At 37.9% G+C, this 71,639-nt stretch overlaps 2 protein-coding genes and 6 long non-coding RNA genes across 13 annotated transcripts in view; all 8 read left to right on the forward strand.

Annotated features, from left to right (window-relative positions):
* LOC112189861 (flowering time control protein FPA) overlaps positions 1 to 3,488 on the forward strand; it is an 8,426-nt gene extending 4,938 nt beyond the window's left edge. The window contains exons 4-6 of the mRNA XM_024329238.2: positions 1 to 28; positions 520 to 1,840; positions 3,195 to 3,488. The exon at positions 1 to 28 is cut by the window's left edge and continues 613 nt beyond it. Of these exons, the coding sequence (XP_024185006.1) occupies positions 1 to 28; positions 520 to 1,828 (1,337 nt within the window). The 3' untranslated portion in view covers positions 1,829 to 1,840; positions 3,195 to 3,488. The remainder of the gene's footprint in view (positions 29 to 519; positions 1,841 to 3,194) is intronic.
* Positions 3,489 to 13,906: 10,418 nt separating this feature from the next.
* Positions 13,907 to 18,633, forward strand: LOC112187916. Its single transcript, XR_005806329.1, has 3 exons — positions 13,907 to 14,033; positions 18,328 to 18,408; positions 18,544 to 18,633. It is a non-coding gene; the product is annotated as an uncharacterized LOC112187916 (long non-coding RNA).
* Positions 18,634 to 18,737: 104 nt separating this feature from the next.
* Positions 18,738 to 19,992, forward strand: LOC112187927. The gene is made up of 3 exons (XR_002931254.2): positions 18,738 to 18,924; positions 19,028 to 19,140; positions 19,639 to 19,992. It is a non-coding gene; the product is annotated as an uncharacterized LOC112187927 (long non-coding RNA).
* Positions 19,993 to 28,341: 8,349 nt separating this feature from the next.
* Positions 28,342 to 36,323, forward strand: LOC112187905. Of its 5 annotated transcripts, none has more exons than XM_040514359.1 (5): positions 28,342 to 28,803; positions 29,494 to 29,560; positions 35,404 to 35,481; positions 35,825 to 35,920; positions 36,087 to 36,323. In XM_040514359.1, exons 2-5 carry the CDS (start codon positions 29,505 to 29,507, stop codon positions 36,292 to 36,294), a joined length of 438 nt encoding a protein of 145 aa, XP_040370293.1. In that variant the 5' UTR covers positions 28,342 to 28,803; positions 29,494 to 29,504; the 3' UTR covers positions 36,295 to 36,323. The 5 variants fall into 5 exon arrangements, 2 of the variants coding, with proteins under 2 accessions (XP_040370293.1, XP_040370292.1); XM_040514358.1 differs by having other exon boundaries at positions 28,343 to 28,803; positions 35,774 to 35,920; XR_002931249.2 differs by lacking the exon at positions 28,342 to 28,803 and adding an exon at positions 29,755 to 29,857 and having other exon boundaries at positions 29,492 to 29,560; positions 35,774 to 35,920.
* Positions 36,324 to 39,678: 3,355 nt separating this feature from the next.
* Positions 39,679 to 40,464, forward strand: LOC121051644. The gene is made up of 3 exons (XR_005806331.1): positions 39,679 to 39,743; positions 39,842 to 39,922; positions 40,331 to 40,464. It is a non-coding gene; the product is annotated as an uncharacterized LOC121051644 (long non-coding RNA).
* An 8,093-nt stretch (positions 40,465 to 48,557) lies between these two features.
* Positions 48,558 to 56,439, forward strand: LOC112187895. Of its 2 annotated transcripts, XR_005806324.1 has the most exons (18): positions 48,558 to 48,709; positions 48,820 to 48,884; positions 48,964 to 49,055; positions 49,249 to 49,384; positions 50,344 to 50,382; positions 50,520 to 50,567; positions 50,657 to 50,706; positions 50,814 to 50,877; positions 50,977 to 51,055; positions 51,177 to 51,242; positions 51,675 to 52,193; positions 52,869 to 52,944; positions 53,391 to 53,437; positions 54,260 to 54,298; positions 54,389 to 54,465; positions 54,952 to 55,166; positions 55,283 to 55,328; positions 56,377 to 56,439. It is a non-coding gene; the product is annotated as an uncharacterized LOC112187895 (long non-coding RNA). The 2 variants fall into 2 exon arrangements; XR_002931247.2 differs by lacking the exons at positions 54,260 to 54,298; positions 54,389 to 54,465; positions 54,952 to 55,166; positions 55,283 to 55,328; positions 56,377 to 56,439 and having other exon boundaries at positions 48,565 to 48,709; positions 53,391 to 53,578.
* Positions 56,440 to 68,487: 12,048 nt separating this feature from the next.
* On the forward strand, positions 68,488 to 70,454 carry LOC112187929. Its single transcript, XR_002931257.2, has 3 exons — positions 68,488 to 68,615; positions 70,090 to 70,170; positions 70,306 to 70,454. It is a non-coding gene; the product is annotated as an uncharacterized LOC112187929 (long non-coding RNA).
* A 45-nt stretch (positions 70,455 to 70,499) lies between these two features.
* LOC112185983 overlaps positions 70,500 to 71,639 on the forward strand; it is a 1,255-nt gene continuing 115 nt past the window's right edge. Inside the window, exons 1-3 of the long non-coding RNA XR_002930569.2 lie at positions 70,500 to 70,686; positions 70,790 to 70,902; positions 71,401 to 71,639. The exon at positions 71,401 to 71,639 is cut by the window's right edge and continues 115 nt beyond it. This is a non-coding gene — a long non-coding RNA (uncharacterized LOC112185983). The remainder of the gene's footprint in view (positions 70,687 to 70,789; positions 70,903 to 71,400) is intronic.

Below are 71,639 nucleotides of genomic sequence, written 5' to 3' on the forward strand. Positions count from 1 at the left end.
CTGTAGGCAAAGGGATAAGAATTGAGATGTGAGTATACAGCCTTTTTCCTTTTTATTATTGGTATCTCCTTCCTTTTGTCTGTTTTCCATTGTGTTATCTTGTTGGAGGTGACAGATAGCATCTCTTTTTGGTTTGTTTCTGCTTAGTACATGAGGCAAGCTAGCTATTACTTTCTCCACTACGCTTTGTATTAATTTATTACCCTTCCCAAAACTTTCCTGCTGGCCCCATGATACAACTAGAAAAGCACTCAAGTAAGCAAATAACATGATTTCTTTACTTGAGGTAGAGACATTACACATCCGCATTTCTGTTATCAGGTCCCTGTTTCCTGGTTATATGATTTTGAACTACTCAATCTTTTCTTGTGCTATGTTTTTTTGGTTTGGTATTCAACTTTGTCAAATTCAACTAGTTCTCACAATCTTTGTATTAGCATGATGAATAATCTGGTGTGTGCAAGCTGATCAGAGCATGTGTCAAGTATGGCTATAATGTTTTTGTTTTCTGTTTTGCAGTCCTGAAATTGTTAATTGTTCAGCTAGAACTGGATTGGATATGCTGACAAAACACTTTGCTGAGGCCATTGCATTCGACATTATGTTCTTCTTGCCAGACAGTGAAGATGATTTTGCTTCCTACACTGAATTCCTTCATTATCTAGGTGCGAAAAACCGTGCTGGTGTTGCAAAGTTTGATGATGGGATGACATTGTTTTTAGTACCTCCTTCAGACTTCTTGAAGACTGTTTTGAAAGTTGCTGGCCCTGAACGTCTTTATGGTGTGGTTCTCAAGTTTCCACAACAAGTTCCTAGTGCTGCTTCCATTCAGCAACCATCACATCTACCCATTGAATCTTCACAATATATAGATAAACAGCAGATTCCTCCTATACATGCTGAGTATACCATTCCATCGAAGGATGAACATGGTTTTCCTATGGAATATTATAACAGGGTTTCAAGTGAGGACTCAAAGCTTTCTTCAAAATCACTGTTTCCACCTACTAGCGATTCTTCTATGGTGCAGTCAGTAACCCAAGATTATTCCTCTAAATATAGTAATAGTGCTGCAGTATCACAGGCTGGAGTTCCATTATTAACACCTGAACTTATTGGCTCTCTGGCGACTTTACTGCCTGGAAATGCACAGCCGTCTTTGCCAGAAAGTTCGAAGCTATCGGCATGGGAAACAAGATCAGCAGTTAGGCCCTCATTTCCTGGATGGAAACAAGATCAACAAATTTCTGATCACACCGGTCATGCATTGCAACAGTTAGGTAGTCAGTTCAATCCACAAGAACAAAGTCTTCCACAGTACCAGCCTACTTATCCATCCGGTTCAAACACATCAAGTTACCACTCTGGTCCACTGGTGCTTGGTACCACCCAAATGCCAGATTCTTCTTCTGTCAGTCTGCCTCTGCCACAGGCTGCAAGTTCTTCTAGGCCCTTGAGTAATTTTATGGTACCTTCTCAAGGTGGACAGATTACTGGATCCTCGCTTCCTAGTCATCCAAATTATTTGGCTGAAGCTCTGCCTGTCAGTAGTTATATGACCTCTTCTGGTGGTAATTTGCAGTCTGATCAGACCTTTGTGCCATTAGGGGCTAATAAAGTTAACTCAGAATACCCAAATCAGATGCAGCAGCTTCATTCTGCACTTCTGGGTGCTGGTCAGAGTACCTCAGAGGGTGAGGCGGACAAAAATCATCGCTATCAGTCCACACTTCAATTCGCTGCTAACCTTCTTCTCCAATTACAGCAGCAACAACAACAGCAGCAATTGGGTGGTCAAGCGAGCAAAGGGTCTGGAAGTCAACAATGATACTCCGTATAGGTATTCCTCTATAACATATACTATTGAATGCATGAATGTGTTACTTGTATAGAAAAATACATATTTTGAAATTATGGTTAGTTGGCTAATCTATTACGGTGCTTGTTTCTTTTCTTTGTATGTTGTGCTCATTTTTGCTTTGTGTTAAATATCATAGGCTTAGGGTTTAGCACAGTATATTTCCTAGGAGATCAAGCTATAGCATAGGCTTGCTGTTAGCATATGTGCCCAGTTATTTGTTTTTGTTTTGACTCTTGAAGGAATGTGTTTGTTCTTATGGTGATAAGAGTATGGTTGGTTAGCTAATCTTTTTGCTTGTTTCAATGACATATTAATGTGGTGGGAGTTTTGGTTGCATAGCATAGTCTTGCTGCAAGCGTCCCTGCTCAGCAATTTGATTGTGGAATCCTAGTTCTGGTTTCTTGCAATATTTTTTGATTATTTGAGTTTCTCCGAGAGTGTTTTTGTGAATTGTCTGTTCGTCTAGATATATGTATCTATCATTACTTTTAGAAACACTAGGTACAATTCAAATGTTATTTTGGTGGTTCTGGTATGGTTGAAGTAAATTAGTGCAGCTTTTGTATATATTTTCTTGGATGCATCTATCAACTGAAATATGATTTTAGTTCAGATTAAAAAAGGAAAAAAAGCAAAATGATTGAAGTGTTTTGAGTTTTGACTTATGTAATTAATCTTTGATGGATCAATCGTATGTGTTGTATCCTATTCTTTAACATTTTAGCTATAAGAGTTGATTGATCATTTTTGACTTGTAATCTTAATTGGCCGCTCGATCTGCTAAATAAAGAAAGCATCCCTTGTATTTCTTCCCACATCTTTTTTACATATCAGACCATGAATCTTTCTGCCTTTCCTCGTCAATCTATTTGTCCACCTGCAAAATATGAGATTTTTTTTTTTTTGGCTGAGAGCAAAATATGAGATATACAACAACCCTATTAGCTGCTGGGACATTTTTCTTTTCTTGCTTTGCATTTGATCTACAATCAAACTGGATTCTTTTAATGTAAGCATTTTGTGCTTTTATCTATAATATTATTTAAAGAAATTAGTTTCTGTTGACCACAATGTAAAAGTTGATATTGATAACCCGTACATATTAAAATACATACCAAACGATCTCTACTCGCTTATTCAATGAGCAGGTGATGTTTGTACTTTGTAGTGCACTCGTAGATAAACAATTTTGAGCCGCACCATTTTGGCAAATCAAAAGTAATTTTGACAATAGATACATGAATTACGCTTTAACTCTTTTTTTTATTTTTTATTTTTATAACTAATTAATGGGTACTTGGACTAAATTTTGGAGCGCCCCTTTGCTTTTCAGAAAATGGACGGACTTCCGCGCTCAGTAGTATCACCAAAAGGATCATTGCTTGCAATCAAGCAATGCGATCCATGCTCCGGCGGTAGGCTCGAGGAGGGACCTCTTTGCCTGCGAGAAAATCAACCGTTTTCCCTTCGGAATCTGCGTGTATAACAAGCTCTTAGTTTTTTTTTTTACGAGAAAATCAACCATTTTCCCTTCGGAATCTGCGTGTATAACAGGCTCTTGGTTTCTTTTTTACGAGTGCCGTCATGTTCACATCCCGTCTCATAATCGAAATGGCGTATTGAAGTGTAGATCTTTTCATTTTAAATTATAATGACAAAGTGAAATGTACATTGAAATTTCTTTTTCATAGGTTTTTTTTTTGCCCCATTTATTTCTCCTTGCGTGCCAATTGGCTTTTTAATTTAGAAAAGAAAAAAAATCAATTTAGTCAGTCCACTATGATTCATTCTACACTTATTTCAATCTATTTTAAAAAACTTTACTTTAGTTGGTCGATTTGTACTCTGTTATTCATTTGTACTCTGTTAAAGCAGCAGCCACTTGGAGCAAGAAATTAAATCTTGATAATTGGATGCTCATTTCTTTTATGAGGCAAGCCAAATCAAATCCTCAATCCTACTCTGTAAGAGCCTTCTGATACTCATTAAGTTACATGAATACTTAAATGGGGCAAGCCAACACCATGTACCACACAAAACAAGAACTGATGCACAAATAAGAATCTTCTTCCTCCTCTTCTCCCAGTCAGCAGTCTTTTTCTCAGACTACTGGTACCTATAGTTATGGCAGAACCTTTAATTTTAGTTTACACTGTTACTAGCTTTTGCTATAAAAGAAAATTACCTTGCCTGCAAGCATGACTCCCAACAAGTTTACTTGCAAGCTTGGGTCCAAACACAATAACCCAGTGCCTTACCTACTTAACTGCATGTATACTCTGTAGATAGTGGCACACGCATCCTACAAATTTCACACACAAGACTATGAACTACACTGGAAATAGATATCACTGGTCCTCTTGGACTTAAAACCGTGGAACTCAAATCCAGTTACAGCTTCAACTCTTGAACCCTATCAATACCCATCTTACCTACTTATAACCGAAAATCAGGTAAAACAGAACTCAACTAGCACAAGACTCCAAACATTAATGCAAATATAATTTTCTTCTGAGTGTGTGCCCACTTAATTACGACTTGAGAGCGAACAAATTTACCTTCCATGCACCACTTCTCAGTATACAAAGTTTCATACGTATACCATGATGTAAGAAGACAACTACACCAGAAGGCACCAGAAAACCTGACCAACCCCACTGTAAACCAAGCCAACTCGAGTGGTTCCACTGTGAACTTGATATCAGAATCTCCAACCTGTAATCACATCACTGTTATTGTAAATAGGGCATTCTCCCACTTGTCTCCAATTCCTTTGTACTGCAATATTATCCTCCTAACTTAAAACTGGCTTCAAGCTAGCAGTCTGTGATTCTCTGTCCTTGCAAAATAATTGCAACTCCGAAGTCATATATACAAACTTTCCTTACAGATCCTTCCAAATGGAGATGCCTTCACTTCTTGGATACACAAACAAAAAGTTCCAAATCTTGTTTGATCAAAGCTTAAACAATGCCGATAACTAAAACAACTCTGATGGCACAAGTTGAAGTCGTTTGAATCTTGGATATGCAAATGACTGCTCACAACACAATCACAATTAATCCCATACTGCAAGATCACATAACTGATGGATATACATAATATTTCCTTCATAGTTGAATAATCAAATATTTCCACAAATTATGAGCAAGGAAAATCATATTTCATTAAGGCACAGATAGTTTTATTGCTAAAATAAAACAATCATATTGCACCCAGATGTACCACTGCATAAAAACAATGCAAATTACAGTTCGTCTCGACAGCAATTCTTCTTGGGCATAGGATACTTGTAACATCATGCAACCACAGGAGCAGGAAAATAATATTATCATTGAGTGAAACGATTATCTGATAAAGGAGAATACACAATACAAATACTAAATTATTCTAATTCTAAGACCCTCTGCTTCCAGAATCATATCTTAAGCAATGGAACAAACTTATTACAGCAGAAAGCAACCAACCGTAAAAGGTAGAGGAAAAGTGGATGGGTTGGTCTGGAATTCGAAGGTGCGAGGAGTCATGAATTGGAGAGTGAAACAATTCTTCTCGTCCCTGTCCACCTTAGTGATATCAACTTGAAATTGAAATGGTATCGCAACCCCCCGCTTCTTATAAGTCCCTGGCCTATAGTCAGGTCCTTCACCATAAGGAAGGTTGAATTGGGTGATAAGAATGCAGGCTTTCTGACCTCCTATGTGGACAAAATGACAGCCTGCTGCCGAACCCAATTCAAAATGGCAGCTTCAAATAACCAATCGGTGCAATGGATTCCTGACCTTCCTCCAAGGAAAAAAGATAAACTCCCAGCCGCCACGTATCATGAATATAAGCAAACATGATCTTCTTCTTGTCATCATGGTGCTCCGGCAGGTCCAGGACAAAAGCTTTGCCCATAAAAGGAAAAGGGCCGCCTCCACACATAGTAGGGACTAGTCTCCATTCTCTGTCTGGGTGTGCCACGTCAAAGCAGAACACCGGACATTTGTCATGCGACACAAACATCTTGGTGCCGGCAATTGCATAAAAGAAGGAAGCAGGAGAGTCATATCGATATCCGGGTTGGAAAAATGGAGGTTGGGGCAAACCCTTCCACAGGCCTATTTTAGGGTCAAATACTTCGAATGATGGAGGATCAGGGATCAGCTTATAGGAAAGAGCGTACACTTTCCCGCCCAGCTCCACCATCATAGGGAAAAATTTCCCTCTCTGTAAAGTCGCATCCATCTTCCTGAAAACATTGTCATGAACCTCGAAGGCATGAACATCTCTATTCCAGAGTTCAGAACTTATTGGCGGAAATCTGTCACCGGAACCCAAGTTGGGGCTCACGCCACCGGCGAAAATGATTTGGGAGCCGAAAACAGCACAACCAACAAAATCGGGAACATCTTCCCCGGCCTTATAAGCCACTTGCCGCAATTGCAATTCTTCATCGGAGGATAACAAGTCGGATAATTTGATGGTACGAACAACAATAGCGACGCTCCCACCCTCGCGTTGTTCAACGAAACATATGTAGAGTGACTTCTTTGCCTCCTCCTCCTCCAGCTTCAACTTCTTCGTTGTCTTCTTCACCTTCTCTGATACTCTTATTTTCTTCTTCTTCTCCTTCTTCATCAAGCATCCATCACACCTGTGCTTCTGAAGAGGGAAGCAATGCCGAACCAGACGATGCCTTCTTTCTTCGCCATCGCTGGCTTCGGCAAATTTAAGACATTTTTTGTGGGACATAGACGAGTGAGTCTCTTTCGGGTTTTCTGTCTCAGTTTCCTTTGCGTTTGAGATATGAGAACGAGACAAGATGAGATGATGGGTTCCCGCCTTTCTATATGTATAGGATTCTTCTGAAGCCGATTTGTATCTCTATCCGGATGGTGTTCGGATTAGTATTCAGAATTGGGCTCGAATTAGGTTTGGTACCCACTCAACTCGATTGCGGGCGTGACGTAACATAGAAACCTTAGCAGGCCCAACTCTCTAGAGTTTAGCAAATTACCGCTACCTACACTTTTAGCCTAGAATTTTTCATTAGGAGGCCTGTTTTCCTGAATTCCCCTTTGTTAGCGTGCAAGGCCCATGCACAAATTTCAATCCTTTGCGGTCGGATTCCTTCTGTTTTTGAATTAATTATGTTAATGTTGAAGGAAACCAGCTTTGTGTGCCTAATCAAACTAGGATTAGTTTCATGGTTGTAATAGGAGAGAAGGTTCTAGAATTCCTAGTCCTACTCGGATTAGTTTTCTTTGTAACATTAGAACATGTACTTTGTAATCCCTATATATAAGGCTCCTATTCTCAATAATGAACACACAATTCTCTCATCAATCTCTCTGGAATTCTCTTTTACGTAAACAGTTAACAACTAAATTATAAAACTGCCCTTATAGTTTGAATAATGTGTACTGGCACTGCTGAATGTCAATAGCATTATGAATAATTATCTTTTGATGCTATTGTTTTCTTTTGAGTACAAGGTAGTCATGAATAAGTACTATGTAAAGACTTGAAGAACCTATTTAGGATTCTCCAAATGCTAATGCAAATATAATTTTCTTCTGAGTGTGTGCCACTTAATTACGACTTGAGAGCGAACAAATTTACCTTCCATGCACCACTTCTAAGTATACAAAGTTTCATACGTATACCATGATGTAAGAAGAGAACTACACCAGAAGGCACCAGGAAACCTGGCCAACCCCACTGTAAACCAAGCCAACCCGAGCAGTTCCACTGTGAACTTGATATCAGAATCTCCAACCTGTAATCACTGTTATTGTAAATAGGGCATTCTCCCACTTGTCTCCAATTCCTTTGTACTGCAATATTATCCTCCTAACTTAAAACTGGCTTCAAGCTAGCAGTCTGTGATTCTCTGTCCTTGCAAAATAATTGCAACTCCGAAGTCATATATACAAACTTTCCTTACAGATCCTTCCCAATGGAGATGCCTTCACTTCTTAGATACACATGCTGAACAAAAAGTTCCAAATCTTGTTTGATCAAAGCTTAAACAATATTGCCGCTAACCAAACAACTCTGATGGCACAAGTTGAAGCCGTTTGAATCTTGGATATGCAAATGACTGCTCACAACACAGTCACAATTAATCCCATCCTGCAAGATCACATAACTGATGGATATATATATATATATATATATAATATTTCCTCCATAGTTGAATAATCAAATATTTCCACAACTTATGAGCAAGGAAAAATCATATTTGATTAAGGCACAGATAGTTTTATTGCTAAAATAAAACAACCATATTGCACCTAGATTAAAATAATTAAACTGCCACTCTGCATAAAAACAAAAAAAATTACAGCTCGTCTCGACAGCAATTCTTCTTGGGCATAGGATACTTGTAACATCATGCCACCAAATCAGAAGAAGGAAATTTACTATATAATAAAGTTTACTTACTGTTCATTTAACAGTAAAAAAAAATAGTAAAATGGCGGTTCTGCCCTTGCTCAGTCTGTTTGTTTAGCAGTAAAAAGGCCTGAGTTGTTTTTGTAGTGTGTTCTGGAAGCCTCCATCGAGTCCAGGCAGATACAAACGGTTCATTCTACTTTGGGTTGGGTTGACTAGAGAGTGAGAGACTGTGAAAGGAGAAGAGGAGCAATCGATTTGGGTAGAGGTGCAGAGACGGAGAGAGATTGTGGAAGGAGAAGAGCAGGAATCGATGTTGGTTTGGTTGGGAAGAGGTGGGTGCGAATATTTGGATCCAGTTTCAGCAAAAGCAAACTTGCAGGTAAATTTGGATCCTTCTTGGGTGTCGTTACCTTGATAACGATTGATTCAATTATTCATATCTGAAATCTGGTTCGATTTTGTAATCTTCCCTCTAATCTAACCTCATATCTACTTACGCGGGTTGAGGGAGTGGGTTTGCTTCTATTGTTTTTGTTTTGGGGATTTGTGCTTTTTTTGGTCTGGAAATTTATCTGGTGATGGAAGGCATTTACTTTGACGTACTGAGCTGGAGGTTCTTTGTGAAATTGGTGATTTTAAAGAGTTGATTGGTTTGATGCAAAGATTAGCAGAATTATAGGAAAGGTGAAGGAAGAAACAGGTTCTGCGGCTTTGATTTTTTTGCTTCATTGCTGACCTTTTTGGATCCAAAAAAGGAGTTGGGGTAAAACCCAAATAAAAATGTAGTTAATTTGATTACCAATCTTTGCACTGCAGCGGTTAGGATTACCTGGGGCAATGTCTTCCTTGATGAGTAGGGAACTGGTGTTGTTGATTTTACAGTTATTGGACGAGGAGAGTGGATATGCAAAGAGGAAAACACAAATTCTTCAAAATTTTTGAATTTCAAGTTATGTTTTTTTTTTTTTTAATTATTTATTTATTAATTATTATTAGTATTATTATTATTATTTTTTATATTAATCTTATGAACTGCGATTAAGTTTATGAGATTAGGAAGTAAGTGCTTTACTACATATTTAGCTTTACCGATGTGTACTGGTTTTCAATAGTAGTTAAATGCTTTTCAACTTCATTTCCAGTTTCTCCTATGACTCTGATTATTATTATTATTATTTTTTAATTACGTTAGTAGGTTATTATTTGGAACATGAAAACACTACAAACTGAAAGCACTCTGGAACATCACATGATGATCGTTAATGATGTTCGATTTAGAACAAAACTCCTGAGCAGAATATGGACAAGTATTGACAGGACCCGCCCCGGATTTCACCCTGAAATCCGAAGTGACCATGCGGGGCCCACCTTAGAAGAAATTCTACCAAAAATTTGGCGGAACTTCCCCTAAAATGGGCTACCCAAACCTGTAGAAAACATTTACACTTCTCAATCAATTCATCCTTATGCTCCTGGAGCCACCCTGCTCCCCAAATCAACATCAGTCTCCAATTCACAAAACACACATCTCAACTCGGATAGCATAAATCCCATAGGTAATCAGAGCAATTCTAACAGAAAGGTATAAGAGGAAAACCTAATTCAAAGATAGATGCGGAAGCCATGCTGTTGACTATGCCTCAACTCCGTGTACGCCCGACCTCAACCAATTCGGCTGCAAACTGGGCATTTGAAACCGAAGAACCCAGGGGAAAGTACATAAAATACGTTAGCGTGAGTGGACAAAAATAAACAATTTTAAACCAAATGGATTTTATACTTTCCCACATTTATTTCTTTAAAAAATTCCCGATGCATGCAATGATTAACAAAAATAAAACAAGAGGAGTTCCACTCAAGTAAACCGACTAGCCCCGCTAGTCACATACGATTTAAAAGAAAAAGTTGGAACTCTGATACTCATGGAAAATAAGACCAGCCCCGCTGGTTAAACGAAAATCGAGCTAGCCCCGCTAGCTTAAGTAGTAAAGTGAGTAGGGGAAGGCGATAGCCATACAAGTGAGCCTCCCAGGCTCGGGTGATAGCCTCCCAGGCTAAAATACTCCCATTACTCCCGTAATATACCCTTACGCCACTAAGTGTAGCGATAGGATACCGGGCTACGGAATTACTGTCACAGAGACAGTAACCTGCGCCACAAAGGCGGAAAATCAATGCTAGCAATGATAAGTCACCCAAAGTATGGCAAAAGAAACCCGAAAACCAAGTAAATCCTTAAGTACATAAAGCTTCCCCATCTCTCGTAAATGAATTTCCAACGACGTGTCCCACACGCCAAGATAATCTCAAATTCCAAAATAAATAGGAGAGAAATAAGCATATTCCAATGACGTGACCCGCACACCATAAAATCTTCAAATAGTCATAATTCTCAAACCGAATTTATTACTAAGGCATTCTCAATGCCAAAACCAAAGATCGATTAAATAATCAAGAAATAATTCCATCGAAATCCCATTTCGAAAAATCTTTCAGAAATCTCAAATCGATGAATGAAAATAAATATGAAATTCCGGAATCACCTCGGAAAATAATTCGTCGAAAGTCAGCAAAAATTATAATTTCGAAACCGAGCATAACGGAAATTAATATCCGAAATTCATGACCGAGGTAAATCATAATCCATCTCAGAAAATCATTATTGAAAGCAAATCCATGAGATAAACCAAACTGAAATTCCGGAACAAATAATATGCTCGAAAGTAATATGATAAATAAATAAAGCATTAATTCAAGAAAATAAGCGCATGCATCATTATTTAAAACAAAAGGTCCACTCACAGTACTATTCCGACGGTCACGCATTCGAGTTCTGTCATCGAGCAATAGCTCGGTACGTCGTCCTGTACACAATTATATTCCGTGAATAATTCTTCAACAATTTAATATGATTCCTAAACTCAATTCCTCATAAATTACATCTCTCATTCTCCTCGGATTCAGCCCAAATTATACCACTAATACCAATTCATTAATTTAAAGGTTCCAAGGCAGAACCGGGAGATATCCGACGGTCGGATTCTCGTAATTCGTTAATCGAAACCCTAAACTTCAAAAATTCATAATTAATTCCAAGTTTCTCCAAAAATTACCAAACTTCACATACAAGCTCTACACAATTTATAGGATTTAATGGGCTAAAAACCGGAATCAAAGCACTGCCCTACACGCCTCCACGCGCCACCCACAGTGGCGGCGCTTGGGGCTCACGCGCCGGTGGCCACCACCTCCAATGGCCACCAAATTTTGACAACAGCACCTGCTCAACACACTGATCATTTTTCTCAACTACAACACATCCCAATTTTACCTTTAAACAGTTGAATCCGGCCGGTGAAGAAAAACCCAGAAAACTCAAGAACCCTAGGATCGGGTTTTGATCAATTCTCCCTCTACACTGCAAATCGTGGCTCAAGGCTAGAGGGAAAATGATCCTTGGCAAAAACTGTACTTTCGAGGCCGGTTTGGTGGCCGGAGACGGCCGGAATCGCCGGAAATCGACAAAACTCCCAAACTGCTATAGTGAACTTCACGGCTCAATTCCGAGCTCCACCGGCCGAGCCACCGCAAAACACCACCACAGGCGTGACAAGGATGAGGAGGCGAGCTTGCCGGTGCCCGGATTCCGTCGTGGGGTGGCTGGAAACGGAAGAATTCGCCGGTGGAAGAAAACGGCAGAAGGGGAAGGAAAATCGGGGAAGAGGAGAGAGAAAATTCGGTAGATTTCCGAAAATGGAAATCTACCACAGTAACTCAGCTATTTATAGAAAGTTACCGTAAACAGTAACCATAAACAGTAACTTTAATCTTTCGCTTATAACTTTCGCGTACGAACTCCGATTTTAGCGTACTACATATGCACGCGCTCGGTTTAACGTCCCCTACGACTTTCATGAAGAATATTTTCTCGAATTTTGACCCGAGCAAAAAGTCAACTTTAGGGCTACTAAAAGTACCAAAACGACAATAAAAGTAAAAGTAAAAGTCGTTTACAGTCCAAATGTCTAGTAAAACCGTAAATTAAGGTTCGGGACGTTATAAGTATTATGGTAGATTAGCATGAATTCAGAGTCAACTACTGTATATGATCTCATATCTCTTTGATTCCCGACAGAAAATAAATTTTCAATATATATTAAATGATAAGAAGTACAAACCAAGTTGTTTGAAATATAGTGGTTCACCCTAGCTGAAAATTATTAATTTTCTTTGATTTCTGAAGTGTTGGGGTTCATTATTGCAGCCAAATTATCATTTAATGTCACTTGATTTCCACCCTAAGAACAATGACCTTTTTTTCTCATGTGATGTGAACAATGACATTCGCTTTTGGAGTATTAATCAGTATTCGTGCATTTGTGTTTCTAAGGTTTAATTTTGGGATCTACTTTAATTCTTTGAAAGTTGCCAGTAATTCTGGTTTGTTTTTGTTCTAAATCTTAGCCATTTTATGATGCAGGGAAGTTTAGCACAGGCGAGGTTCCAGCCAAGAATTGGACAATTTATCGATGCTGAGTGATAGGCACACACATTCATTGCAGGTATGATTAGCTGCTATTTATTTCACTAAATTCTCAACAGTTTCATTGATCTGTTGACTTGCAAAAAATCTGTTATATTGTCATATGTTGTTACTAATCAGACAACACAATATTTTAAACTTATACATGGCACTCCACAGAGGTGCACTCTCTTTGTTGGGATGCAAATGTGGCTTCGGTCAGTCAAGAGTCTGTCAGAGTGTGGTCATTAGTCCTCTGGAAAGAGCATTCACAAGCTCAGTTTTATCTCCATAAAAATGTTTTGTGGAGTTATATAGTTTTATAATTGTCCTGCATTTAGTAAGTGCCATTAAGTACTTAATATTTGGTTCTTTTAGCTAGCAGATAAAAAAATATGAAACTGGCGTATTAAATTAGTGCTATTCTAGCTTTCCCTTAATGCTTTTGTAGAAGTGCAATGCAAATTGGTAATTAAAATGTGTACATGTACAGCCCGTTTTTATTCTGAAAGTTTTCCATTCTTTTGCAGGAAACTCTAGAAGCTGAGATCAAGATGCTCAAGAAGAAGCTGACCTTTAAAGCAATTACAATGCCTATGCTGATCCTCTTTATAATATCTCTCAGTTGTTGTTCAAGTCTGTAGCACCTGTTGAGCTTAAGGGACTGTAGATTCTGTAGATTGCTGATAGAAGGAAGGAGTGCTGTTACTAACATTTGCAGATCTAACACACACAAACACCTTAAGTTTGAAATGATTGTATTGTGATGATGTTTGATCCCAGAGTGGTAATGCTGATTTCAGTTTTGCATTAGTTGGCCTATTGCCAAATCAATTTTATGGACCATTTGATTGTTCTTCTTTTTCTGCATACCTTTTGTTAGCATTATGGCTGGTCTCTTGATCTTGACAAGTGAATGCATTCAGCTTATTGTCTTGCTTTAACTGATTGAGTGAACTCATCAACAGGGTTATAGAGCCTTACATACAAAATTATCAGCAACAATCCCGCAGCGTAGCGTGGGCGCTTTTGCTAGCGTCTTATATTTTCCGTGACTGTTCATACTGTTCATTTAACAGTAAAATGCCGGTTCTGCCCTTGCTTTTTCCATCGGTTTCTTCTTTCTTCTATGGACTGTTTCTTTTGTTCTCACTACACTCCCTCTCCTCCCATCTCAGCGATTTCTGTTCGGTATTCATCTTGAGCCGACGTCATCACTAGCGTGGTGCTTCAATCGATTTCTCAAGTTTGAGACTTTGTGCATGTGTGAGTTTTTTTCTTTCTAATTTCGATTGAATCAGATTTCAATCTTATTCGAGTGAGTTGTTGATAGGTATAATTTGGCTCAGTCTCAATTGGTGCTTGGATATGGTGTGAGGCTAGCCAAATTGGCTCAGCATGTTACCAATTTGTTCTTATTTTGCCTCTCTCTTTGCTAAAACGAAATGCTGATGGGCGTTGTTTTATTGAAAGAGTAGGTCTACTGCTTGCCTTCTCAATTTTGGTGGCTAAGAGGGAAGAGTGTTGGTTCAGGGAGAGCGAGTAGAAAGAAAGCCATCCTTGACAGCCGCAGAGAGAGAGAGAGAGAGTGATATTCAAGAAGCGAAAATCTGGGTTGCTCTTCTCAATCAAATTGTCAAGGTATAGACTCTCCTCTGTATATGATCGATTCTGGGTTTTCATTGCATGTGCTTTGTAATCTTTGTATTATTTGTGTTCTGGGTTCCTAGAGTGATTGGTTCTATGCTTTTCCGGATTTACTGTAAATTTTGGTTCTCTGTATATGAAATTTTGATGATACAACATACTATATATGAATGGACAAAATGCTCAACTTCATCTCTATGAAGAACTTCCACAATGAAATGATTCTAATCTCATTTTTTTCCCCGTCATGCCTGTACTATTATTCTAATCAAATTGTAAAGAATTCCCCCAAGTCCACTTTCCATGAGTACTTAACTCATAATTTCCCTTGAAAAGACACTTCTTTCATGAAAACATTCCCAGTTCCTAAAGTGTTGAAGGGTATACCAAAACAGAAATATACTCTTTTAGAGTCATCTAAAACTTATGTGCTGCTCTAAAAAATTGAACATTTTTCTGATCAGTAACAATGATCAGCTTAGCTATTGGTTATGCCCTCTCTGGGTTTGCATATGCTGTACATATGGACCTGCAGCAATTACTATTTTGAAATTTGAAGGAGTACCAGCATGGCATTTTTATTGGCGAATTAAATCATTTAGCTTTTATCCTAATTTGACATTCTTATTTTTTTTTTTTTTTGAAACGGGGTTTGGAACCCAGCCTAACTGGGAGGCTCAGCCCCACGCCCGGAATTATTATTAATAATAGATGGATAATTGTACAGCGAGGGGACATATTACCTAAACCTCGAGTACTAGTACAAGCATCCTCATAGAGAACATCCTGGATAATCACAGGTGTCTCATCTAACCAATAATCATCTAAGTAATCAACACTAGCAAGATGGGCCAATCTATGTGCCACACCATTTGCTTCACGATAAATAGAGCAGAGTGATGAAGAAGGAATTGAACGCAAATAAGCTTTACAATCCTCTACAATACATCCTACCTCAGATAAATCTTCTGTGTCTCTATTAAGTGCATCAATCACCATGGTACAGTCCGTTTCAATGTCCACGTTATCCATATCTTGGTGAATGAGAAGTAGGAGTCCTGCTCTCATAGCTTCAAATTCCATTTGAATAGCAGATCGAACATGGGAAAAGGGACGAGCAATGGCAGCTACGCACACACCGTTCTCATCTCTAATGATTGCCCCAATTCCGCCTTTACCAGTCTCACTAAAGAAAGCACCATCAGTATTTAGCTTGAGTCTCCCCCTCGGGGGCAGCTTCCATTTGGTTCTCTGCCTCACCTTCTTCGTCATCTTGACAGGGTGGGCATCATGATACTCTTGCAATAGCTTAGTAGCCCAAGTTGTGGTATTAAATGGACAAAAAGAAGTCCCCTTCCAGACCACGTCATTACGTGCCACCCATAAAGCCCACAAATGCATGTAGAACATCTCTATCATATGATTGGGCAATAGTTCACAAACATGCAAGAGCCATGCAGACACATTAGTAAAAGGGTGGGAACGTACCTTTAACTTAAGAGGGCTCAGGTTCCAAAATTCTTCAACTCTTTTACAGCCTTTAAAAACATGCAAAGCATCTTCTTGGTAATTGTTGCAAAACACACAACTTGAGTCCGAGATTGCACATTTCTTAGCCAAAGCAGCCCGGGTAGGAATAATCTCCCTGTGCATCCGCCAGATGAAGGAACGGACTTTGGGAGGCACTCGTGCCTTCCATAACTCCTTCCAATGTAAACCAGCTGCCCTGCCCGAACTTCTCGAAGATGAGGCCAAATTTGACACATTCTCTGTGAGCCTGTAGGCATGGTAGCCGCTCTTGACACTATACACACCTCGTTTGTCCCAGTGCCAAACTCTCTTATTATCTGGAGCCCGTACACTGAGGGGAATACTTGCAATCACATCAACCTCAGTTTGCGAGAAGATTTCATGCAAAAATGGAACAGCCCACTCCATCCTTTCTTGATCAATTAGGTCCTCAACCACAAGTGATTCCAGGCCCTCCATAGGTTGAGTGAACGGTTTGAAATGGTAAGGTAATGGAAGCCAAGGATCTTCCCAAACTCTAATATTCGAACCACTGCCCACTTGAAAACGAAGGCCCCTACGTAGTACCTCCCTTCCCTTCAAAATACTACGCCATGCAAAAGACATATCACCATTAACAGAAGCACTCATAAAATCACAATTAGGGAAGTACCTTGCTTTCAGAAGCCGGGAAATTAATGAATGAGGGTTCTGGATGATCCTCCAGCCTTGCTTGGCTAGTAAGGCAAGGTTAAAGTGATGCATGTTACGAAATCCCAGGCCACCCTCTGATTTAGGCCAACACAATCTTTCCCACGAGAGCCAATGTATCTTCCTATTGTCTTCTGTCGATCCCCACCAAAACTTAGCCATCAAGCTATGCATTTCATTGCACATGTGTATAGGAATTTCAAAGCAGCTCATAACATAAGTTGGGATGGATTGAGCCACTGCCTTGATAAGTACCTCCTTCCCCGCCGCACTAAGGGTCTTCTCACGCCAACCTTTCGTTCTTTTCTTGATTTTCTCATTTAGAAAGTTGAAAGCTTCAGTTTTTGAGTAGCTAATCTCTATGGGAAGGCCAAGGTATTTGTCATGCTTCTCAACCCTCATCACATTCAAGATAGCTGAAATATCATCCTGGAAAGTCCGCTGCACATTCTTGCTAAACGAAACGCTACTTTTCTGATAGTTAACAAGTTGACCTGACATGCGCTCATAACCGCCAAGAATTTCTTTCAACACCAATGTATCCTCGAGTGCTGCTTTGAAGAAAATAAAAGAGTCATCAGCAAAAAATAAGTGTGAAATACAAGGCGCACCTGTGCTTATGCAAACCCCATGCAATCTACCATCAGTCTCAGCTTGTAGAATCAACCGTGACAACACCTCGGCGCAAAGTAGAAACAGGTATGGTGAAATAGCATCACCCTGTCGTAAACCCCTAGACGGGATGAGGTTCCCCCTAGGCTCACCATTTAGCACAAATGAATAAGAAACCGTTCTAACACAGCATAAGATCCAGTTCACCCATACTGCACTAAAGCCAAACTGAATCATGACATATTCTAGAAATTGCCACTCCACCCTATCATAAGCTTTGCTCATGTCAAGCTTCAAGGCTCCATAGCCAACATTACCTCTCCTCCTACGCTTTAGAAAATGTGAGATTTCAAAAGCCGCTAAAGAATTATCAGAAATCAATCTCCCCGGAACGAAGGCACTCTGATATGGCGAGATCATGTCCTTGAGAAGAGGCTTCAACCGGTTAGCTAACACCTTGGAGCCGATTTTGTAAATGACGTTGCACAAACTGATAGGTCTCAATTGAGTCACATATTCCGGATCATCTACCTTTGGCACTAGAGTGACATTAGTATGGTTAAGCTGCCTTGTCAACTCATCAGACCCTATAAATCCCTGAACTGCCTGCATTGACATTCTTATTTATGCTTTTGAGTTTTGTTGGTTAAATTTCTAAATTGGTTGGTTCTGCAATTGGTGTCCTATGCTTGAGTTAATTCCAAATCAATGCACTTCTTTTCCGTCCCTGTATAGATCAGTATAGCCTATCTACTATGGTTCTAAGTAGTAACAGATACGCATGATTTGTTAACAAAGAGTTGACAGATGAAATTTTGGACTCCTCACTTTGTTTGCTGGAACAATATTATCCTTTTTGCTCCTTGCTCACTGATTATATTTCATTACCTTTTCTCACTGCTTATAATTGGTCCTATAACTGATATGTTAATGCTTTTTTCACTGCTTATAACTGGTCCTCTAACTTGATATCCTTTGTACAGATACTGTGTATTTGGTAGATCATAACTGGTCCTCTAACTTTATTTTTATTCTTTTTTGCCAATTTTCCAACCTGACTATACAAAAATTTTGATTTTAGGCATTAGAAACATTCAAAGGCAGTAGGCAGTACAACCTCATTAAAATTGGGCACTTATGCTCAAAATATGTGATCCATATGGTAGGTGTTACAAGAATTTGCTTCCTTTCTTTTTAGACACCAAGTCTCTTCAACTTAATTTAAACTCATGTTGAATTGGAATCTGTTTGAGCGAAGTCTCACACTTGCTTTGCTGGTATCTTCTATTATGTGCAGGAGGAATGTGTTAAATGGTTAGAACATGGAGAAGACTATAAAAGTACTTGGGCTCCCTCCCCTTTGTGAACTAGATAACTTCATTTGATTACTATTAGTTGTTAGTTCAGTTAGAAAGCAATTGATAATTGTTATACAACTTGATCGAAGTGATACCACCCGCAGCAAAGCGCGGGATTTCTAACTAGTTTACTATATACCAAAGATGAGTTAGTGTTCACTCAGGCCAGAAATGGAGTGACGGTTTTGCCCTTCCTACTCGCCTCAACTACAATTTTGCCATAATTTTACGGATAAGGGTGATGGAGACCATCGGGAGAGAGATATGTTGTCTCAGAGACGAAACAGCCCAAACATCCGAGAGCGGTAGAGGGTTTTTAGGTGGCAATCCGTTTTTCCCTTTTTCTTTTTTACCAATTTTTTTCGTTAATTCCCGATCTTCTTTTATGTTTTGATTTCAACGATTTCTTCTTCTCATGATCAGATTGGAGATTTGGGCAAATCTAGGTTTGTTAATCGGTCTGTGTTGGGCGAAGAGGCTCTTTTGTATCTGTTCTTTCGATTTGATACTCCAATAGCATCTGCAGCATTTAAAAGGTAATCTCGATCTGAAAGTTTTCATCTTTTTAAGATTTTGGCTTCTGGGTTTTATGGCCTGAATGGGTAGGATAGGATAAGTTTACAATGTCTTTTTTGTTTTGTTTTTGAGGTTGTCAGTCATTGATTGTTACTGTGATATACAGTAGCTGAGTAGCTAGGTAGCTATTGTAAGATTTGAACAATGCGATGGTGTTTTTATTCTGAGAGTGGTGATTTGAACAATGCGATATAATTATAAGAGCCAGGGTTTGTCCAGAGTATCAAGGTCAGCCGCCAAGATTAATACCAAAAAAATTATAAGAGCCATCCTTCAAAATTTCTGTTTGTTTTAGAATTGAACTATCTGTTTGTATGAAATAAATTCATTTTAAATATCCTTTTTTGTTTGAAATATGTGAATTCGGAATCTGATTATGAACATCGATAGTATTTTGGTTAAGGTTTAAAATGCTTCGTTGTTGTTGATGTTTGTTGTATTGGTTTTTGTTTTGATAGCTGTGTGTGTGGAAACTGTCATCGGTTGATCTGCAAGTGGTTAGAGTGAAGGTTCAGTTGATTAACTGTTAAGTTAGGACGAAAGAGGCTAAGGTTCTAATCTTCGTCATAGATGCTATTAATGAATAGTTGTATTGAAGACGCATGTTTATAGGTCGTATCTAACCAAGCTCAGAATTTCAATTTTGGCTTTCGATTGTTTTCCTCCATTTCTCGAGGGTGTTTACTTTTAATTTAGAGTAAAGCAATAAATCTGCAGTCTAAGCTTATGATGACTACACTTGGGAAAACCAACTGATAAAGACCAGAATAGAGTATATAAATCATACACACATTCGGAAACCAGAAAACAAAAAGGAATAAAACCATATATATATATATATATATATATATATATTGTTCTTGTACATTGCTAGCCTTACACACTGAAAATTTATTCTAATATTGTTTGAGATGTTTGTCATGGCAGAAATTTATGTTAACCTCTGAACATAAAGAAATCTAAAGATACCTAGAAATAGATTAAGAGTAAATTTTGAAGTGTGGCAAGGGAAAATGTTTTCGGCAGTGCTGAGCGATATAAGCAGGATTGATCCTCTGGATTTTGGGCTTTTGGCTTATAATGCTGCACCCAAAGCAAGAGTTTTCTGCATATTATTATTTGGTGCCAATTTCAAGCTACCTTTGGATTAGCATAGCTGCAGTAGTATTTGAGAAATTGAATCGCATGCAACCTAATTGGATTTGAGCCTTTTGATCCAAGTGTAGGCACAGTTGATCTGTCTAGGTTTGTTCAGAAATTGACTAATGGTCGGAGATCATTCTTCTTTCGAATGCTGAGATGTTATCTTAAATTTTGATTACTGTTGTTTGTTGATTATTGATCTTAATTTTTTTATATTGACAAGTTTTTGGTTTTTCAGGTTCTCTGTGCAATATTTCTTACTGTTGTCTATTTTTCCCAAGTTCATGTGCTTCCTTCCATTTTGGATCTTTACTTGGGTTTCCAGAGTATTTTTCTCAGTTGTATTTGCACTTTGTTTTGTGCTCTTTCATTTTCAGTTTCATGGTATGGTCGTTGTAATTTTTCTTTCATAAGAGGTAAGGTCGATGCCCCCCTCTTCAATTGTACTTTGTTTCTTTTATATATGAAAAAAAAAATGGAGTACTTTCTTTTCTTACTCTTTTTTTGTGACTTTGGTTAAATGATGTTCCGAGCAAAAGCAGTAGAAGAGACAAACAAACAATAACCCCGCAGCAGCGCGCGGGCGTAGCAACAAGTAATATTAATCATTGAGTGAAACGATTATCTGATAAAGGAGAATACACAATACAAATACAGACCGCTAAATTATTCTAATTCGAAGACCATATCTTAAGCAATGGAACAAACTTATTACAGCAGAAAGCAGCCAACCGTAAAAGGTAGAGGAAAAGTGGATCGGTTGGTCTGGAATTCGAAGGTGCGAGGAGTCATGAATTGGAGGGTGAAACAATTCTTCTCGTCCCTGTCCACCTTAGTGATATCAACTTGAAATTGAAATGGTATCGCAACCCCCCGCTTCTTATAAGTCCCTGGCTTATAGTCAGGTCCTTCACCATAAGGAAGGTTAAATTCGGTGATAAGAATGCAGGCTTTCTGACCTCCTATGTGGACAAAATCACAGCCTGCTGCCGAACCCAATTCATAAGGCCACCATGGCAGCTTCAAATAACCAATCGGTGCAATGGATTCCTGACCTTCCTCCAAGGAAAAAAGATAAACTCCCAGCCGCCACGTATCATGAATATAAGCAAACATGATCTTCTTCTTGTCATCATGGTGCTCCGGCAGGTCCAGGACGAAAGCGTTGCCCATAAAAGGAAAAGGGCCGCCTCCACACATAGTAGGGACTAGTCTCCATTCTCTGTCTGGGTGTGCCACGTCAAAGCAGAACACCGGACATTTGTCATGGGACACAAACATCTTGGTGCCGGCAATTGCATAAAAGAAGGAAGTATGAGAGTCATATCGACATCCGGGTTGGAAAAATGGAGGTTGGGGCAAACCCTTCCACAGGCCTATTTTAGGGTCAAATACCTCGAATGATGGAGGATCAGCGATCAGCTCATAGGAAAGAGCGTACACTTTCCCGCCCAGCTCCACCATCATAGGGGAAAATTTCCCTCTCTGTAAAGTTGCATCCATCTTCCTGAAAACATTGTCATGAACCTCAAAGGCATGAACATCTCTATTCCAGAGTTCAGAACCTATTGGCGGAAATCTGTCACCGGAACCCAAGCTGGGGCTCACGCCACCGGCGAAAATGATTTGGGAGTCGAAAACAGCACAACCAACAAAATCGGGAACATCTTCCCCGGCCTTATAAGCCACTTGCCGCAATTGCAATTCTTCATCGGAGGATAATAAGTCGGATAATTTGATGGTACGAACAACAATAGCGACGCTCCCACCCTCGCGTTGTTCAACGAAACATATGTAGAGTGACTTCTTAGCCTCCTCCTCCTCCAGCTTCAACTTCTTCATTGTCTTCTTCACCTTCTCTGATACTCTTATTTTCTTCTTCTTCTTCATCACGCATCCATCACACCTGTGCTTCTTGTGCTTCTGAAGAGGGCAGCAATGCCGAACCAGACGATGCCTTCTTTCTTCGCCATCGCTGGCTTCGGCTAATTTAAGACATTTTTTGTGGGACATAGACGAGTGAGTCTCTTTCGGGTTTTCTGTCTCAGTTTCCTTTGCGTTTGAGATATATGAGAACGAGACAAGATGAGATGATGGGTTCCCGCCTTCTTATATGTATTTATAGTAGGATTCTTCTGAAGCCGATTTGTATCTCTATCCGGATGGTGTTCGGATTAGTATTCAGAATTGGGCTCGAATTAGGTTTGGTACCCACTCAACTGGATTGCGGGCTTGACGTAACATAGAAACCTTAGCAGGCCCACCTTTCTAGAGTTTAGCAAATTACCGTTACTTACACTTTTAGCCTAGAATTTTTCATTAGGAGGCCTGTTTTCTTGAATTCCCCTGTGTTAGCGTGCAAGGCCCATGTGCAAATTTCAATCCTTTGCGGTCGGATTCCTTCCGTTTTTGAATTAATTATGTTAATGTTGAAAGAAATCAGCTTTGTGTGCCTAATCAAACTAGGATTAGTTTCATGGTTGTAATAGGAGAGAAGGTTTTAGAATTCCTAGTTCTACTCGGATTAGTTTTTCTTATAACATTAGAACATTTACTTTGGAATCCCTATATATAGGGCTCCTATTCTCAATAATGAACATACAATTCTCTCATCAATCTCTCTCGAATTCTCTTTTACATAAACAGTTAACAAATAAATTATAAAACTGCCCTTATGGTTTGAATAATGTGTACTGACACTGCTGAATGTCAATAACATTATGAATAATTATCTTTTGATGCTATTGTTTTCTTTTGAGTACAAGGTAGTCATGACTCATGAATAAGTATTATGTAAAGACTTGAATAACACTAGGCCAATAACCTCAATATACAACACTTTTTACACAACGAAAAAAAAAAGATGTTGTGTGATGATGGAAAGTCAATCATACAACACAATTAAGAACCTTACGTTGTATAAGGCCATAAAAATTTTGAAGTTTTTATGTAGAAGGTGATTGCACAACACTTACAAGAATAGTTCGTTGTGTGAATGAAAAAAAAAATAGCGGCAAATTTCCCTCCTAACTTGGCTCCAAATTGGTACTACATAGCACAACAGAATAGTTAAATCTGTTGTAGGAGTAACTTGCAAAATATCACACAACAGTTTGTTATTTTGTGTTGTGTATATGAGGAAGATAAATTGGGATGGATGTGCCCCAAAATGCCATGCATCCCTCCCCCTCCCCCCAAAAGAGCAAATTTTTATTGATGTACTGGACAGAATAACGTCGTTTCCACACTTGGACAAAATAGGGGATTTGCTTCGAGTCTTTTCAGTTTTCACTCCTCTCCTCGAAGTCTCACTCTTTCCAGAAACCTGGACTCCCCTTCAACATCAGGAATCTCTCTCTCTCAAGCTTTCATTGTCCCCAATTTCACTTTTCTCTCTGCAAATCAACCCTAACTCCACTTAATGGCTCCGTCACCTTCTTCCACCAAATCCAATCAAAACCCCAGCGAAAACCCCACAATCTGGGCATCGTCTCCAGTTCTTAAAAGCCACCCGTCTCTAAACTACAATTTCAGTTCTTCATTCGAATCCGTGACTACCCAGAATCCAATAGAAAGCCCGTAACACCCACGAAAGCAGAACATTTGGTTCTCGGCGTCACTAGGAACCTTTCTCTTCGATCTGTTCATTCTTAGATTTCTAAATCTGTATTAAGTTTTTGGGTTTTTCAAAAGGTTATTATGTGCTTGATTTTATGTGAATTTGATTTCTAAATCAGCCTTGACAGAACTCGACGGCGGCGCTGCCTCTCCCCATGACTTATCCAGATAAGTCTCCGGTGACGCCGGAAGTGCTTGGCCAAAGGATCTGGTGCGACCCTGTAGTTGAGCGACGGCGACTCCGTTACAAGTTCGATCCTCATCCAAGACCCGAGATTTTCCACCCTAGACTCCATTACCTTCGTCGCCTTCGCCTTCACAACTCGAGGTTAGGGTTTGTTCTTTGTAGATTTTTTTTTTTTTTTTTTTTGTGTATGTGAATTTCTGTTTGAATGGCTCTGCAGTATTTTTTCATCTATTGATTCTTGTATGATTTTGAGTCTTGTGAGAAGTTTTTAGTATCTTTAAAGTATGAATTTCATTCTTGATTTTCGTTTTTCATTTTTTACTGTGATTTTGATTGGTAACTGACCCTGTTGTGGAAATTTTAACTAAAGCGGTCGCGGCATGGATGATGAATATACCTTCAATACCTGTTTGGCTTCATTTCATACATATCTTGGTGGTATACATTAGTTCTATTCGTTTTTGTTTTTGTATAGTTTCTGGTTCACAATTTTGATGCTTATTTGCTTAGTAATATGGTTCATAGTTTTGATGCTTATTTGCTTGGATCTGTGTCGATTTTATTCTAGCACTGGATTCTATTCTCCTCTTGCACAATTAGATCCGCCTCATCTGATCTGAAGAGAGTCTAGTATATCTTATCTTTGGCCCTTATAGTTGTTTAGTTTGATTACAATTGTACCTGATAGCTTTGGCTTGTATCTATTTGTACTCATGTTTGTTCATTGAAATATATAAATCAAGCTTACAAAGGGTACACCTTATGAATTTCAATCTCAATTCTTTGATTACTTTCTATTGATTTGCAGCTCTTCATATTCAAATACACGTATGGATATCTTTTAGCCTCTCTTTGATTAAGCTCTGTTCTTATAGAAGCCTATTGGAATAAGCTTTTAGTTCTGTAATGTTATTAACTCATACTCTGTTTCAATTTTATATTTCCAAATAGCTTGAGTTTTGACAAACTGAACTGATACATGATCTTTGATAGTTTGTCTTTCGGTTCTCACTTTTCTTTAAAACTATATATGAGTTTGGTTGTACTTATCAAATTGGACTATCACTTATATAAATTATTTCAGAAACTACAGTTAAGACATATGAGAGGAAAATCAGAAACTACAGTTATATAAACTGTTTCTGTAAAACTGTAATTTTCTGTTAATAATTTGAAGTTATTTTCTCCTGAGAATTTGTAGTGGACTTGTTACAGAATATTTGAGACTTGAAATCTCCTAAAAATGATTTTTCTATAATTAGTTATGATTTTTCAAAGTTACAGGTCTGTTGCAGGAATTTTTGAAAACAGTATCACTATCATGTTCTTTATGTTTCCTTTTGCATCTATTTGTTCTTTCTCATAGTGATAAAGATCTCAACTTCTTTATTTATTAGTTTAGTTTGATCATTCTCTTTTCAGTTTGTGCAAGTTGTTTGTGGGTGATTAGTTTTCAAGTCTTTATCTCTGAAGACAATGCAAGAACCTGTTAGAGTTAGTTTTTGCTTGATTTGAATTAGTTGTGAGTTTGAAGTTGAGCTTATGAAGTAAGATTAATTTCACTAGAAAAAGATAGCAAATCAGTTTTTCATTTATGTCTTATTTTAGTTGCTGCAACAACCGCTAAATCTTATAAACTAGATAATAATAACTTTGACTGACATTTAGGTGAGGTTCTTGCTGAGATCTGGAAGGAAATATGAGCAAGGTTTCAAAGCTAGTTGCATTTGTGGAAGTCGTTCAGTTTGATTTATTGGCATAAAACCAAAAGCCAGATTCTCCTTCAGGTATTTCACTTATACAGGTTGTGTGCATTCTGTATTTGGTTTAGGCACTTTAGATACTTATATGTTATCTGCTGCTATACAATTTGCTGATGGTCTTGATCTAATTACAATTGCACAATTGTATCCATTTTTTTATGGCTGCTAAACATTGTTAGCTGTAGGAGTAAGTGATTTGATTGTTTGTGAACTCTTACATTTATCTTTGGGGTGATTTTGGCTGATGATTTTGATTTGCAAGTCTCTCTCTCAAAACTGACTAGCCTGGAATTAAGGCCACATGCTATTGAGAGTTGTTATCTGTCAAAATATCAGGTTGTTTATATCTGCTGATTTCATGTTATGCGTGTTTGTTTGTTTGATCAATTGAAACTTTTAGCTATGATAGAGTAAGTGGGTTGTTTACATATGCTGATTTCATGTTATATATGCTTATTTGTTTGTTTGATCAAATTGTATTATTTGTTTGTTATGCTTACACATATATTATAGCTTTGCTTCTCTTAGTGTACAAGGCTTGGTAATGTTACCTTGCAATGTTTTCTTCTATTTTAGCTTTAATTAGTTTGAATCATTCCTTCATAACCTTGAATTTTGCTTATTCTGTTTGCAAGTTTGGGAATATCTAGTGAAATGTTGCCTAAAGAGTCACTAAGTGATCAAGCATGGAATACCAAGCAATGAAGCAAAATATATTTTCTTTCATCATGTAAATTCAGCTAGCTAGGAAACTTTATAGCAATGACATGTTACTTGGATTCAATATTTGGTGGATATATTGGAATTTTATTGATGTATCACATTGCTTTTGGCGTAAATATTAATCATTGTTCATTGGATAATGATTTCAAGCACTAATATAGTAAACTTCACACAATTAGTCACTGTTCATTAGGTAAAATGGAGCATTATTATCAATGCACAAAATCTAGAAAATACGATTATCACACAACATAATTTCTAATGTTAATAATGTTGTCTGAAGTAACAATTTGGATGTTCACATAATGAATCCTTATATAACATGCAACGGTTCTAACAAACATACGTTGTCTGATTTACAATCACACAACTGTAATAACTAGAATACGTTATCTAAAACTAACACACAACAATAAAATTTCCAAAAGTGAAGTGTGAGGATAACTCATACAACAGGGAAAATAAAATGCTATTGTCTGATTGCCATTCATACAACGGCTCGGAAATAACTTTCGTTGTGTGAATGATGCCAATGACATGGGCAGCATGACTGCGCGGCAACTGTGGCTGCCATCTGCCGAGAGAAGGCACAACGGTTTTAACCAAATAAGTATTGTTTGATTGTAATTCACACAACGGGTTTCCACCGTTGTGCGATTTTTAATCACACAACGCTCAGATACACAACGCAGATCGTCCAAATCACACAACAAATTTGGTCTGTTGTCTGTTTGCTTTTTTGGCCTAGTGTAACCTATTTAGGATTCTCCAAATGCTAATGCAAATATAATTTTTTTCTGAGTGTGTGGCACTTAATTACGACTTGAGAGCGAACAAATTTACCTTCCATGCACCACTTCTCAGTATACAAAGTTTCATACGTATACCATGATGTAAGAAGAGAACTACACCAGAAGGCACCAGGAAACATGGCCAACCCCACTGTAAACCAAGCCAACTCGAGCGGTTCCACTGTGAACTTGATATCAGAATCTCCAACTTGTAATCACTGTTATTGTAAATAGGGCTTTCTCCCACTTGTCGCCAATTCCTTTGTACTGCAATATTATCCTCCTAACTTAAAACTGGCTTCAAGCTAGCACTCTGTGATTCTCTGTCCTTGCAAAATAATTGCAACTCCGAAGTCATATATACAAACTTTCCTTACAGATCCTTCCCAATGGAGATGCCTTCACTTCTTAGATACACATGCTGAACAAAAAGTTCCAAATCTTGTTTGATCAAAGCTTAAACAATGCCGATAACCAAACAACTCTGATGCAACAAGTTGAAGCCGTTTGAATCTTGGATTTGTAAATGACCGCTCACAACACAGTCACAATCACTACTACAAATTTCCCCATTAGCACCCTTTTTTTAGCCACCAAAAAGTCATCAGTCCTAAAATGAATAATATAACACTGATATAAAACATCAGTGAGTTTTTTTTTCCCTCTCACTGATCATCAGTGTGTAATTGTGTACAGTACATACAAATAATTACTTGTTTAATCCATATGTCATTGTTAATGGTGTGATTTGCAATACTACTACGAAAATGGCCGAAAGAGCCCCTGATGAGAAGCAACTGTTTACCAACAAAGACAAGAAGTGGGGAATAAAATAATGAAGTGGGCTGGCAGCACGCCGCACAATGTCACAGCCTTATCCTTTTTTTTTTTTTTTTTTTTTGAGAAAGAAGATAAGGCTTCCTCTTGGACGAGAGCAGCCACACAATTCGTCTCTCACTCATCTCCTTTTTTCTTTTTTGGCAAGGCTCTCTTCTTCCCCTTTCAACAAAGATTCAAAGTAGGGTTTCACCCTCTCTGCCTTATGAAACCTCAAACAAGCATACCCACCATCTAGGTGTGATTTGCTCGTTTTGAGATCAAGACCTTATCTCTGATTCTCTTCCTTCTCAACCAACAGATTTGAACTGGTGTCACTTCCCAAAACCATTTGTTCTGGATCCATAGATGACCAAGCCCTCTCTTCATGCTCTTCCTCTTCGATTTCCCTGTTCTTGGTTTGAAGATATTTTTTTTCGAATCAGACTAGCGGTCTGTTGAGATCAAGGAAGCTTTGGTGGTCTGTTAGTGGTGGAGTGGCGTATCTGGATTTGTTGTATCATTCTCCGACGCCGACGGTTGTTTGGATATACTCGGTGGTGCAGGTAGATGTTAATAAAGTTATATGACAATGAAGACACTGAGTAGCTATATGCCTATATTAGCATTTTCTGCAGTCTAGAGACTAAGTTGTTTTTTATCTTGTGGGTCTTGACAATATTGTAGCTGATATGTGTTGTAAAATTTCATAGATCTGCAGATCTATAAAACTTGATTTGTTCAAAAGATATAAAGCAGGTTTTACAGAGACTTATTTAACATAAGAAAGTGAAAAGAACATGTAGATTTTCATCTTTTTGGTTAAGAACGTGTAAAGGTTTCAGCTTTCCAAAAGTCTAATTAGTGTATGTGTATATATAGCATTTGCTTAAACAATTTAATTCTTATCAGCTCCCATTATGAGTTGTTGTTTGGTTTTTCTTGGGTTGCTTTGTAAGTTATTGGCCTGTTGAATGAATGGTGAAAGGAAGATTGATGAAATTGCTTCCATGTTCATCAGTACTCGGCTTTTGTGGGTTATGTCCTTGTATCTCTTGGAATAGGAAATTGGATATATAGTTGTTCTTGGATGTGTAATCATTAAATGGCTTAAGCTGGCTTTTAAAGGATTTATATTCTATTTGAGTTGATCAATAAAAGTTGTGTTGTGTCAATGCAGATATGAAGGGTAATGTGTTCAACAATAATTCTTCACTGCTATGCTTCAAAGCAATAATTTCATCTGTTCTTTGCTTTGTATGTTGATTTCAGCTATAAAGAGGATGTATGGAATCCAAAGAAGAAGGATTTTTAGCAAAGAAAAGCTGCCCAGAAACATGTAAGATTATGTTTCTTAGGAGACTTTAATTCATTTTGATAGTTTTGTTGGTTGGATTTTACATTGTGTTTGTAATTTAGGCCAAATGTTACTTGTGTTTATATATGATTTCTACATTTTGCTGGCTGCAGGGTTGTATTTATGTTTCTTCAAGTTTAATACTTCTCAAAAAGCCTTTGTTTTATGTTCTTTAGGGTTTATACTTATAGTTTTCTTTACAAAACAGAATACATGAAACCTGATACAGAGACATAATTGGGTGATCCAAGCATATACCAGAGCTGAATCTTATGATAGGTAGTTTCTGTTGCCACAAGTAATTCCTGCTATGTCTCTTTATGAGTTATGAATATTTGTAACCTGTAACATTTTGTACAAAGCAATCTCAAGTTATGAAATGAACATGTCAGACTTGCATGCAATGGATTAATTTAGCAGTCAGCTTGGTGTCATATGGATGAATTTATTTACTAGTCCAAGCATTTCTTATTTTTCATGGATATAAGTATGATAATGGTGCTAATGATAGATATAAGACACGGATTAGCCTCTTGGCTTTGTCGTATTGCTCAAGTGACAATGTACTGCTGACTCATAGTTGTCGTTCCAAAGCAAAGTTCATTCTTTGAGAGATCAAATTTTGAAATTTTACATTTTATACTGTATTCTTTCAATTTTTCTTTTCTGATAATGTCGATTTTTGTTGGAAAGTGTATCTTGGCATTCAATTATATTGATAGTGTATCTTGGTATGATTAGGATTGATCTGTTAGAATGTGCTGTATCAATTATCATTCAATTGTAATTGTATTAGTTATCCTTCCTTATTGATCTCCTGACTTGTTGGAGATGCTTAGTTGTACAAGTAGGTGTTTTGTATATATGATGAACGTATCAATACAATCATATTATTCTGCCTAAAATATCTTTTTCTATATGGTATCAGAGCAGGATACGTCCTAGCTCTTTGTTTTCTTTTTTCAACGCATCTGCTGCGTTTTTACCTTCTCTCTTGTTTTGATTCTTTTTCATCAACATCACGACTGGAAACGATGTTGAGTCTTCAAATTCTAGCGGTTCATCCTCTGTTGATCCAGCTAATCCTTTGTTCCTCCATCATTCAGATCATCCTGGTCTGCTTCTTGTTTCAAAAAGATTAAATGGCGACAACTACAACTCTTGGTACCGTGCTATGAGAATTTCTCTGAGTGCCAAGAACAAGACAGGTTTCATCACCGGCAAAATCAAGGAACCTAATGAGGCTTTGAATCCTGATGAGCATGCTCTTTGGCAGCGTTGCAATGACATGGTGCTTTCATGGATCCTAAATTCCCTTGAACCAAAGATATCTGATTCTGTCCTTTCATGTGGCACCCCTCATGCTATTTGGGAAGATCTTCGTGAGAGGTTTTCCTTGGGCAACGCACCTCGTATATTCCAGATTCAACGTGACATCTACAAGATTGAGCAAGGTCAAATGTCTGTTGCGGCATATTACACAAAATTAAAGGGCTTATGGGACGAGCTTGCATCCTTTAATTCAGTAACATGTACTTGTGGTGCGTAGAATGATCGTACCAAGCTGATGCAGTTTCTTATGGGACTCAATGAGTCGTATTCAGGTAAAAGAGGTCAGATTTTACTAATGAATCCTTTACCCTCAGTTCGTCAAGCCTATGCTTCTGTTGTGCAAGAAGAAAAACAACGAAAATTAGGATCTGCTATCACCATGCCGTCAAACACAGCAGCCATGGCTGTGTGTGGCAATTCTAATATGACTAGGGTTCGGCAAAACAATCAACTTGATGGGAATCAATTCAACAATTCACGCAACAAGGAGCCTTTTCAGTGCACTTATTGTGGTGATCTATACCACAGGAAGGCAACATGCTACAAGTTGATTGGATATCCTCCTAGTCATCCCAAGAGTAAAGAAAAGGCACGACACCAACGTCAAGGCAATGACAAAAATTCCTCAAACTCAGCATCTGGTAATCCTTCTGCAAATCAGGTGGATTTCAATCCTACTTTTCAGGAACTTCAGGCCTCTTTGCCCAATTTGACTGAGGACCAATATGTTCAAATACTTAGTGCCTTGACTCCCAAACCTGTCACTCCACAGGCTAATGCCGCTACTGCCTCAGTCTCTGAGTATGCTTCAGGTTTGTTACCAGTTGCTCCCAATCGTTGGATAATTGATAGTGGAGCAACTCATCATATTACTTCTTCTCCTACATCATTGATGAATATTAATAAGCACCATTCTTTGGCACCAGTTTCTTTACCTAGTGGAGACATGGCTAGAATTACTATGACTGGCTCAATTCGATTTAATGATTCTTTTCAATTGAATAATGTCCTCTGTGTACCAAGTTTTAGAGTTGATCTTATGTCTGTTGGAAAGGCAACTGATGATTTACATTGTTCAGTGACATTTTTTCCATCGTGGTGTATTTTACTGGACTTGGTTACGAGGACGATGATTGGTGTGGGTAAGCGACGTGGTGATCTCTATTACCTTGTGGCGTTGGCTTCAACTTCTCTGTCTTCTCATTTTGCTTGCAATTTGATTATCTCTTCTGATCTTTGGCATCGCCGCTTGGGTCATCCTTCCTCTGCTCGTTTACAATTTTTAGCTCATAATTTGCTTAATTTTAATTTTGATTCTAGTCATAAATGTGACATTTGTCCATTGGTGAAACAAACTCGTCACCCTTTTCCTTCTAGTTCAATTTCAACATCGCAATGTTTTTCCCTTATTCACTGTGATATTTGGGGACGTTATAAAACCCCTTCACTTTATGGTGCTTCTTATTTCTTGACTATTGTGGATGATTTTTCCCGATTTACGTGGGTTTTCTTAATGCATCATAAGAGTGAGACACAAACTTTACTCCGTCAGCTTTTCCATTATGTTAACACTCAATTCAATACAAAAGTTCAACAACTTCATTCTGATAATGGGGCTGAATTTCTTTCGTTACAAAAATTTTTCCTTGAAGAAGGTGTTCTTTTTCAACACTCTTGTGTATATACACCTCAACAAAATGGTGTTGTCGATCGGAAACATAGACATATCCTTGAAACTGCTCGAGCTCTTCGCTTCCAATCTCATCTACCCATTCATTTCTGGGGGGAATGTGTCCTTACCGCTGTATATATCATTAATCGCCTTCCCACTTTATTACTTCACAAGAAAACACCCTTTGAGCTTCTTTACAATAAACTTCCTGATTATTCTCGTATGCGAGTTTTTGGCTGTATTGCTTTTGCAACCGTAGTCAATCCATCTTCAAAATTTTCTCCTCATGCTACAAAATGTATTTTTCTTGGTTATCCTATGGGACAAAAGGCTTACAAACTTTATGATATTGAAACCAAGAAAATTTTCACTAATCGGGATGTCATTTTTCTTGAGGATACCTTTTATCATTCACCAAAGGTCAACCCAGCAGTCCAAAAATCACCGACCCAGCCCATTCCTCTTCCTATCGTATCTGATCCTTTTCCCAATCCTTCTCCTTTAGCGTTCCAGATCCTTTCGCCTCACCCAATCCACCGTCCGCGCCTTCATCCTCACACGATCCTCCCCCCGTGTCAACCGACCCAATCTAGTCGCTTCCTTCTGCTCCTCCCTCTACTCCACCCAATCTTCCCAATTTTGCTCCGCCTGTTCAACCGGGCGATCCTCTTGACGACCAACCGGATGTTCAGCCGGCCGATCCAGTCATTCCCGATTCTCTTCCTCTTGTTCTGATTTATCCACTCCGTCGTTCTCAACGCTCTCGCAAACCCAACGTCCGTCTCAAGGACTACGTTTGCTCGCAGGTGATGCTGCCTCCACACCAATTGTCCTTGGCCTCGTCTCAATCTATGCCTGTTACGAAATATCCTCTTTGTCACTACATCTCTTATAATCGGTATTCCCCTAAACATCTCAGTTATATTGCTGCTGTTAGTCGGGATGAGGAACCAACTTCTTATGAAATTGCTGCAGCCGATCCTAGGTGGCAAGAGGCTATGAATTCTGAGCTTCAAGCTCTTACTGATAATCAGACATGGAGTCTTGTCCCTTTGCATCCTGGAAAAAGCCCCATCAATTGAAAATGGGTGTACCGAGTCAAGCGCAACGCTGATGGGTCTGTTGCGCGATATAAGGCTCGCCTTGTTGCTCGGGGTTTTACACGGACTGCTGGCATCGATTATCATGACACATTCTCTCCCACTGCAAAAATGGTCATTGTTCGCTGTCTTCTTGCTATTGCTGCCAGTCTGAATCGGTCTTTACATCAATTCGATGTTAATAACGCTTTCTTGAATGGTGATTTATTGGAAGAAATATATATGTCTCCTCCTACTGGTCTTCGGCAACAGGGGGAGAATCTTGTGTGTCGCCTTCACAAGTCGTTGTATGGACTTAAACAAGCCTCTCGACAGTGGTTTTCTAAGTTTACAGAGGCTGTTCTTGATGCTGGTTTTTCTCAATCCAAAGCCGACTATTCCTTGTTTATTAGAAAAGATGGTACATCTCTTACTGTCTTGTTGATTTATGTGGATGATATTTTGATCACTGGAAACAACATTGTGTCTATTAATGCTTCAAAGCAGTTTCTACATAATCGTTTCCGTATCAAAGACCTTGGTGATCTGAAATTTTTCTTAGGCATTGAAATAGCTCGTTCCAAGAAAGGGATTTACATATCTCAATGCAAATATGCCTTGGAAATTATCAAAGACAGTGGATACTTGGGAGCCCAGCCGGTTGAATTTCCCATGGAAGAATGCAAACTTTCAAACAAGGGAGAATTGCTCAAAGACCCTGGTGCATATCGGCGTCTAGTTGGTCGATTGATTTACTTGACCATCACTAGACCCGACATCACATATTCTGTTCATATTCTCAGCCGGTTTATGCATGAACCACGCCAACCTCACTTGGCTACCGCTCTTCGAGTTATTCATTATTTAAAATCAGCTCCTGGTCAAGGTTTGCTCCTCCATTTCCATAATTCATTAAATTTGAGGGCACTCTATGACTCTGATTGGGCGGGTTGTCCTATCACTCGCCGTTCCACCTCTGGTTATGGTGTATTCCTTGAAAATTCTTTAATTTCATGGAGGTCTAAGAGGCAAAAGACTGTCTCTTTATCAAGTGCGGAAGCTGACTACAGAGCAATGGTAGGTACATGTTGTGAGCTTACTTGGTTGCGTTATTTATTGGCAGATTTGCATATGCCAGTTTCAAGTCCTGCTATTTTGTATTGTGATAATCAAGCTGCTTTACACATTGCAAAAAATCCTATGTTTCATGAGAGAACTCGACATATTGAAATGGATTGTCACTTTATTCGGGACAAAATTTTACAAGGTGAAGTTGTTACTCGATATGTAATTTCTTCACAACAATTAGCAGATGTGTTTACAAAAGCTTTGGGCAAAGAAAAGTTCAAACAGCTCATGTGCAAGTTGGGAGTCATTGATATTCACTGTCCAACTTGAGGGGGAGTGTTGGAAAGTGTATCTTGGCATTCAATTATATTGATAGTGTATCTTGGTATGATTAGGATTGATCTGTTAGAATGTGCTGTATCAATTATCATTCAATTGTAATTGTATTAGTTATCCTTCCTTATTGATCTCTTGACTTGTTGGAGATGCTTAGCTGTACAAGTAGGTGTTTTGTATATATGATGAACGTATCAATACAATCATATTATTCTGCCTAAAATATCTTTTTCTATAATTTTTGACAAATTAGTTGTTGTTTCAAGTTCAAGATTCAATTTTCTTTGGTTTCTATTATGATACTGGTCATTCCCTCATTGTTTTAAAATGATATGTAGAGTGCAAGATGTTGATGAGTTACTTGGCATGATGGTTGAAGACCACAAGCGGTTGCAGCCTAATGTGAAAACCTATGCGTAAGTACTTATGTAAATGTTAATCGTGTTTTCTTTTCCTTTTTTCCTTTTTTGTCTAAAACATTTTAAATTGTTACATGCCATTCTAGTTCGCAGTGAATCCTCTTGATATTGTTCTGAATTCATCTTTACCAGGGATGACCTTGGCCTTCCATTGAAGGGAATTCATCCCAATTAATTTAAGTCAAATCCCTCCTCACTTTCCAAACTATCACCTTATGAGATAATTAGATATGTAGTGCACTTTGGAACTTTTTAGTTAGAGAGTTCTAACCTACTAAAGACTTTTTAGTACATCAGTCCTTGGAGTTTTAAGACAGACCCAAATTCCACAGCGAGCTAGGATTTTGAGCAGAAAGTATCAAACACTGGTGAGCTCAAGGGTTGAACCTTTGCAAGAGGAAGCCGAACTTGGACATGAGATTGATTACATGGCCAGGTCTGTATTGGTTCATGTGCTTTGCTTTGCTTTCTTATGTTTCATTTTTTCTTTTAGTTTCATGAAATGTGTAATTATGATCGAACCCACATTGCAACTTCAGAAAGCACACAAGTACAGATATAATTTTGTTATTGTGGTGTTGACCGATTTGTTAATCAATCAGGTACATTGCAGAGGGAGGGCTTACTGGTGAACGCAAGCGATGGGTGCCTCGAAGAGGGAAAACTTCACAGAAACATGTAGTTGTAGCTGGGTCAAATTGTACAGTATATCTACAGAAATACGTAGTTGTAGCTGGGTCAAATTGTTTTTTTTTTTTAATACATCCCCAAGTTTTGCCACTGATGTTGGTGGCATTGAGAACACACTGATACAATAACAATGGGAGAGAAAAAGGTTATGTTGCATTGGGTTTTGGTATGCCACTGTTGTTTTAACAGTATGGATTGTCCCAATAGCACCTCTAATAGAGGGGACTGATATATCATTAGTAGCTGCATAGTGGCTAATGACATTAGCCCCTATTATCAGTGTGCTTTGTCCCAATAGGGACTAATTCAAATCAGTGTGCTTTGGGGAAATTTGTAGTAGTGAATTAATCCCATCCTGGAAGATCACATAACTGATGGATATATATATAATATTTCCTTCATAGTTGAATAATCAAATATTTCCACAACTTATGAGCAAGGAAAAATCATATTTCATTAAGGCACAGATAGTTTTATTGCTAAAATAAAACAACCATATTGCACCTAGATTAAAATAGGGTCTTTTCCCGTATACCCAAAAAGCCTTGGTATTTTTCCCAACTGCCCAACACTTTGATATAACACTATTGTTGATAGAAAAAGACTAACAGGGATGGTTTAGATAAACAAATGCCTTTTGTATCCTATGTTGACCTTTAGGTTCCTCTACAGTTCTATTCAGCAAAAAAGAACAGAAAAAAACTTCAAAACAAAAACAAGACTAGCCTTCAACATGCCACATTTCGCCTAACGACTCCTTGTCTAAGCGGCTACTCAAAGGGCGGAATCACTGCTGCTTGTCCTAATTTTTCTGTTTTAAAACTGATTCTTTCAAATGAACAGTAAAGTTTTTAGAACTTTAGATTTCCATGGGATGCATGCATTCGAATATTAAACCTTACATAGTAAACTATGAATGACAAAGATAATTATGATAAAGATATTATTTGCAGATAATGACGTTTAAAGAAGTGGGTGAACATCCATCTGAATTTATTTATTCAAATATACATATAACCTTAAAACAATCAGAGCCTCATTCTCAGGTAAACAGCAAAAGCTGTTTAGCTATCCATAAGAATGAGATTAGATACTTACTTGTAATAGAAGCTTACTACTTCACACTCTATACAGGAAGGGAAGCACACTGCTTATTCTATTTTCTAACTGATATGAGATTTTTCGAATCTATCATTCGATGCCTTCTAAGAGAAGCTAAAGCTCCTTATATAGGGAGCGGACTTCAAACTCGAATTCAAAACATAAAAATGTACAGAACAACTCCGTGAGCTTCTGCTTTTCTGAGTGCTCCTGCTGGTGGAGGTCGGTCAGGGAAAAGCAAAAGGTGAGAAATGAAATGTTTTTCACTTGTCCTTTTCTTTTTGAAAAGGAAAAAGCAAAAGTAGCTTTAGAAAAGTCTAAAGTTCTACAGCTGCTTTTTTGGTGCTGATTCTTCACCTGTAGCTTCACATGTTCTCGTCTGTTTCAGATTGGTGGCCAAAGACAAAGGAGTTGTTGTCTGCCTGGGCCATGCGAGTTGTTGTTGCATTGTCCTCGACGTCTGTATCAACATACATCTTGTGGTGGTTGTCATTTTCAAGCTTTTCCACCCAACGCATACATGCCATTGTCGAGTCTATCTCTTTTCTGGTTAGAGATAGGAATAAGTCACTGCTGACTACGTCAGGATGATCGTAAGCAGTGATGATTGTCTTTTCTCCTGCTGCCAGGAAGGTATTGTTGACATTTTCAGAGATGATCTTTTTGATGTAGTCAAAAGCCATGGCTTTCATCCAGGGGATGCTGGAATTTGGTTGGCCGTTGTATGCTACACAAGCTGGTCACTACTACAAAAAGTGCATCACACAACACCCATCAGATAACGGAACAAAGATCCTCTGTTGTCTGTTAATGTGAACTGCTTTGTACAACGCTATTAATCATGTTCTGTTGTGTGAATGTCAGGAAATTGATAACCTTTTCCTCATAACTATATTGCACAACACAATTAAGCATGGTCTGTTGTCTGAATCTTACAAAATTTTGCTGCAGATTTCCCTCCACTCTCAAGTCATAACTCCATCCCGAGACAATGAAATTTGTGCTACAAGGTACAACGCTTTAGTTATTTCTATTGTATGACAGACAGCTGAGCGCCAAATTTTCAGAAACCTCGCTTGAATGTCTAGGTTACAATTTCTACTAGGTGTATCTAGTGCAAGATGCAAAAATTGTACAACGGATTGTAGCCATTCTATTGTCTGAATGAGGAACATGAGCGGGAAAATTTTCATTTTAGCTCAAATAGGCGGCATGTTTCCCTCCTTGTTTTGGCATTATCTTTTTATGTAATACACTCATACGACAGTGTTTTACTTATCTGTTGTGGGAGGGACTTACAAATTTACTCATGTTTTTATTGATGACACATCCCTAGCCATATTCGTTCAAAAGAAAAAAAGAGAGAGAAAAAAACCTCTCTCCTCTCCCGAAGCCTCTCTCTCAGTCCTCCTTCGCCTGGGTTCACTTCACCTTTCTTCCTCATATACTGACCCAAATTCCCAAATCTCCTCCTCCTCGCTCCCAAATCCCCACACCGCCTCCTCCTCGCTTTCAAATGAGTGTCAATTGAAGAGATGCTGAAGACTACACCTTTGCCAAAGCTCTTTAAGACTCTTCAGATCTCCGACTCCAACGAATATGACTCTAAATCGAGGGCGAGATCGTTAGGAAGCCTTGGGATTCACCGTCGTCACAAGACTCAGCATCGTCAGGCTTGTGTTTTTGCTCAGAAGCCATAGAACACGATGCACTACACAGTGGTGAGCACCACCGGCGCCATCGGCAAGCTCAAAGAGGTCGAGATCGAGTCTGGCGAGATCTTGTACCCCGGCCTCAGTAAAGGGGAGAAAGCATGGCACCTCTTATCCATTCTATTGACAGTGCCCTAATTCTCTGATTTGTTCGACGGAGGGGGAAACACTTTTCACGGCGGCCATGGCCGCGGTTTCGGCCATAACCTTTCACTTCTCCCCTCAAACTCTTCTTCACTTATATGCTATATAATGCATAGAAGATGGAATAAGCAAATTGAATGTAAATGTTGTAGTGAGCAGCCAACATTATCACCATCCATGCTTTAGTTTTACCATCTTGTAACATAATTGAGCACACAGTTGCCTCTAATATGTGCTCACTTTTACGTATTTCCACTTTTCCTGCCCCTCTAGTTTCTGTTCTTGTTAAACTGAGTGTAACATCATTCCTAGTATTTAGCGTGAAATGCATTCCACAGTCTGCTTCTGAAAGTAAGGTCTAAACTCATGCATCTCTTTAGAAGAAATCGACACTTAATTATAGGAATGTGTCATTGATAATTACGAAATTTATGCTTCTCCTTTGGGAACTAACTAAAGAAAAAGAAAACAAATTCATACAACATGGTAGGTTTAGGTAATTTTAGTCATTGTTTTGTCTGTAGAAGGCACTTTCATGATACTGCAAGTATGTAATTGTGAAGTGAGTGTGTCAGTCTATGTATGAAAGGGAATGTCTTCTTAATTGAACCGGTGAGTTGCATGCCTCACATGAATGTTCTTTTTCAGCTGACTTGCTGATATAATTGATGTATAACATATGGGAACTAATATATGGTATTCTTAATCAGGGTACTAATCAACAGGCACAACATGCAAATGTAAATATGGTATCCTTATTTCAGTACTTCAACTTCACTGCACATTCAAATGTAAGTATGTTCTTTCATTTATATTGATAGAACTGTAAGTTTGGATTTGGAGGTATTGATTTTCATTATTAAGCTTGAAACTCTAGTGGTATATCCTCATGTGATGGTCTGGTGACAGAAATGACCTGTATAGTTTGTTGTTTGCAAGTATGAGAGCTGAAATAAGCGAAAGGCTGCCTTGCATTGAGAATGACCTGCATATGTGCATGTTTTATATTGTATCAGCTTTTGCTTTTTTTAATTGTTAGTTAGAATGCAGCAGCCATCAAAGCTAGCTAGAATGCTTTCTATTTTTGCTACATGGTATAGATGAATGTATGGATGATTGATAAATATGTATAGATCTATAGCAATATTTGGAGCAGAAATATGTTGAGCTAATTAATAGTATTAACTTTCTTTCTGCAGGTTGAGGCTGAAGTGTAAAAGTTGGAGCAGCTCAAGTCAAGTAAGCTCAAATAGATCATTTTGAAAAAGAAGTTGGAACTGGAGCATCCACCCGACACACTAGGTGCAGCTCCCTTAGCACTACACTATGCAAGTATGAGAGAACTTTAGTCGCAAATATTTCTCTTGCAAAGATTTGTTTGTATCAGCTTTTGCTATTTTTCAATGTTAGCTAGGATGTAGCAGCTATCAAGCTAGCTAGAATGCCTTCTTTTTTGGTTTTATGGTGTGGATACATGAATGTATAGATGATTAACAAAGGCTGCTAGCTCTTTTGGTACATTAGACGCTTGAATTAGAGTACTTCATTACGTAATATATATTGAGCATTATATTTGTGCAAATATTCCAGGTACAATATCCATAATGCATGAACAATAGTGAATTAAATTACGTGGTATGAATACGAATATGTCGTTAATCACACAACAAATAACTTGTAATCACACAACGGTCCCTATAAAATTTTGTTGTCTCATTAGTACTCACACAACAGTACAAATATGTATCAGTTGTCCAATGTTAAATCACCCAACGGTATAAAAACAATGTGTTGTATGACTTGTGAAGAATTCAACACTGAGCCTCACACATACAACAGTTACTTATGATACTTGTTGTGTGAAGGAACAACCAACAACAGTCGCCATATTTTTCTGTCGTGTGACAAGTTAACCAACAACAGCGTGTACTTACTACTGTTGTCTGAGTGTTATGTTTCTGTTGTGTGAGAAGTTAACCAACAACGGCGTGTACTTACTTCTGTTGTCTGATCACCATCGAAAATGTGCCGCATCCAATTTCTGGCATTGGCATGCGCAGAACTGGTGCAACGGTTATAAGCAATGCGTTGTGTCTATGATATTCAAATAACGGTGTTTCACCGTTGTGTGAGTGTGCTCATCACACAACATCGAGATAGACGACAGACATGGTGCACATCACACAACAGATTTCCACCGTTGTGTGATGCAGTTTTTATAGTAGTGGGTTGAAGATATCTTCTTTGAATAATTCTCACATAATGATATGGAGGAATATATTCAACCTCACCGTTTGCCTTTTGGATCCATTCTGGAGGAGTGGATCTGAACTTCAGACGAAGTGTACAGTCTTTTCTTCTGATATTTTTGATTGTGTTGACAATAATTAGCGGCAAACCTTTTAGATCATCGTTAGTTTTAGTCCACAGATTATGAACAAAACCATTTTCAACAAGCCAAATCTTGTGTTCTTGGGGATGTTCACTCTGAACATTTACCAGATATCTTCCAACATATGGTCCTGCGACGATAAAGAGAGTTGGAGGAACTAGGTTCTCTAGATTATGCCTTCCTATCAGACTATGGAATTCATGCCAGTCTGATTCATTGAGTGCCATGATAGGGACCTTAGCACTTTCTGGACTTTCCAGGAAGGAGAGTTGTTTTTCTTTTCTGACAGCACTCTGCTGCGTAGGAAGCTCTTCACCTTGTGGTCTACCATTTGCGTAAAGCTCTTCAGCTAATGCAAAGAGGGCTGGGAACATCAGACCACTGCTTCTTTCTTGAAAGGCAAATAAGAGATTATCCAGGATTGCCTTCTGGTGATAAGCTAGTCTCCTGCCAGTTCTGAACACAGGAGTGTCAAAGGTTCTTAATTCATAATTAAAAATATTGATAACTCCACTAGGAGTTGGTCTGCTTTTTGGCAAAGCAGCAGCCATCAACGGTCTTGATGTGCCTTTACCGTCTGCCGTTTGAGACGGGCTAGCCAATCCTTTACCCTGGGATTGATCAGTTGAGGCCAAGCCTTTTGAGCTTAGCAGAAACCTTTTAAGGATTTTCTCCTTGGTTTCTTTTGGATCCTCTTCAGGTTCCTGTTCTTTCCCAGCTCTTCTGCTTCTGGGATTACGACCTTCGTCGTCTTCTCTTTGGCTGAACAATGCCATTTCTCTGGTCAATGCGTCTGGAAGATAATTCTTGTTACCTGCAATTAATTCAATAGTATAATCATATTGGTTAAGAAATAATTGCCAGTTTGCTAATCTTCCTCTATCAGCAGCTTTGTCAAGTTTAAAGTTTTTAAAATTCTTTACTCTGGCACAATCGGTGCTTTCCAAGATATGCTGGAGAATTTAAAATCGTTTTCTTGACAGCTAAAATTTCTTTTTCCCCTGTGGGATAATTCAGTTCTGCAGGGCTGAACTTGCCACTACAAAATTTGCAGATCTTTTCAATGTTAGTTCCAGGCGCTCTCGCCAGAACAACACCGGACCAGTAATTATCGCTCGCATCTGTTTGGAGGATAATTTCATCGTTCTCTTCTGGTTGTTGAAGAGGAGGGAGGTTTTTGCAGAGATTTTTTATCTGCTTCACGATCTTTTCATCATCTTCAGTGAAGCTCCATTTTCTTTTGGAACTTGTCTTAGGAGATAACATTGCTGTTAACCCTGAGATTTTGGGGATGAAATCTCTCCCATAATTTATGACACCAAGGAATCTCTCTAGACTCTTAGCATCAGGAATTCTGTCTGGAAACTTCCAGATCTTTTCAAGGATATGTGGTTGGAGCTTTATGACTCCATTCTTGATGTTTATCCCTAGGAAATCAACTTCATCGAGGATAAAGAAGATTTTCTTCTCGCCTAGGATAATTCCATGCTGAACTATCAGCTTTACTACCTTGTGGAGGTGTTTCATGTGTTCTTCTCTGTTTTTGGAGAAGACCAGGATGTCATCTATGTAGACGACGCAGAACTCCGCTACATGCTTGAAGATGTTGTCCATCTTTCTCTGGAAGATTGAGGGAGCTTGCTTCAGACCAAAAGACATTACCAACCATTCGTAATGACCTTGTGGTGTTCCAAATGCAGTGAGAGGAATGCTCTCAGGATGCATCTTGACCTGCCAGAAACCCGACTTTGCATCGAATTTCGAAAAGACTTTGGCTCCTCTGAGCTGGTTGATCAGCACTCTAACTTGAGCGATCTGATAGCCATCTTTGACAGTCTTCTTATTGACATCTCTGTAGTCAATAACCATTCTAGCTTTTCCTCGTAGGTTCTCTGCATGATTTCTCACGTAGAATGCTGGAGCATGATGAGGGCTAGTGGAAGGTTGAATTAATCTCTTCTTCAGGAGATCTTCAATATCACTTCTGAATTCTTTTTGATCTTCCTCTTTGTACTGAGGAATGGGTTTGACATGGCAGATAGCGTTCATGTCATGCAATCTCAATTCACAGACCACTGGGTCTTTTTCCCAAAACTTCTGAGGATTTGTATCCACATTCTGTTCGAGTAGTTTCTTGATTTTTTCAAGAGTGGGAATTTGCTGAGGCTCAAGCTTGTTCTGAAAGTGCTTGAGGTTGTGCTCATGGATGAAACTAGCTTCTTCATCTTCACTAGTTTCTTCTTCTTCATCTTCTGAAGATTCTTCAACAAGCAGTTCTTGTTGTTGTTTGATTTGGAGTATAGGCTCAAATTTGGGCTTGTAGGGGGTAAGATCACCACTATTCTGTTGCGATCTCTGATATTGAGTAGTAAAACCGGGACCTACCACACTTTTTGCTTGTGTGAGTCGGTCTGCCCAGAACACCCGTTCTCCTTTCCTGAAGCCTATCGCTTCTTCATCCTGAATGAATCGTTGTTGGAGAATGAAATCATTTCCCAACAAGAAATCAGATCCTTGGCCTTCAGATTGCCAAACATTCTGGATGATAAATGTTCCTCGACCAATGGTGATATGAACATTTTTTGCTACTTGCTTCATGGTAAGATGGCTTCCATCAAATGTAACACCAGTAGCTGACTTTTTCTTGTCTTCTTTCCAGAGTTCATCTAGAATTGCAAATTGATGAAGCTCATTTTCTTGAGCTTGTTCCATTGGAATGAATGGTTTACATTCTTCTGGAACATTTTCCTGCGTGGGTGATTTGTCTGCACCATCATCCCAATCTGTAGGAATTATCTCTTGAATGTTTGGATTGCTGAACCATGCCGGAGGGTCATATCTGACTTTATAGTCAAACTTTCCTGATGGTTGACCAAGTAGATCCCATGTTGCGGTATCTTCTTGTCGTTCAGCATCTTCTTGTCATTCTAAGAGATGAACAGTTTCTGGTGGTTTCACCAGTTCTACATTTTCTGGTATCTCAACCAGTTCAATATCTTCATCGATTTTTTCTTCATCGATGATTTCTTCCTTTTTCGAGGAAGAAGGTTCTATAGTTTCCTGGAACAGAGTTTCAACTTCTTTCGCCTTTTGCTCAGCGAAATACTCTTCATATTCTTGCTCAACCAACTGGCTGACAAGACCTTTCTTGGTTTTTCTTCTTGCTTCAGCTATGAAGCATTCTTTGTGATAAGTCTTCTTAGACTCCTCACAAAACATAGGGAGACCATTCTTTTCGTGACATAGGCAGTAGTCACAAACGAATGTACCAGGGTTCACCTGTTAAGAAGACATGAAGGATTCTGTCTTGCTTTCTTCCCAGTTTTTGATTCTTAAAACATTCATTTGTCTGGATTTGAAGTACTCTACTTCAGAATCTATCTCAAACTCATCTGATGACTCTTCTTCTTCTTCAAACCAGGCAGAGTAGACTGACCTGTCGTCTTCTTCATCATCAGAATAGGCTATTTCATAACCTTTCATGTTTGCTGTTTCTACTATTTGCTCATATTCTTCGAAGAGAGCTTTAGTAGGTCTTTTACCCTTTTCCGGGCATTCATTGGCATAGTGCCCTTCAGCTTTGCATAACCAACATCTGCAGGCTTTTTTGCTTGGTTGTTGTTTATGCTGATGAGAATTCTTCTTTTTCTTGAAGAATTTTTTCTTAGGATCTTCGTCCTGCTGCTTCCTGTAGTTGGAACTTCTCTTGAATTTCCAATTCTTCTTCTGATTACTCCTTTTGAATTTTTTAGAGTAATAATTTTTTTTCTTTTTTCTGCGGAAATTGGATTCATGACATCCCCACTTTGTGGGCATATCCAGTATTCCATAGCAGAAATTCTCAACTCCTTTGAGTTGCTTCTTGGCCATCTTAGCTCTAAGATTGGCTTTGCATTGCTCCTTCAGTAATTGCCGGATTCTGTCGGCAATTCCTCCAACTGAAAATCTTTCAATTGGTTTCTCAGCTATGCTTTCTCTCACAGCTGTTCTCCATGGTTCAGGGAGCTTTCTGTGCAACAGATTAACTAGATCAGTATTCTCTAGTTCACCAATTGTACAGTAATATTCCTGAAATTCATTCAGGTATTCTTCGAAGTATCTCATGTCGCAGATCTTGAGTGCATAGATATTCGACTTTGCCGTTTCTTTAGCTTTCTCACTCAGATTTGAGAGATCTCCACAGAACTGATCGTACAGGGGTACTGCAAAATCATACAGATACTTTGAATTTTTGATTTTTTCAAGCCAGTCTCTTCCTCTGGCAGTTTCTTTGAAGGATAGGTAGTACTTTTTTGCCACTCCGGTGAGAGTAGTCTCATAGTACACCTGCAAATCTGGTGCTTCAAATTTGCCAAGGGTGAGTGCAGAAGCCATCATCAGGCTATCTACCCATTGGTCAATGGTTTTTCTTTTGTCTAGACTCTTGTCTAGATTCAACCAGATGCCGTAGTTCGTGATAGGAACTCTTGGCAGATTGTCCTCAGGGACGAATCTTTGGGAATTTCTTTCCCCTTTTTTACCCGTGGGGGCTTTCTGGACTGGGAGTTTTGTTTCCCTTGTTTCTTTTTTGATGAAAGTTCTGGAGCTCTCTCCATCTTCCATTTCAAGATCTTGGTAAGGAAAGACTTTTCTTGTCTCTCTGAATTTGAATTCTTTCATCTTTTCGATTAGTTTTTCTAATCGTTCAGGACTTTCACATTCCTCAGCTTCTTTGTAAAGATCATAGAGCCTCTCAGCTCTGAGCATGTGGACTGGTCTGTTTAGATCAGCTTCCAGTTCTTCTTCTGATATTGGCTCTTCTATAGTGGGTTTTGTACCACTGACACCGTCTTCTCTGGTGCTATAGCTTCTTCTCAGAAGGTTGTTGTTTATCCTGAGCTTCTCAGGACGGACATCACTTTTTCTGTGGTTGTCGAAATTGAGGCCGATTTCTCCAGTTCTTCTACTCTTGTAGATCTTTGCTTTTGCACTTTCTGCTGGTAGCTTTGGACCGGATAGTTTCCATTCAATAGGAAAAGTTACTTCATTCCAAGCAACTTTATGAATCTGCTGTGAATGGTTCTTCTGGCTGGTGAGGAATCCAGTAGTGAGACCAGGGATGTTGGAGATCCGTGTCTTTGGTTCTACTGTGGTGCTCATCAGTTTATAGTACCATCTGTATACTATCGCCAATTCTTGCATATCTTCTTTCATTGATATGCCATCTGTCTTGACTCTCAGTCGGAGACAGTGGGCTACATCCTTCAAGCTGGTGGTGAAATTGGGGAAGCAATTGAAATATGCTACTTGATTGCACAGTGCTGCTTCTAGAGTTCCTAACAGACTAGCTTGGAAGTCTGTCAGTCTGTTGTCTTGCAAGACACATAGGACTGAACTGTTGATGCCTTCTCTTGCCAAAAGCTTTATGCCTACTTGGACTGCTCCAATGTGCATAAATTGATACTTCTTTGCTTGTGCTCTGGCAACTTCAGCTGGAGTGATCATCAAGAGATCTGTCTCTCCAGATGTTGAGGGGGTTGTGAATTCAAGTACTTTGAAATGATGGTTGTCCATCAGGTCAAATGTTCCCCGTCTGTAGATCTGTTTGAAATCTAGCTTTGGAATTGAGGCGTTTTTTACCTCATGCTCGAACTCATTGTATTCATATTCTTCAGAATTTAGGAGTTGGACTCATTTCTTTTTTCCAAAGATGCTTAACATCTTCATTTCTCTTTTTTCCGGGTTTTCATACCGGATACTAGTCTGACTAGTAGATGGTTCCAGAAAAATCATGTTCGGAACACGATTTGAGTCTGGTTTCTCTAATGGTTTGAACCCATTAGTCTTCTTTTTTACTGTAGGCATTTTCTTGTCCTTCAGTATCTTTTACAGCGTTTTTTGCTGTTCATTGATTTTTCTACTGACACTCGTTAGTTTTTCTTCTTCCGTTTTTGGAAGTTCCTTGATATAATCCAGTTTGTTTTCCAATCTTTCCAATTGGTGGATTATAGCAGGTAGTTTTTATAGAGTCGACTGACATCTAGATATTTCTAGTAACAGCTTCTGATATTTCTCATCAGAAGATTTTAGTAGAGAATTTATTTTCTCTAATAACAATTCGGACATAGTCCCCATTAAGGAGGGGTTCTCCTTGAGCTATTTTACAAGCTTTGATACCAGTGATGTGCGGATCTAACCAATGCTCAAATAATCAAGAGGTTTTTGTTCCTCTTCCAGAACATATAGGAGATTATTAATCTCTTCTTCTATTTTATAGATTCTAGTCTGAAGTCTATAAATAATATCCCAATAATTGGGAGATTCTCTATCAAGACTATCTCGATATGTTTTTAATTTTCTCAGTTTTTCTCTCTCTTTATGCAATTCTTTACTAGTAATTTTGCAAATTGCAATTAACTCAAGTCTGTCTACAATCGATATTATGAATAGTAAAACTCACTGTTTACCTTTGAATTTTCTGAGGATGACTGTCAACTTCATATATATATTTAAATAAAACTCTGATGAGCCCACCATGTTTCTTAAAACCTTTAAATAAACGATAAAAGAAAGCAAAATTATATGAAAGAAACATATGTATATGCAGACTCCGACAAACAGAGACAGCAAAGAAACTTGCTAGATGAAGGAAGAAAGGGTACTAATGGTAGAGATTTTGAAAAGATGGGTAGGTAGGAAGGAAATGAGAAAAGCTTTGTGTAAGGGGGAACAAAAATAAGACACTGGGGTGTATGAGAAGTATTTTTCCGGATTTGGGGTGTATGAGCATTAACCCATTAAAATAATTAAACTGCCACTACCACTGCATAAAAACAACAAAAATTACAGCTCGTCTCGACAGCAATTCTTCTTGGGCATAGGATACTTGTAAGTTGTAACATCATGCAACCAAATCAGTAGAAGGAAAATTATACTATAATCTAAAGCCGAATGATCTTGACTGTTCATCCCTGTTCATTCAACTGTTCATACTTGAAGTAGCGGTTTTGCCCTTCATTTTTGTTTCAATTGCAAAACACTCTCTGGAGCCTGGCCGATTGTTACTTCTGAGAGCTTCTATTTGTTTCAGTGCAGAGAGAGAGAGAGAGAGAAACTGCGTGTGTGAGAGTAAAAAAGGAGTGATCGATCTGATCGTTCATAGCTATCGTTGTGTTATCATTCATCTATTCATAAAAAGTAATCGTCGGTAACTGCTTCTTCCTTCTTGATTTGGTGTTCGAATGATTGATTACTGAACGTTCGGTTTACTGTTACACTGTTCACAAGGGAGCGACTTGGATTTTTGTTTTTGAACAGCTCCTAAATTGAGATTCTACTGATAATCTGAGAGAAGAAAATTTCATTAAAAGCAAAGAGAAAACGTTCGATCAGTAAAATACTACTTTACTTTTTTTTTTTTTTTTTTTTTAAACTATCCTTTGATTTTAATCGAATTTACAGGAACTTACTGATTCGGCGAAGCACAAGAGAACGGCTTTGAATCTGAGTTTATTTGGAGGTCAATGACTATAATTACAGACGTTATTCTCTAGGTTGGTCAAGCATTTAATCATTTTGAAGAACAAGTTTTACTTTTCTTTCCTTACTTTGGGACTTTGTTTACTAATAAGTACTTCATTCAATTTGGTTTTCTCTTATTGGATATTTCATTTTGGCTCAAAGTCTGTATAAAGGCAGATACCCATTTCAAAGAGTGTGGTTTTATTGTGAATTTTGGAAGTGCAGGTTGGTGGTGGTGGGGGAATTTCACCTGGGAAGTTGAGGACTATGCTACTTGGGGTGGAGAAGAAGAGGAAGGAGCTGGAAGATTTTGAATCTACTTTCAATTTGAGATCTCAAGCTTCTGAATTTGAACGGACTGGTTAGTTCTCCTCGCTTTCAATTTTTTTCACATGGTAATTGTTTGTTTCCTGTAAAAGCTGGCTTTTGGATCCTAAATGATATCTTATCACTGGGTTAGTGCTTATAATATAAAGTAGTTAAAGTTCATATCTTGATTTCTCTTCAGTCCTCTAGAGTAGCCAAAAGTAGCACTCATTGTATTTCTACTCTGTTTGAATGAATACTTTCTAATAATTTCCATGAACTTGTATATCTGATTACTTTAAAAAAAAAGAAGAAGGAAAAAAAGAACAAGGTGAAAAAGCTGTGGACTAATGGACTATGGTTTAAATCTCTCTTTTGATTCTATTATTTTTATATGTTCCATTCCGGTTTAAGTTGTGAACAACATGAAAAAGTTTGATTTGGTATTATATGCTCCGATTTTTGGTACCGGATTGTTTTTCACATTTTGTGACTCCCAATTCATATTTGCAACCAAACTGAACTCTTTTCTTATATATAAGTCTGCAAGAGCAGGTATTCTGTTTTATTTATTTATTTGTTTATGTATTTTTATTGATATTTTTTTCAATGTGATTCATGCTAAGCCTTCATTCGATCAACCAAGCAGATTAAGCATTAACATGAAAACAACAGAGTACCTAAAATATTTTAGCTATAATATCTAAAATATTTTCTTCATTTCTGCAATCTTTGACTGCACACATTCTTTTTATTTTGAGATCAAGTCAATTATGGCAATCAGTTTGCAAGTACACTTCTAAGTCTTTTCTTCAGTTTGTTTAGACTCTTCTTTCTCGACTCTTCATTCAGATTTCAGCCTCAATTTTGTTTCCCTTCATTTCAGACTGCTCCAAGGAACATCCTACATCAGTTCTTAATCTTAAAAATTAAAATCACTAGATACTGATGAATCATATGATTCAGACATGTTGATGTGTAGTATTATTAACCATGGTGTAAATGTTTTTACAGGATGATACTGAATTTCTCATAGCTTCTGCTGATCAAACTGTAAGAAGTTTTAGTCCACTTCAATTTTCCATACCATAATCAAGGAAAAATGGAATGAAATCTGGTAGGAGGAAAGTTGTATATAAGTAATTCTACTGATTGTGCTGTTTCTTTCGTTTTTTTTTGTTTTCTCCGAGTTAAGCTGTCAAATCTTTTGAGTCCACATCCGCCTGATCCTGATAGAGGTTAGTGTTTTTGCCTGCAATTGAATTTTTTTAATGTTCTTTTATTAATGAGAAGCGCCACTAAATTTAAGGTATTATTTCTCATCTAGCATATGAGTGCAACTCAGCCTCCAAAAACACGCTCTCACAGCTCTGTATGGTAACTTTTAAATGTTTTGATGTATTGAGCAAGTTACATCTTTGTGGCAAAGTGATTTCATCTCAAGAGATTTCATCTTGCTAAAGTTTAAAAATTAATTTATGTAGGCCAATTGCTGTGGCTAAAGAGGCTCATCTTACCCCACAAGCAAAACGTTCGATGCACGAAAAGGTATCTTTCTTATTATAGTTGTTATTCAGTTGTTCTCTATTTTTCATTCAGATTTCAGCCTCATTTTTTTTCTTTATTTTTTTCCCTCTTCATTTCCAGACTGCTCCAAGGAGCATCTTACATCAGTTCTTAATCTTAAAGATGAGGTATCCATTGCTACTGCTGGAGCTGTGGACAGGTATATATATATAACACTAACAATGATACACATAGTTAAATATTAGATGCTTAGATACAAGTTAAATCATATAAAGTGATATCAATTCTAGAATTTGATCATCAACTATTTTACCTTGCAGGGCCTGAACCATAATCTGGATCATTTTTACCTTCTCAATAAGTTTGATTTGAACTTATTGATGCTGGTGAGAAATTCAATTGAATCTCAACCTGTATTATAAGTTTATAACCATTGAATCTCAACCTCATTCTGCTTTACCTATCTTAAAGATTCTACTATGTAATATTATAAAATCAATCATATTATCATCTATAAAAGTGATTATTCCGATAACATATAACAATAATTCCCGCAGCAAAGCGCGGGTACGCCTTCTAGTTTACTATATAGTAAAGTTCACTTACTGTTCATTTCACTGTTCACTTAACAGTGAAATGGCTTTTTTGCCCCCTAGGTTTATGTAGAGAGAAAATGACCGAGTGTTTTTTAGTGTGTTCGGGAACCCTCCATCGAGTCCACATTAGTGTGTTCGGGAAACCTCCATTGAGTACAGATTTATATATTTTTAGAGAGTTTCTTCAGACTCATTCTGAATGTTTGCATGTCACTGATGCAGGGGAGGATGAGTGCAGTATCGAAACAAATTGACTGAGGTATGTAGAGCCAATAATTCTCCTTCAATTTTGTTAAATTCTGGGTTAGATAATCATTGACTGAGATTGTCAACTCCTTAATCTCTATTGTTTAATGAATTCTAACGCACTCAATACTTAATCTATCTTTTGGGTTACCTCTGCGCAAGTTACGACATAGGTTATTCCATCTCTTCGTTTCTCTGTCTGAACTTGGCTTGAATGATTGTTTAGCTTTTTTGGGTGATACTTGATTTGTATGAGATAGTTATGGTTCGGGGGCTTGGTTGTCTACCTTGATTGTCTTTCTCACAGGTTAGTCTTCTAAAGAACTATTTACTCTTTGTTTCATATGATATATGCTGTGGCATTATCTAGGTTTTGAGAATTTTTGTTTGAAATGATTGTTGGCATTAGCCAGAAAAGAGAGGAATACCTTGGGTTGGTGGAAGGGTTGCCAACATAAGTGCAGGAAGAATTGCTGGATAACAGTCTCCGGGAAGGTTGGTATTCCTCTTTGATCTTCTTTCTTTGGATTGTGTTTCTGGGTTTGTTTTCCTTTTTTATGAAAAAAGAAAAAACTGCTAATTCTAAGAAGAGAAAAGAAACACCAAGCCAAACGAGAAGAAATTATAGCTTCGAGATTCCTCTATTTGTAATCTTTCAGTAGCAGTGATAGTTTACAATTTTGATTCGAATTAGTTTACAAATTTATTGGATATCTTTTTACCTCCTCCCGCTTAGCTTGATAAGAGCACATTATAACCACTTAAGAATATAACTTGGTTGAAACAATTCAGAACCCTCTCGGAGGTAGGTTCCAAGTATTGGGTTATCGCCATACAAAAAGCATTTTCAGTACTGCATGCAATATAATGTCCTAACTAACTAGAACAATATTCTCCATCCATATAATTTTACTGTTTAATGGTGAGATTTCCTCACAGGGAACTCATCAGTTTTGATTATATCGAATCTTGGGTGTCATCATTATTGTTCTTACTTCTGAAATAAATGTTATTCGCCAAAAACATACTTTATTTTTTATTTTTCTCTCTCTATACACCCCGAAGACTAAACCACTGTTAGACAATCGATGAGCATTAGCAACTCTTATTGTCAGTGGTTTATGGACTTCTATTGTCTCTATTTTTGACTTTATTTTATGTGCATCACAGATCTGACATGGAGGCCATCTACTTTGATGAAGATGTAAGGAACTCAAGATGACACCAATTGAAAACAAGAGCATTGGTATGTTCTCAATCCAATCCTCTCATACCTAATTCTTAATTGATTTTACAACTTATCAACTTGATCAGATAAAATTATGAACAAAAAAAAAAAAAAAAAAAGTCTTATTGTCCAAACAAAGCAAACTCAATTGTTCTGAAACTATCCAATAGTCTCTCTTTTTGTCTAACAAACAAAGTTCAAATCTTTTCACAACAAAAGCTTATAAACTAAATAAAAATGCTCATAAAGTCATTCTACACAATCAACAACATACTAATCAAATGCTCAGAAATTAGTTTTGTTCAACTAATCAATTGAATACAAGAGCATTGGTAGGTTCTCAATCCAATCCTCTCATACCTAATTCTTAATTGATTTTTTTTTTTTTGGTTCGTGGTTTCTTGGTTAATATTTGTAATTCAAATCAGTTGCTAACATATTGCATATACAATCTTAATCTACAGTTGGGTTATGGAATGGGAGGTGGAAGACGGTCAAAATCAGATTGGAGGTACGAGAGATATATTTCTCAATTTGTATCATATCTTTTGTAATAGCAAGAAACTGCCATGCTTTATTAATTGAATTGTATAAGATTAAAATATCCTATCCTTGGGTTAATAATATTTTCTTGATCTTCTAAACTTCTTCATTTCAAACAATTCCAATTGTTCTAAAGAGTGAGTAAATCAAATTGTTATTTATCTACATGAGCACATTACTCACCGCACCTCACAATGTAGTTTAACCTAGCTAGAGTATGTGACTACAAATAGATCGATTGATAATAAAACCCGCGGCAACGCGCGGACACTTTTTCTAGTTTACTATATACTAAAGGAGACTCACCGTTCATTCTACTGTTCATTTTACTGTTCATTTAACAGTACAATACCAGTTTTGCCCTCGAGTGTAATGGATATAGAAAACACCTGATTTTTGTAGCGGGTTCGGGAAGCCTCAATTGAACACCTATTTTTTCCCCCCTCTTTCCTTCTGGACCGAACTTTCTTCTGTTCTTCATTTAATTTTCTGTCCTTGCTTGAATCTTTTTCCCTCTCTCTCGCTCTCCTCTCCTCACTCTCTCTCTCTCTCTTCGCTCTGGGTTATTGGCTTTTGATGTGAGCAAGAAAATGACAAGTCTTGGTAGTCATTTTGGGTTCCTTTTTTTCTTCTTCTTCTTCCTCGGGAAGAAAAGGGGGCTGGGTTATTGGGTTTTGTTATGCTGCAGAGGAAGACGAATTTGGGTAAGTGGTTTAAGATTTGTTTTACTTTTTAATTTTTTTACTAATGGATTGGAATCTAATTGATTGTCTTTTTTGCATGTCTTCAGATACTGTAATCGGTTTTCCAGGTTTCACGCTTTGTGCAGGTGAAAGTTTTTGCTGTGATTTTGATTTTTTAACTTGAAACTTTTTGATTGAATTGTTCATAGGTTGAATTTGGTTTTTTATTTTTGTAGCCTGTGCTTAATCTGGAGGTTGTACATATTGAAGGGGGGAGAGGTTTGTACTGGAAACAAGCAAAGAGGTTGGGTTGGTAATTTTATTCATCTCTGTTGTTATTTTGTAAACTCAACTGGTTATGGTTTTCAGTGGAAAATATGGGGTTTATGAGACTAGACTTGATCAGGCCAAACTGTTAATCTTTTCAGCTTAAATCAGGTTGCCGTTTCCTATCTTTATATTTAATGTATGGAAGCATGTGATCGGGTATATGTTGAGTTGGTTGGTTAGGATATTTCATTTTGTTTGGGTTTTGATGTGGTGCATTTGATCAAAAAGTGTTGGCCTGCCAATTTGTAGGTCTTCTTTCATATGTTTAAGCAAGGGCCTGCTGGTATTTTGGTTTTCCAATGCAGATTATGAACTTTTTCTTCCATGACTGAGGTTTAGGCTTACAGGAAAGAATTTCTTGAAAATATTTTAAGTCTAGATACAATTAAACTTGCTTTTCTCTGCTGACTTCATATGCAAGTGCAATGTTTTGAAGTATGAGAAGTATGATTCATTTGATTTATTGCAGGAATCCAAAGAAAAAGGAAACTCCACATATCACTGTTCATGATTAGAAGTGGCTACTTAGCATAGTTGCAACACATATCCTACGAAAGTAAGCTTCTGAGGACTATCTTTGTTGGAAAATTACCAGTGAAGGTGAAGAAGAAGGTTTTGATCTGGAAGTTCATTAAGTTTGAAGAGGTGGAGCCTATGAGGATTTGATCTGAGCCGATAGAGGATGTGAGTGTTTTACTAGAATGCTTTTTAAATTTAAGTATTTGTGTTTCTAGACTCTTAAGTTAATTTGACGATATTTTTATCTATGTGATTATCTCTGTGCATACGTAACCATCCAGAAAAGTAGCGGAAACTTATAAAGAAACTCCATAAGAAAGCTAACAGGTAAGATGTCAATCACTTAATTTTATTTATAAAGTTGTGTACACACACACATATCCATATACATACATATATATATATATATATATATAATTATATATATACAGATCCTATCCAGAGCGAGGTTAGGGTTTAGGGTCACTTTTCGGTCGCATATCCATATCTCAACCGTTCAGTTTTTACGTACTAATGTATAGATCATCTCTGCAAAATTTCATCTAAATTGATGGTCTTTAAGGTATCTAACTCGCTTAAACCAATGGACGAACTGAATCTGTCCAACCTGAACCGTACTAGCTTTAAGGCAGTTATCAATGCCTTAACGACCATCAATTTGGCTGAAATTTTGTAGAGATGATCTATACATTAGTACCTAGAAATTGAACGGTTGAGATGTGGATATGCGACCGAAAAGTGACCCTAAACCCTAACCTCGCTCTGAAATTTCAAAGCGATGCCTCGCACTGGATAGGATCTGTATATATATATATATATATATATCTGTCTATGTATATTTTTTCCAAAGCTACTTGGTTTTGGGTTGAGTGCATTTTAGCCTTTTGAACTTACCTTTGTCATTGCTATTTGCATGTGTGAACTGATTTCATGTTCTAGACAGCATGCTAGATACTTATTACATTAGAAGGCAAAGAAACATATTTGGGCAGCAATTTAATGTAAACTATACCCTCCATTATGTATTTGACTATTTATGTGTTTCACTGTTAACATTGAACAAAAAATGGCATGACTTACACATTTCTTTTAATTTCACTTTAGTCTGGAATATGTTGTGCATTTCTATTTATTAACAATGAACAAAGGCATGGCCTTCATGAAAAAACCCGTTGTGCATTCCAATTTCAATTTTACAATGGATAGTGCCATTCAAAAGTGATGAATGACAGTAGCTGACTCTTGAATTGTTTGTACTAGCCAAAAAAACTGTGCCAAATTTTTGTTGAAAAGGTCAATCAAAATCTTTTAATTGATTCAAATGTATTTGCATAAACTTGGCCTTGATGGTGCTCTTAATTCATCATTGTTGCAGGTCAACTAGCAGATCAAAGTGGCAACTTCAATTTTGTTTGGAGCCTTAGGACTATCACAGTGGTAAGAGCAAAGGTTCAATGTTGTGGTCATTGAGCTTGCAAAACCCCTCACTGCTTACTACCAAGTAATAGTTGCTCAATGTAGTTAGTTAAGTTCAGTTTTTCTTATTATTTAAAAGATCAAACTGTTGGAGAAGAAATGAGGTGTGTGATTCAATTGTGAAGGAAATAAGTGTGAAGAAATTTTCTAAATTACTAATGATAGCAAGTCTTTTTCTATTAAATTAGATTGCAAGTTTACTCTTTGAGGTATGTGTAGGCACTTTCACTAATAACATAATTCCAAGGATAAGTTGCATAATAATGTGTGGAGGAAGAAGCACACATAAAAAATTAATCTTTATCAACAGATAAAAATATTGCCCTTGGTTATTCAACAGAAGTTCACTATTGTGTGTGAGAGTTTTTTTTGGGTTGTATGTGTATCCCATTTGTTGTTAATCTGTTGATTTGTTTGGAAAGAACCTTTCTTATTGGAAAATCTGTTCTGGGATTGTAGTAGAGTGTGCTTAGCTCCAACTTGCAGGGATAAAGTGTGAAAGACGTTTCACCATATGTGTTATTTGTATTCGTGCTTAGATTATGATCATTAGGTGTCGTGAGTTCTTTCTGCCATATCTTTATCTCAGTAATATGTAGCTGTAAATCAGAGAGAACTGTCTTTTTAAAAAAGCTTTACATGTTGACAGGCCAAAAACAATACTTAATAACTGAGTAACTGGGAGTGTAGCTGCAGATGGGATGTGCAAGTCACCTTTTAAAGAGTAAGAATTCTGCTAATTACGTAGTGCAAGCTTTCGTTTATATAGGTAGGGTCGTTGGGGTTTGCACCTTTAACTTGATAGTGATGTTACTAAGTTCTACTTTATTTTGACATTACAAGATTTGTTCACTTTTAATCTGATTACCAACATCATCTTTTGCAGGAAGTTGAAGCAAATGAGAAGCATTGATATCAACACCAACTTGAGGATGCTATTAGTAACATAGGTGCATTTTCTCCCCCAGTATTTGGTTGTTGTTACTTTACATTTCTTTTCCTTTTTGTACTCATCAAGTGTTCTATAGCTAGATCAGAACTTTCTGTTTTGGTCAAACTATCAGTCTATTACGTATAAAATTCATGAAAAAAGAACCAAACCTGCAGCAACGCGCGGACGCTTTTTCTAGTTTACTATATACCAAAGATGAGTTACTAAACACTCGGGCCTGAAATGGAGTGACGGTTTTGCCCTTCCTACTCGCCTCAACTACAATTTTGCCATAGTTTTACGGATAAGGGCGATGGAGACCATCGGGAGAGAGATATGTTTGTCTCAGAGACGAAACAGCCTAAACAACTGAGAGCGGTAGAGGGTTTTTAGGTGGCAATCCGTTTTCTCCCTGTTTCTCTTTTACCAATTTTTTTTCGTTAATTCCCGATCTTCTTTTATGTTTTGATTTCAACGATTTCTTCTTCTCATGATCAGATTGGAGATTTGGGCAAATCCAGGTTTGTTAATCGGTCTGTGTTGGGCGAAGAGGCTCTTTTGTATCTGTTCTTTCGATTTGATACTCCAATAGCATCTGCAACTTTTAAAAGGTAATCTCGATCTGAAAGTTTTCATCTTTTTAACATTTTGGCTTCTGGGTTTTATGGCCTGAATGGGTAGGATAGGATAAGTTTACAATATATCTTTTTTGTTTTGTTTTTGAGGTTGCCAGTCATTGATTGTTACTGTGATATACAGTAGCTGAGTAGCTAGGTAGCTATTGTAAGATTTGAACAATGCGATGGTGTTTTTATTCTGAGAGTGGTGATTTGAACAATGCGATATAATTATAAGAGCCAGGGTTTGTCCAGAGTATCAAGGTCAGCCGCCAATATTAATACCAAAAAAATTATAAGAGCCATCCTTCAAAATTTCTATTTGTTTTAGAATTGAACTATCTGTTTGTATGAAATCAATTCATTTTAGAGATCCTTTTTTTTTTGAAATATGTGAATTCGGAATCTGATTATGAACATCGATACTATTTTGGTTGAGCTTTAAAATGCTTCGTTGTTGTTGATGTTTGTTGTATTGGTTTTTGTTTTGATAGCTGTATGTGTGGAAACTGTCATCGGTTAATCTGCAAGTGGTTAGAGTGAAGGTTCAGTTGATTAACTGTTAAGTTAGGACGAAAGAGGCTAAGGTTCTAATCTTCGTCATAGATGCTATTAATGAATAGCTGCATTGAAGACGCATGTTTATAGGTCGTATCTAACCAAGCTCAGAATTTCAATTTTGGCTTTCGATTGTTTTCCTCCATTTCTCGAGGGTGTACTTTTAATTTAGAGTAAAGCAATAAATCTGCAGTCTAATCTTATGATGACTACACTTGGGAAAACCAACTGATAAAGACCAGAATAGAGTATATAAATCATACACACATTCGGAAACCAGAAAACGAAAAGGAATAAAACCATATATATATATATATATATATATATATATTGTTCGAGTACATTGCTAGCCTTACACACTGAAAATTTATTCTAATATTGTTTGAGATGTTTGTCATGGCAGAAATTTATGTTAACCTCTGAACATAAAGAAATCTAAAGATACCTAGAAATAGATTAAGAGTAAATTTTGAAGTGTGGCAAGGGAAAATGTTTTCGGCAGTGCTGAGCGCTATAAGCAGGATTGATCCTCTGGATTTTGGGCTTTTGGCTTATAATGCTGCACCCAAAGCAAGAGTTTTCTGCAGATTATTATTTGGTGCCAATTTCAAGCTACCTTTGGAGTAGCATAGCTGCAGTAGTATTTGAGAAATTGAATCGCATGCAACCTAATTGGATTTGAGCCTTTTGATCCAAGTGTAGGCACAGTTGATCTGTCTAGGTTTGTTCAGAAATTGACTAATGGTCGGAGATCATTCTTCTTTCGAATGCTGAGATGTTTTCTTAAATTTTGATTACTGTTGTTTGTTGATTATTGATCTTAATTTTTTTATATTGACAAGTTTTTGGTTTTTCAGGTTCTCTGTGCAATATTTCTTACTGTTGTCTATTTTTCCCAGGTTCATGTGCTTCCTTCCATTTTGGATCTTTACTTGGGTTTCCAGAGTATTTTTCTCAGTTGTATTTGCACTTTGTTTTGTGCTCTTTCATTTTCAGTTTCATGGTCATTGTAATTTTTCTTTCATAAGAGGTAAGGTCGATGCCCCCCTCTTCAATTGTACTTTGTTTCTTTTATATATGAAAAAAAAAATGGAGTACTTTCTTTTCTTACTCTTTTTTTGTGACTTTGGTTAAATGATGTTCCGAGCAAAAGCAGTAGAAGAGACAAACAAACAATAACCCCGCAGCAGCGCGCGGGCGTAGCAACTAGTAATATTAATCATTGAGTGAAACGATTATCTGATAAAGGAGAATACACAATACAAATACAGACCGCTAAATTATTCTAATTCGAAGACCATATCTTAAGCAATGGAACAAACTTATTACAGCAGAAAGCAGCCAACCGTAAAAGGTAGAGGAAAAGTGGATGGGTTGGTCTGGAATTCGAAGGTGCGAGGAGTCATGAATTGGAGAGTGAAACAATTCTTCTCGTCCCTGTCCACCTTAGTGATATCAACTTGAAATTGAAATGGTATCGCAACCCCCCGCTTCTTATAAGTCCCGGGCTTATAGTCAGGTCCTTCACCATAAGGAAGGTTGAATTGGGTGATAAGAATGCAGGCTTTCTGACCTCCTATGTGGACAAAATCACAGCCTGCTGCCGAACCCAATTCATAAGGCCACCATGGCAGCTTCAAATAACCAATCGGTGCAATGGATTCCTGACCTTCCTCCAAGGAAAAAAGATAAACTCCCAGCCGCCACGTATCATGAATATAAGCAAACATGATCTTCTTCTTGTCATCATGGTGCTCCGGCAGGTCCAGGACAAAGGCGTTGCCCATAAAAGGAAAAGGGCCGCCGCCACACATAGTAGGGACTAGTCTCCATTCTCTGTCTGGGTGTGCCACATCAAAGCAGAACACCGGACATTTGTCATGGGACACAAACATCTTGGTGCCGGCAATTGCATAAAAGAAGGAAGCAGGAGAGTCATATCGATATCCGGGTTGGAAATATGGAGGTTGGGGCAAACCCTTCCACAGGCCTATTTTAGGGTCAAATACCTCGAATGATGGAGGATCAGGGATCAGCTCATAAGAAAGAGCGTACACTTTCCCGCCCAGCTCCACCATCATAGGGGAAAATTTCCCTCTCTGTAAAGTCGCATCCATCTTCCTCAAAACATTGTCATGAACCTCGAAGGCATGAACATCTCTATTCCAGAGTTCAGAACTTATCGGCGGAAATCTGTCACCGGAACCCAAGCTGGGGCTCACGCCACCGGCGAAAATGATTTGGGAGCCGAAAACAGCACAACCAACAAAATCGGGAACATCTTCCCCGGCCTTATAAGCCACTTGCCGCAATTGCAATTCTTCATCGGAGGATAACAAGTCGGATAATTTGATGGTACGAACAACAATAGCGACGCTCCCACCCTCGCGTTGTTCAACGAAACATATGTAGAGTGACTTCTTTGCCTCCTCCTCCTCCAGCTTCAACTTCTTCGTTGTCTTCTTCACCTTCTCTGATACTCTTATTTTCTTCTTCTTCTCCTTCTTCATCACGCATCCATCACACCTGTGCTTCTGAAGAGGGCAGCAATGCCGAACCAGACGATGCCTTCTTTCTTCGCCATCGCTGGCTTCGGCAAATTTAAGACATTTTTTGTGGGACATAGACGAGTGAGTCTCTTTCGGGTTTTCTGTCTCAGTTTCCTTTGCGTTTGAGATATGAGAACGAGACAAGATGAGATGATGGGTTCCCGCCTTTCTATATGTATAGGATTCTTCTGAAGCCGATTTGTATCTCTATCCGGATGGTGTTCGGATTAGTATTCAGAATTGGGCTCGAATTAGGTTTGGTACCCACTCAACTCGATTGCGGGCGTGACGTAACATAGAAACCTTAGCAGGCCCAACTTTCCAGAGTTTAGCAAATTACCGTTACTTACACTTTTAGCCTAGAATTTTTCATTAGGAGGCCTGTTTTCTTGAATTCCCCTGCATTAGCGTGCAAGGCCCATGTGCAAATTTCAATCCTTTGCGGTCGGATTCCTTCCGTTTTTGAATTAATTATGTTAATGTTGAAAGAAATCAGCTTTGTGTGCCTAATCAAACTAGGATTAGTTTCATGGTTGTAATAGGAGAGAAGGTTCTAGAATTCCTAGTTCTACTCGGATTAGTTTTTCTTGTAACATTAGAACATGTACTTTGGAATCCCTATATATAGGGCTCCTATTCTCAATAATGAACACACAATTCTCTCATCAATCTCTCTCGAATTCTCTTTTACGTAAACAGTTAACAACTAAATTATAAAACTGCCCTTATAGTTTGAATAATGTGTACTGGCACTGCTGAATGTCAATAGCATTATGAATAATTATCTTTTGATGCTATTGTTTTCTTTTGAGTACAAGGTAGTCATGAATAAGTATTATGTAAAGACTTGAAGAACCTATTTAGGATTCTCCAAATGCTAATGCAAATATAATTTTCTTCTGAGTGTGTGCCACTTAATTACAACTTGAGAGCGAACAAATTTACCTTCCATGCACCACTTCTCAGTATACAAAGTTTCATACGTATACTATGATGTAAGAAGAGAACTACACCAGAAGGCACCAGGAAACCTGGCCAACCCCACTGTAAACCAAGCCAACCCGAGCGGTTCCACTGTGAACTTGATATCAGAATCTCCAACCTGTAATCACTGTTATTGTAAATAGGGCATTCTCCCACTTGTCTCCAATTCCTTTGTACTGCAATATTATCCTCCTAACTTAAAACTGGCTTCAAGCTAGCACTCTGTGATTCTCTGTCCTTGCAAAATAATTGCAACTCCGAAGTCATATATACAAACTTTCCTTACAGATCCTTCCCAATGGAGATGCCTTCACTTCTTAGATACACATGCTGAACAAAAAGTTCCAAATCTTGTTTGATCAAAGCTTAAACAATATTGCCGCTAACCAAACAACTCTGATGGCACAAGTTGAAGCCGTTTGAATCTTGGATATGCAAATGACTGCTCACAACACAGTCACAATTAATCCCATCCTGCAAGATCACATAACTGATGGATATATATATATATATATATATATATATATAATATTTCCTCCATAGTTGAATAATCAAATATTTCCACAACTTATGAGCAAGGAAAAATCATATTTCATTAAGGCACAGATAGTTTTATTGCTAAAATAAAACAACCATATTGCACCTAGATTAAAATAATTAAACTGCCACTACCACTGCATAAAAACAAAAAAAATTACAGCTCGTCTCGACAGCAATTCTTCTTGGGCATAGGATACTTGTAACATCATGCAACCAAATCAGAAGAAGGAAATTTACTATATACTAAAGTTTACTTACTGTTCATTTAACAGTAAAAAAAAAGAGTAAAATGGCGGTTCTGCCCTTGCTCGGTCTGTTTGTTTAGCAGTAAAAAGGCCTGAGTTGTTTTTGTAGTGTGTTCTGGAAGCCTCCATCGAGTCCAGGCAGATACAAACGGTTCGTTCTAATTGGAGAGTGAGAGACTGTGAAAGGAGAAGAGGAGCAATCGATTTGGGTAGAGGTGCAGAGACGGAGAGAGATTGTGGAAGGAGAAGAGCAGGAATCGATGTTGGTTTGGTTGGGAAGAGGTGGGTGCGAATATTTGGATCCAGTTTCAGCAAAAGCAAACTTGCAGGTAAATTTGGATCCTTCTTGGGTGTCGTTACCTTGATAACGATTGATTCAATTATTCATATCTGAAATCTGGTTCGATTTTGTAATCTTCCCTCTAATCTAACCTCATATCTACTTACGCGGGTTGAGGGAGTGGGTTTGCTTCTGTTGTTTTTGTTTTGGGGATTTGTGCTTTTTTTGGTCTGGAAATTTATCTGGTGATGGAAGGCATTTACTTTGACGTACTGAGCTGGAGGTTCTTTGTGAAATTGGTGATTTTAAAGAGTTGATTGGTTTGATGCAAAGATTAGCAGAATTATAGGAAAGGTGAAGGAAGAAACAGGTTCTGCCGCTTTGATTTTTTTGCTTCATTGCTGACCTTTTTGGATCCAAAAAAGGAGTTGGGGTAAAACCCAAATAAAAATGTAGTTGATTTGATTACCAATCTTTGCACTACAGCGGTTAGGATTACCTGGGGCAATGTCTTCCTTGATGAGTAGGGAACTGGTGTTGTTGATTTTACAGTTATTGGACGAGGAGAGTGGATATGCAAAGAGGAAAACACAAATTCTTCAAAATTTTTGAATTTCAAGTTCTGTTTTTTTTTTTTTAAAATTATTTATTTATTAATTATTATTAGTATTATTATTATTTTTTTTTATATTAATCTTATGAACTTCGATTAAGTTTATGAGATTAGGAAGTAAGTGCTTTACTACATATTTAGCTTTACCGATGTGTACTGGTTTTCAATAGTAGTTAAATGCTTTTCAACTTCATTTCCAGTTTCTCCTATGACTCTGATTATTATTATTATTATTTTTTAATAATACACTACAAACTGAAAGCACACTGGAACATCACATGATGATCGTTAATGATGTTCGATTTAGAACAAAACTCCTGAGCAGAATATGGACAAGTATTGACAGGACCCGCCCCGGATTTCACCCTGAAATCCGAAGTGACCCTGCGGAGCCCACCTTAGAAGAAATTCTACCAAAAATTTGGCGGAACTTCCCCTAAAATGGGCTACCCAAACCTGTAGAAAACATTTACACTTCTCAATCAATTGATCCTTATGCTCCTGGAGCCACCCTGCTCCCCAAATCAACATCAGTCTCCAATTCACAAAACACACATCTCAACTCGGATAGCATAAATCCCATAGGTAATCAGAGCAATTCTAACAGAAAGGTATAAGAGGAAAACCTAATTCAAAGATAGATGCGGAAGCCATGTTGTTGACTATGCCTCAACTCCGTGTACGCCCGACCTCAACCAATTCGGCTGCAAACTGGGCATTTGAAACCGAAGGACCCAGGGGAAAGTACATAAAATACGTTAGCGTGAGTGGACAAAAATAAACAATTTTAAACCAAATGGATTTTATACTTTCCCACATTTATTTCTTTAAAAAATTCCCGATGCATGCAATGATTAACAAAAATAAAACAAGAGGAGTTCCACTCAAGAAAACCGACTAGCCCCGCTAGTCACATACGATTTAAAAGAAAAAGTTGGAACTCTGATACTCATGGAAAATAAGACCAGCCCCGCTGGTTAAACGAAAATCGAGCTAGCCCCGCTAGCTTAAGTAGTAAAGTGAGTAGGGGAAGGCGATAGCCATACAAGTGAGCCTCCCAGGCTCGGGTGATAGCCTCCCAGGCTAAAATACTCCCATTACTCCCGTAATATACCCTTACGCCACTAAGTGTAGCGATAGGATACCGGGCTACAGAATTACTATCACAGAGACAGTAACCTGCGCCACAAAGGCGGAAAATCAATGCTAGCAATGATAAGTCACCCAAAGTATGGCAAAAGAAACCCGAAAACCAAGTAAATCCTTAAGTACATAAAGCTTCCCCATCTCTCGTAAATGAATTTCCAACGACGTGTCCCACACGCCAAGATAATCTCAAATTCCAAAATAAATAGGAGAGAAATAAGCATATTCCAATGACGTGACCCGCACACCATAAAATCTTCAAATAGTCATAGTTCTCAAACCGAATTTATTACTAAGGCATTCTCAATGCCAAAACCAAAGATCGATTAAATAATCAAGAAATAATTCCATCTAAATCCCATTTCGAAAAATCTTTCAGAAATCTCAAATCGATGAATGAAAATAAATATGAAATTCCGGAATCACCTCGGAAATAATTCGTCGAAAGTTAGCAAAAATTATAATTTTGAAACCGAGCATAACGGAAATTAATATCCGAAATTCATGACCGAGGTAAATCATAATCCATCTCAGAAAATCATTATTGAAAGCAAATCCATGAGATAAACCAAACTGAAATTCCGGAACAAATAATATGCTCGAAAGTAATATGATAAATAAATAAAGCATTAATTCAAGAAAATAAGCGCATGCATCATTATTTAAAACAAAAAGTCCACTCACAGTACTATTCCGACGGTCACGCATTCGAGTTCTGTCATCGAGCAATAGCTCGGTACGTCGTCCTGTACACAATTATATTCCGTGAATAATTCTTCAACAATTTAATATGATTCCTAAACTCAATTCCTCATAAATTACATCTCTCATTCTCCTCGGATTCAGCCCAAATTATACCACTAATACCAATTCATTAATTTAAAGGTTCCAAGGCAGAACCGGGAGATATCCGACGGTCGGATTCTCGTAATTCGATAATCGAAACCCTAAACTTCAAAAATTCATAATTAATTCCAAGTTTCTCCAAAAATTACCAAACTTCACATACAAGCTCTACACAATTTATAGGATTTAATGGGCTAAAAACTGGAATCAAAGCACTGCCCTACACGCCTCCACGCGCCACCCACAGTGGCGGCGCTGGGGGCTCACGCGCCGGTGGCCACCACCTCCAATGGTCACCAAATTTTGACAACAGCACCTACTCAACACACTGATCATTTTTCTCAACTACAACACATCCCAATTTTACCTTTAAACAGTTGAATCCGGCCGGTGAAGAAAAACCCAGAAAACTCAAGAACCCTAGGATCGGGTTTTGATCAATTCTCCCTCTACACTGCAAATCGTGGCTCAAGGCTAGAGGGAAAATGATCCTTGGCAAAAACTGTACTTTCGACGCCGGTTTGGTGGCCGGAGACGGCCGGAATTGCCGGAAATCGACAAAACTCCCAAACTGCTATAGTGAACTTCACGGCTCAATTCCGAGCTCCACCGGCCGAGCCACCGCAAAACACCACCACAGGCGTGACAAGGATGAGGAGGCGAGCTTGCTGGTGCGCGGATTCCGTCGTGGGGTGGCTGGAAACGGAAGAATTCGCCGGTGGAAGAAAACGGCAGAAGGGGAAGGAAAATCGGGGAAGAGGAGAGAGAAAATTCGGTAGATTTCCGAAAATGGAAATCTACCACAGTAACTTAGCTATTTATAGAAAGTTACCGTAAACAGTAACCATAAACAGTAACTTTAATCTTTCGCTTATAACTTTCGCGTACAAACTCCGATTTTAGCATACCATATATGCACGCGCTCGGTTTAACGTCCCCTATGACTTTCATGAAGAATATTTTCTCGAATTTTGACCCGAGCAAAAAGTCAACTTTAGGGCTACTAAAAGTACCAAAACGACAATAAAAGTAAAATTAAAAGTCGTTTACAGTCCAAATGTCTAGTAAAACCGTAAATTAAGGTTCGGGACGTTATAAGTATTATGATAGAGTTAGCATGAATTCAGAGTCAACTACTGTATATGATCTCATATCTCTTTGATTCCCAACAGAAAATAAATTTTCAATATATATTAAATGATAAGAAGTACAAACCAAGTTGTTTGAAATATAGTGGTTCACCCTAGCTGAAAATTATTAATTTTCTTTGATTTCTGAAGTGTTTGAGTTCATTATTGCAGCCAAATTATCATTTAATGTCACTTGATTTCCACCCTAAGAACAATGACCTTTTTTTTTTTCTCATGTGACATGAACAATGACATTCGCTTTTGGAGTATTAATCAGTATTCGTGCATTTGTGTTTCTAAGGTTTAATTTTGGGATCTACTTTAATTCTTTGAAAGTTGCCAGTAATTCTGGTTTGTTTTTGTTCTAAATCTTAGCCATTTTATGATGCAGGGAAGTTTAGCACAGGCGAGGTTCCAGCCAAGAATTGGACAATTTATCAATGCTGAGTGATAGGCACACACATTCATTGCAGGTATGATTAGCTGCTATTTATTTCACTAAATTCTCAACAGTTTCATTGATCTGTTGACTTGCAAAAAATCTGTTATATTGTCATATGTTGTTACTAATCAGACAACACAATATTTTGAACTTATACATGGCACTCCACAGAGGTGCACTCTCTTTGTTGGGATGCAAATGTGGCTTCAGTCAGTCAAGAGTCTGTCAGAGTGTGGTCATTAGTCCTCTGGAAAGAGCATTCACAAGCTCAGTTTTATCTCCATAAAAATGTTTTGTGGAGTTATATAGTTTTATAATTGTCCTGCATTTAGTAAGTGCCATTAAGTACTTAATATTTGGTTCTTTTAGCTAGCAGATAAAAAAATATGAAACTGGCGTATTAAATTAGTGCTATTCTAGCTTTCCCTTAATGCTTTTGTAGAAGTGCAATGCAAATTGGTAATTAAAATGTGTACATGTACAGCCTGTTTTTATTCTGAAAGTTTTCCATTCTTTTGCAGGAAACTCTAGAAGCTGAGATCAAGATGCTCAGGAAGAAGCTGACCTTTAAAGCAATTACAATGCCTATGCTGATCCTCTTTCTAATATCTCTCGGTTGTTGTTCAAGTCTGTAGCACCTGTTGAGCTTAAGGGACTGTAGATTCTGCAGATTGCTGATAGAAGGAAGGAGTGCTGTTACTAAAATTTGCAGATCTAACACACACAAACACCTTAAGTTTGAAATGATTGTATTGTGATGATGTTTGATCCCAGAGTGGTAATGCTGATTTCAGTTTTGCATTAGTTGGCCTATTGCCAAATCAATTTTATGGACCATTTGATTGTTCTTCTTTTTCTGCATACCTTTTGTTAGCATTATGGCTGGTCTCTTGATCTTGACAAGTGAATGCATTCAGCTTATTGTCTTGCTTTAACTGATTGAGTGAACTCATCAACAGGGTTATAGAGCCTTACATACAAAATTATCAGCAACAATCCCGCGGCATAGCGCGGGCGCTTTTGCTAGCGTCTTATATTTTCCGTGACTGTTCATACTGTTCATTTAACAGTAAAATGCCGGTTCTGCCCTTGCTTTTTCCATCGGTTTCTTCTTTCTTCTACGGACTGTTTCTTTTGTTCTCACTGCACTCCCTCTCCTCCCATCTCAGCGATTTCTGTTCGGTATTCATCTTGAGCCGACGTCATCACTAGCGTGGTGCTTCAATCGATTTCTCAAGTTTGAGACTTTGTGCATGTGTGAGTTTTTTTCTTTCTAATTTCGATTGAATCAGATTTCAATCTTATTCGAGTGAGTTGTTGATAGGTATAATTTGGCTCAGTCTCAATTGGTGCTTGGATATGGTGTGAGGCTAGCCAAATTGGCTCAGCATGTTACCAATTTGTTCTTATTTTGCCTCTCTCTTTGCTAAAACGAAATGCTGATGGGCGTTGTTTTATTGAAAGAGTAGGTCTACTGCTTGCCTTCTCAATTTTGGTGGCTAAGAGGGAAGAGTGTTGGTTCAGGCCTTCAGGGAGAGCGAGTAGAAAGAAAGCCATCCTTGACAGCCGCAGAGAGAGAGAGAGAGAGAGAGAGTGATATTCAAGAAGCGAAAATCTGGGTTGCTCTTCTCAATCAAATTGTCAAGGTATAGACTCTCCTCTGTATATGATCGATTCTGGGTTTTCATTGCATGTGCTTTGTAATCTTTGTATTATTTGTGTTCTGGGTTCCTAGAGTGATTGGTTCTATGCTTTTCCGGATTTACTGTAAATTTTGGTTCTCTGTATATGAAATTTTGATGATACAGCATACTATATATGAATGGACAAAATGCTCAACTTCATCTCTATGAAGAACTTCCACAATGAAATGATTCTAATCTCATTTTTTTCCCCGTCATGCCTGTACTATTATTCTAATCAAATTGTAAAGAATTCCCCCAAGTCCACTTTCCATGAGTACTTAACTCATAATTTCCCTTGAAAAGACACTTCTTTCATGAAAACATTCCCAGTTCCTAAAGTGTTGAAGGGTATACCAAAACAGAAATATACTCTTTTAGAGTCATCTAAAACTTATGTGCTGCTGTAAAAAATTGAACATTTTTCTGATCAGTAACAATGATCAGCTTAGCTATTGGTTATGCCCTCTCTGGGTTTTGCATATGCTGTACATATGGACCTGCAGCAATTACTATTTTGAAATTTGAAGGAGTACCAGCATGGCATTTTTATTGGCGAATTAAATCATTTAGCTTTTATCCTAATTTGACATTCTTATTTATGCTTTTGAGTTTTGTTGGTTAAATTTCTGAATTGGTTGGTTCTGCAATTGGTGTCCTATGCTTGAGTTAATTCCAAATCGATGCACTTCTTTTCCATCCCTGTATAGATCAGTATAGCCTATCTACTATGGTTCTAAGTAGTAACAGATACGCATGATTTGTTAACAAAGAGTTGACAGATGAAATTTTGGACTCCTCACTTTGTTTGCTGGAACAATATTATCCTTTTTGCTCCTTGCTCACTGATTATATTTCATTACCTTTTCTCACTGCTTATAATTGGTCCTATAACTGATATGTTAATGCTTTTTTCACTGCTTATCCTCTAACTTGATATCCTTTGTACAGATACTGTGTATTTGGTAGATCATAACTGGTCCTCTAACTTTATTTTTATTCTTTTTTGCCAATTTTCCAACCTGACTATACAAAAATTTTGATTTTAGGCATTAGAAACATTCAAAGGCAATAGGCAGTACAACCTCATTAAAATTGGGCACTTATGCTCAAAATATGTGATCCATATGGTAGGTGTTACAAGAATTTGCTTCCTTTCTTTTTAGACACCAAGTCTCTTCAACTTAATTTAAACTCATGTTGAATTGGAATCTGTTTGAGCGAAGTCTCACACTTGCTTTGCTAGTATCTTCTATTATGTGCAGGAGGAATGTGTTAAATGGTTAGAACATGGAGAAGACTGTAAAAGTACTTGGGCTCCCTCCCCTTTGTGAACTAGATAACTTCATTTGATTACTATTAGTTGTTAGTTCAGTTAGAAAGCAATTGATAATTGTTATACAACTTGATCGAAGTGATACCACCCGCAACAAAGCGCGGGATTTCTAACTAGTTTACTATATACCAAAGATGAGTTAGTGTTCACTCAGGCCTGAAATGGAGTGACGGTTTTTCCCTTCCTACTCGCCACAACTACAATTTTGCCATAATTTTACGGATAAGGGCGATGGAGACCATCGGGAGAGAGATATGTTGTCTCAGAGACGAAATAGCCCAAACATCCGAGAGCGGTAGAGGGTTTTTAGGTGGCAATCCGTTTTTCCCTTTTTCTTTTTTACCAATTTTTTTCGTTAATTCCCGATCTTCTTTTATGTTTTGATTTCAACGATTTCTTCTTCTCATGATCAGATTGGAGATTTGGGCAAATCCAGGTTTGTTAATCGGTCTGTGTTGGGCGAAGAGGCTCTTTTGTATCTGTTCTTTCGATTTGATACTCCAATAGCATCTGCAGCATTTAAAAGGTAATCTCGATCTGAAAGTTTTCATCTTTTTAACATTTTGGCTTCTGGGTTTTATGGCCTGAATGAGTAGGATAGGATAAGTTTACAATGTCTTTTTTGTTTTGTTTTTGAGGTTGTCAGTCATTGATTGTTACTGTGATATACAGTAGCTGAGTAGCTAGGTAGCTATTGTAAGATTTGAACAATGCGATGGTGTTTTTATTCTGAGAGTGGTGATTTGAACAATGCGATATAATTATAAGAGCCAGGGTTTGTCCAGAGCATCAAGGTCAGCCGCCAAGATTAATACCAAAAAAATTATAAGAGCCATCCTTCAAAATTTCTGTTTTTTTTAGAATTGAACTATCTGTTTGTATGAAATAAATTCATTTTAAAGATCATTTTTTGTTTGAAATATGTGAATTCGGAATCTGATTATGAACATCGATAGTATTTTGGTTAAGCTTTAAAATGCTTCGTTGTTGTTGATGTTTGTTGTATTGGTTTTTGTTTTGATAGCTGTGTGTGTGGAAACTGTCATCGGTTGATCTGCAAGTGGTTAGAGTGAAGGTTCAGTTGATTAACTGTTAAGTTAGGACGAAAGAGGCTAAGGTTCTAATCTTCGTCATAGATGCTATTAATGAATAGTTGTATTGAAGACGCATGTTTATAGGTCGTATCTAACCAAGCTCAGAATTTCAATTTTGGCTTTCGATTGTTTTCCTCCATTTCTCGAGGGTGTTTACTTTTAATGTAGA

This window comes from Rosa chinensis, chromosome 1 (genome assembly GCF_002994745.2).
Source record: "Rosa chinensis cultivar Old Blush chromosome 1, RchiOBHm-V2, whole genome shotgun sequence".
Classification (NCBI taxonomy): domain Eukaryota; kingdom Viridiplantae; phylum Streptophyta; class Magnoliopsida; order Rosales; family Rosaceae; genus Rosa; species Rosa chinensis.

Excerpts from the sequence above, each read along its gene's own strand:
- LOC112187905 (XM_040514358.1), top strand. The coding sequence starts at position 29,505 with ATGTATGGAATCCAAAGAAGAAGGATTTTTAGCAAAGAAAAGCTGCCC. Across the intron at positions 29,561-35,403 it reads GAAAAGCTGCCCAGAAACAT|AGTGCAAGATGTTGATGAGT; the intron begins GTAAGATTATGT and ends AATGATATGTAG. Across the intron at positions 35,482-35,773 it reads CCTAATGTGAAAACCTATGC|TACATCAGTCCTTGGAGTTT; the intron begins GTAAGTACTTAT and ends AAGACTTTTTAG.